Genomic DNA, 52,462 nt, shown 5'->3' with positions numbered 1-52,462 from the left:
AAGCTTTTAGTTGTTATATATATATATATATATTATACATATATTTTTTTATCTGAAGATATATTTATATAAGTTTACATTATAATTCTAATATATTTACGTTAACGTATGTTTACGTTATATTGAATATAATATATTTATATATATGTTTTAATATGATTATGTTTAATATAATTAATGTTTCTAATATTTATGTATATATATATTACTTATAAATATTCAATAACGTATTTTTAATGCTTACGTATCATTACGTTAATATATTCAATAAGTTTTTAATATATTAATTACTTATTTATATATATATATACATTAATTTTTATAATACATTTAATTACATATGTATATTTAATGTGTTTACTTATATATAATATTATATTTATTTAATGATAGGTTTATGATTATTGTTATTATTAATTTTATATATAAATATATCTATATATATATATATATATATATATATATATTAAGTATTACATGTAATTGTATAGTGATATGTTAGATCTATTTGTTTGTAAGTCTTGAAGTTAGATGTGTTATGTTATCATTATTATACAATTTTTTCTAATTGTGAAGTATATTTTGTAATTAGTTAAATTGTGAAATGTTAAATTATAAACATGAGATATGGTTGTGAATGAGTGTGTGACTAATACTTGTAGTGATATTACTTATCTTGTGAGCTATGAGTTATACAATAACCCGATCAGTGTTTACCTCGAGAAAAGTTTTATGCGCAGTGTTAAAGGAAAAGTGTAGGATTCCTAGTTAGGATTCTTAAGGGTTAAACTATAGCGCAACATGTTAAATGTGTTTAAAATATAAATGTGAGATCGTGGGTATTGTATAATTCATTAACAGTGTCTGCATGCAAAAATTATTTTAAGGGTTGAACCTGCATCAGGAAAGTGAGGCCCAAATGGATTCTTTGGAGTCTAGGCCTTGGGGGTAAATACACTCAGTTTGAGTACTCCTTTAAGCCTATGTTGATCTCATGTGGTTGGAGCATTATCTCAAAACAGAGTAACCCTGACTGGTCACCTTATGATTTTACTTAGTGAGACTGACCTGACATACTCATTGTATGGTGTGTCTTGTTATGTACTCCTAAGCGCCCTAGTGTGATTTTTGTGACACCCTCTACCCCACACATATATGTACTAATAATAAAAGAAATAATTAAAAAAAATTAAACTTAATTCAAGTTTTAAAAACATATTTAAATACAAGCCATTCAAGAGGGTAGCAGGCTCACATTCACCTTTCTAACATCATCATAAAACTTTTCTAAATAAATAATAAATTTACTTCGGCTCAAACAAGGTCGTCTATAAAACTCTATACCCCAATGCCACATCCTATCAAAGCGTTGTGTCTCGACGTCCTTCAGCACATGGTTCCTTAAAGCAGTTCACCTAGTCATCTGCTCCCCCGAACACAAAGTTCAAGATCATCATAGGATCCAAACACAAACAACACACGAGGAGTGAGTTATTACATTCCTGACTAATAGAGAAACAAGACAACTAGATATACATATCATATAAACCAAATAAAACTTAGTTACACGTAATTCACGTAATTCTACCACTTTGTCATTCAAAGTTCACTTTTCAATCATTAATCACATTACACAAGAATCACACGCTCTGATCAAGACATAATAACACATCAATTTCATAATAAACAATTAACAAGCGCATGAGACAGTTATGCTAAGACTCAAGCCTATATGCAATGTGGTACCATGTCAATGAAAAACCACCCTGGGGCGCTTAGGAGTACATAACAAGACACACCAAACAATGAGTTTGTCAGGTCACTCTCACTAAGTAAGATCATAGGGAGACTAGTCAGGGTCACGATGTTTTGCGAGAATGCTCCAACCATATGGGATCAGCAAAGGCTTAAAGGAGCACTCAAACCCGGTGACCCCCAAGGCCTACACTCCGAAGAGTCTGTCAGGGCGTCTCCCTCCTGATTCAGGTCCAACCCCTAAAATCATTTTAGCACACAGACACTGCTCGTGAATTATACAATACCCATGACCTCACACTCGTGTGTTAAACACGTACAACATATTGCGCTACAATTTAACACTGATTCCTAAATAGGAAACCTACACTTTCTCTTTAACACTGTGCATTTACACTCTTCTCAAGATAACACTGGTCGGGTTATTGTACAATTCACAGCTTACAACACAAATAATGTCACATCAAGAGTTAATCACACTTATTCACAACCAAAACTCATTCACAATTTCACATCTCATAATGTCATAATCCGCCATCACATGTTTTCACGTATCTCACAATTCAACACATGTTCTACTTTACACTTTTACTCAATCTCAATAACAATATTATAATCTCAAGGCAACATATTATTCCATAATTCATCACATATTTCATTTATAAACACTGCTCATGAGTTATACAATACCACGACCTCACATTCATGTTTCAAACATGTTTAACACAATTGCGCTACAATTTAACAATGGTTCCTAACTAGGAACCTACACTTTCTCTTTAACACTGGTCGGGTTATTGTATAATTCATAGCTCACAAAATAATTAATGTAACATCAAGTGTTAAACTCATCCGCTTATTCACAATCGAATATCATGTCCACACTTTAACATCTCATAACATCACATCAACCATCTCATAACATTTCTAATGATATTCATAAGGTACAACACACACATGTTCATCAAATTTAACCATAATATTCTCAAACTTCAACACTTAATTATTTTTGGAATCATACTATAACACTCTACAATATTATTTACATAAATTATTAATATAAATAACTACCTCTATATATATAAGCTAACATACATCATATTGAATCACAAATATCAAAGTAAGATTTCAATGCACAAATTATAAATAATTATACGAACACTTTGGTCAATTTCAATTATGATATTAATTTTTTAAATTATATATAAAAACCTAAAAAAGCAAGAAAATACAAAATCAATATCTCTCTCTAAATTTTTCCTTACTTTATTTCATCAATTCATATTAATTAGAAAAATGTTCGATTTATAGGGTTCACGCTCAACACAATAACATATCAATTTCACAACAATTGGTCTGTCAAACATATATAATTCACTGTAATAATTATAAGGATACAATGAAAATTGCAAAAACACCCCAAAACCCATTCCAATTGATATCTCTAAGGATCCATACACATGTTCTCACTAATCCCCAATGGTAAATAACGCATCCCTTACCTCTAAGCGGACTCACGTGTCTTCCGACAGCAATAGCAGCATCTCTAGCGGTTCTCTGAGATTCCTTCAGTTATTCCTCCGACTGCTCCGATAGAATTCCCAAACGTCAGAGAGACGGAGAAGAGATCGAAACCTCCACTTGTACTGTCTTCATGCGATTCCTTTTTCTCCCTCCAAGATTATTATCTCGCAAATCCCAACGGTGAAACTGTGCGAAATTTAATTTCAAACAATATATACAAATTTCATGAACATCCAACGGTTAACAAAATCGGGATCGTAATTTTACTGAGACCATCTTGGGTTTCTGCGGGAAATGAAAAAGCTACAATGCGAAAGTTATTTCTCTCAGCTCAAACATGATATCAAAATTCCCAACGGTGAGAATTCTCGGAATTGTGCTGTAAACATAGTGTTCAAATTTCACGACGATCCAACGGTGAACGAGTCCAAGATCATCATTTTTCTGAGACAGGTTAGGTGGTCTGCGGAAAAAGAGAGGGTTTTGGGAGAAGAGGGAAGAAACAAAATTGTGAGGCAGAGGAGGCTGAGGAGTCAGTCTGAAAACTGACCTAGCATGTTGCTATTTATAGCTAGGGGTATTTACGACCTATTATTTACTCTATTTATTTATTTATTATTTTATAAAAATAAACTTTATTTTATTCTCTATCAAACAAATAAATAAAATACCCTTTTTATTTCCTCTCAAACCATTATTTTAATTAATAATTATATCTCCTTATTTATTTATTTATAAAATCTCATCATTTTTTTAAAAATTCTATTTATTTATAAATAACAATCCTTTTTAATCTAGTTTACAAAAATTGGGATGTTACAGTTTTTCACTGGCATGATACCACATTGCATATAGGCTTGAGTCTTAGTATAATTGTTGCATAACGCTTGTGAATTGTTTATTATGAAATCGATGAGTGTTGTTATGCCTTGATTGAGTGTGTGATTCATGGGTCATGAGATGGGTGATTGAAATATGATATTTAAATGATAAAGTGTTGAGACAACGTGAATTGAATTAAGTTGAGTTATGTTATAAATAGTTGAATAATGTATTTTTGCTTATGCTTTTATTTTATCCGTATTTTATTTAAAAATGTGATAACTCACTCCCGGTGTGTATTTGTGTTTGAGCTGATTGTCATTTTGTTTCAAGTGAGCTAGCATATGATGAGTTTCATGCTAGAGATGGAGAGACTTAGTCTGTGATAGGGATATGCTTTGATAAGTGTGACATCGGGGCATAGGATTTTACTTCATATTTTATAATTTCGTGAATGATATAATTGAGTTATGTTTTCTGTTTTAGTTTTTTTTATTTATTCAGAATGGGCGACCTTGTTTTGAGTCGGGATAACTTTATCTTTTATTCGAACAATTTCTACTATGATTTCACTAAGTGAATGTAAACCTTTTATCCTTATAAATTGATTTAAATTAAATGTGTTTTAAAAAAATTAATTAATTTTGCATGGTTTTCTTTCCTTTTATTATTATGTGTTTCAAAACTTTTAAATAAATTTTGTATGATTTTATTTCCTTTTATTATTTATTTATATTTGTGAGGGTAGAGGATGTCACATCAAAACCAAGGAAAACTACATGGTCCATACAGAACACACATTTATCCATGTTAGCATACAAGCTCTCACACCTAAGGGCCTCTAAAACTTGTCTCAGATGCACAAGATGTTCATCATGGAATTTGTTGTAAATCAAGATATCATCAAAATAAATCACAACAAATTTTCCTAGAAATTCCTTTAACACACGGTTCATTAATCTCATGAAAGTGTTAGGGGCATTGGTCAGCCCAAAGGGCATAACCAGCCATTCATACAACCCATACTTAGTTTTGAAAGTTGTTTTCCATTCATCCCCCTCTCTAATCCTAATTTGATGGTACCCACTTTTCAAGTCAATTTTAGAGAAAACACAAGCTCCATGCAATTCATCCAACATATCATCTAGTGTAGGAATGTGATGTCTATACTTTACCGTGATGTTGTTGATGACCTTGCAGTTTGTGCACATCCTCCAAGTTTCGTCTTTCTTTGACACTAGAATAATTGGGACGGCACACGGACTCCAACTTTCTTGCACCCACCCCTTCTGCATGAGGTCTTGCACTTGCTTCTTAATCTCCTCGCTCTCTTGAGGATTGCTTTTGTAAGTTGGCCTATTAGGCAATGAAGCTCCTCAAAGAAGGTCAATTTGATGTTCTATGCCTCTTAAGGGTGACAGTCCATGAGGAATCTCCTTGGGAAAGACATCCTTAAATTCCAGCAATAAGAGTTCAATACTAGGAGAAACAAAAATAGTTAACTCATTAGAATAATTAGTAGAAATTTTACTGTCTTTGCAATACAGTAAATAGAGTGGCTCACAAGCAAGTAACATTTTCCTTACTTCACTTGTCTTTGCTAAACAATTAAATTTTCTCTCATGTGTATCACTTTTTCTCTCATGTGGATCACTCTTTCTCTCATGTGTATCACTCTTCTTTTTCCTATTCCTCTTTGGTGCCTCACTCTTTTCTTTCTCTTGTTGTCTCTTTTCTCTCATTCTGATTTGGTCATCACACACTTCTCTAGGGGATAGAAGTTTAAGAATAATTTTCTGGTCATGGTACTAGAAAGAAATCTTGTTGGTGAAACCATCATGCACTGCTTTGGTGTCATACTGCCATGGTCTTCCCAACAGTATATGAGTCACCTCCATTGGAACCACATCACAAGTGTCCTATCATTGTATCTTCCAATGGTGAAACACACCTCAACCTGCTGGGTCACTTTTACCTCTTCATCTTCACTAAGCCACTGAATTCTATATGGCCTAGGATGGGGCTTAGTATCCAAATTGAGTTTGGACACTAACCTGGAACTTACAACGTTGGTACAGCTTCCTCCATCAACAATCTTACCATTAATTGTGCACCTAGTGTGGAAAATATTTTCTCTTTGGGTATCGTCTAGTGGTTGCATCTGACTTCCTAATAGCCTTCTCACCATTAGCATATCACCCTGCATAGCTTCCTCCTCAAGCTCTTCTTCCACCTCTTCATCTCCACTGATTTAAGATTCACTGGTGATTTCTCCATCTGCCTTCATGATCATGGTCCTCCTGGTTGGACAGTCATAAGCAATATGTCCTCTGCCTAAGCATTTGAAGCATTTTATGTTTCTGGTGTCAATGTTGGATGATGAGGCAGAATTATGCTTGGTTTCAGCACTGGACACTATTGACTTTCCATGTGGACTGGACGAGTTGCCTCCCTCCTTCTTGGATCTGTTGGTCCAGTTCTGGTTGAAATTGTTATATGAGTTCCTTTTCACTGCAATTTTCCTCTTCAGCTGTTGTTCAACCCGGACTGCCTTTTGCAGCAAGTCATCCAATTCCACATACTCATGTAATTCAACAACATCTCTAATGTCAGGATTTAGGCTACTCAGAAAACAAGCCATTGTGTCCTCAGTTTCCTCTTCAATGTTGGCCCTCACTAGTGTCGTCTCCATCTCCTTGAAGTACTCCTCCACAGTCAAACTTCCCTAGGACAACCTCTGGAGTTTCTATCGCATGGTTCTGTTGTAGCTAGTTGGAACATACCTATTTAACATAACCCTTCTTATCTTAGTCCATGTATTTATCTCCCGCCCCTCCTCTCTCATCATCTCTCTTTTATTTTTATCCCACCAAACAAGGGCATAGCTTGAGAATTCAATTGCTACTAACTTCACCTTTTGTTGTTCAGTATAATCATTGTAGGAGAAGACATGTTGAATCTTTATCTCCCAATCAAAGTAGGCGTCTGGGTCACTCCTGTCTTTGAAAGAAGGTACATTGAGTTTTACTCCCTCTATTTTGTGTTGTCTGGGTCCAACATTGCCCACTCTGTTAGCATCATAATGTCTTCCAGTATTCTAATTCAGTTGGTTCTCAAGACCTTCTATTCGTCTATAGAGCTTTTCATTGTTACAATTCAGCAATCGTTGCATTTGTGTAGTCATTACGTCCAATAACAAACGCTGAGATTCGTCCAGTTGATGATAATCACCACCACCATCACTAGCTCCTGCCATAATAAATAAAAAAGAAAATCTTCTACAATATTTTTTATAAAAAAAAGGTTTCAGGACCTCTCCACACTCTACTCATGTGTTTCTCTCTTTGATGGTAGTTCACTAGTGTTTGATGCTCTCAATATAGGCTTTTGTGTGATATTTTCACTCTTGCCTTTTACCATTGACTCCCTCTTAAGTTCCTGGATGTATCAAATTAGACTCACAAGATAATATAACAGGAAAGACAGTTTAATTATCACAAACTCAGTAACAGAATTAATTTGGATAACAAATTAGACTTGATTTGGATAACAGATTTGAATAACAGATTAGACTTGATTTGAATAACAGATTAGATTTGATTTGGATAACAGATTAGATTTGATTTGATTTGGATAACAAATAGAATAAACAAAGAAGAAGCTACTTAATCACAAAGAAGAGAACAAAACGAAGATGACATATAAACTTCAATTGGTCATAACTTTTGCTACGGTTGTCCATTTGAGGCCCACTATGCATCAAAACACTCAGAATTCAGAGGAGAATCTAGATAAGGGGTTTGGTCCACGATTTTATTGCCAAAAAATGCCTATAACTGCCTCAATTTTGTGTTCAAAGATCAAACACCCACTTTCTTTCTTCTTTTCTTCTTTTTTTTTCAAAATTTATGCAACCTTTTTTTATAATGCTTTCTTTTCTAATTTGTCTCTGATAATTTAGGCAATTCGTTCAATAGGCAAATAGGCACATAGATTCAAGAGCCCACTCAACCCCAAAATTCTTCCAGTAAGCCAAATTATCCCTAAACAAAATTTGTAACACAACTTGAAATAGAGTTCAAATAGATTTATTTTTTGACACAAATTTTAAAAGGAACAAGAAACAAGAACAAGAACGCAGCAAGAACGCAACAAGACACAAATAATAATGCAAATAATAGAACAAGAACAAAACACGAACTTGGACAGATTACAAAGAAAAAGAATTGGATAGGATAGAACTTGTATCAAGAGTCGAAGCTCTGATACCAAATGATGTGATCCTTACTAGGAGCGGATCACTTGATACAGACTACAGATTTTTGGATGACGCCACTTCCGGAGAGGGAAGATAAGTCAGAGTAGATGCCACAAAGATTACCTTGATAAGTCTAAAATTGGTTCAACAAGGAACCTAGAGAAAAATTCTCACCAAATTTTATCAAATTCCAAAAGTTCCTCTATTGAAAACGAAATCCATACATATAGTGTATCTGAACGAAAGATAGAAATAGACATTGGCCTTTAAATCAGTTTGGGCCAAAATTGCAATGAAAAAATTATAAATAAAAAATAGAACATATTTGATATAGGCCTTTAAATTAGTTTGGGCCTTCAGCAACGATTAATATGTTGTGTAGTGCCTCTACTTCTAGGCCTTCATCCTTCTCCACTCAGGCCTTGTTAAGTATGCCTACTACCATTTATTAGAGGGTATCTACTGACTGTTTGGTCCTACTTCTGGTCATAGGTCCTTATATTTGAGCAGTTTCAGGATTCTTACCACAAACGTCCTTTTCTACAATGATTCCACCTGGCGAGCTCTTGATGTAGACCATTGCATCATCAGTGGCCAAAAGAGTGAGCAGCTGAAGTACTGAGCTGATTGCAAGAGGCTCTCCTTTCACCACAGACATTTCTTCAAGATCAAGCCTCTCCATAGTTCTTACAATAGAATTAAACTGGAGATGGAAATTCAAATTTTTAGCTTCTACTCTCAATTGAGTTGCCACTTCCTCTAAAATCTCCTTCTTCTCATGTATCCCTGTGATTTTCAAAACTGGGAGGTTCTTTCATATTTCTTTTAATCTCTGCATAAGACAAATCCACTAAGCAGCATCCGATGCATCGAGATCAATGATGTGGATCACTTCTTCTGCTTCCATAGCTTCAGCAATGGCATGACTTGTGATCACATATGCAGTCTTTAAAAATGGATACAGGTCATAGAATTACCTCTTAACAAGTTGTTCTTCTGAGGTTGACATTGTTGTTGGCAAATTGATTGATTTAGGTACTCCATGCAAATTTTTTAGGACTTGGAAAGCTAGACCAATACTAATATAGGTGGCTACCCTTTGCATCGCATCACCATAAAGGGATGCAATGTGAGCAATATAGTCCAATCCAATATCTGTACTCATGAAGCTGCCTGATTCAATAAACTTGGCACATGTGTTCAGAGTATGGGTCAGGTATTTACCCCTATCCTCCCCATTCATATCTTTGAGCCATGGATACGATGAATATGATATATAAGATATAGTTTATTAGGAAAACTTGAACACATCACTATAAAGACATTATTAGGAGTGTTGCAAAGTCAAATTTAGTGCAGAAATAGGTAGTTGGTCCATGACATAATCTTAGAGCTTAAGCTTTTATGAGGAGTTGATGGCAAAAACAAGATAAAAGGTTTTTTGATTGAATATATTGTTTGGGGCTTTTTTAATTTCTTTTGGACTAATGTTCTACTAAGTAGAGAGTATTTACCTGTGTCCATAATTTGGTCCTTGGACCCCTAAATGATCATGTACATCAGCAACCTCTCAAGTTCTCTACTACATTCCCTATCCTAATGAAAAATGCAGATGAACATTTCCATGAGCATCCAATGTTCCTAAAAGAGAATGCAAAGTTTTATAGGGGCTGTGGCCTTGGATTTCATGGGGTAAGTCAACCAATACAAGTTAAAATTCTTGTCATGAACGACTAGCAGTATTAAGTTAGCAACAAACAAAAGAGTTGGTCATGTCACCATTGATTTGTTGACCTTTGAGACCACAATTGGTTTCTTCACCCGATAAGATGAGATTGTTTTGCTGGCTAAACCGGGTAACTAAGTCCAATTCAACTACAATCCAACAATGTTTAAACAAGTTATTGCATCTTAGAGTCTTGTGTGTGAAAGTGGTCATTGCCAAGTTAGTCATGAAAGCCTCCAAAACTTTTGTTTGGCTTCATATAAAAGGTTATCTAGTCATAGATGAAGGAGATTGGTACAATAAATTTGTTTGCAAAGAAAGAGAACAAATATGATGTCCTTATTAGTTATTACTCCTTAATTTATGGAGCAAAAATGAGACAAGTAACTCCTAATTAAGAAAACCAAATGTTGATAGAACATAATATGATGATTGCTACTAGATAAAGAATTACTGAGAAATATTTTTAGTACCGTATGCCAACAAATGTATGTCTTTAGGATAAACAAGCATAGGCTTCGTATGTCACGAGAACAAGATTCAAACAAAGTTGCCTTGTGCTTTGACACAGAGCCTTCTTATCTAATTTGAAGTCATCAATTATAGGTCTAAACAATGATATACTCAAGGAGAAAGCAAGGGTTAACTTTTTGTAACTTTTCTATTTGGACATGGAAATCTACTAGAATATTTGCAACCTTACCACCTAAAATCAAGAGTCCTTTTAAAAGCAATGCCAAACAAGAGTATTTCACAAGAGATAAGAGATATTGGATATGTGAATTGGTTAAATCTAGGATACCAAGTAGGGTCAAAATAGGGAATGGCAACAAAAAATGTTTGTAGATAATAACTACAATAATGATCTATTGCATCAATTAATATTTTTGAAACATTTAACAGTCAGGAGATGCTGATAGATAAGATGCCTTTCCATGTAAAATATCCTATTTGATGTCATAAATGTGTAGAAATGTATATGCGTGATTGCATTTAACAACTTAGGTGCCTTTTTCAAATTTTAGAAACTCAAACGAAAGACCAATATTGATCACTGCTTGGTTGGAAGATAAAGTGTTGGCAAACCATAGGTGCTGGTGAGATTGCAAAGACATACTTGTCATCCACCAAAAGGTTCAGAATGACAAAGAATGTCGTGTGAGCTAAAGGTGCTGGAAAGGTTGCAAGATCAAAGACATGTAGTTAACCAAACTTTCAAAGATTTCAAAAACCAAAAAAAAATAAAAATTGAAGGTTGAAAACAGTAATTTTTAATATAACAACACAAGTTAAACACATGAAGTTGAATATGAAATATAAAAGAAAATACCACTTTACAGCATAATACACCTGCAAAGAACATAAAACTAGAAATGCATTACAGACATCGCCTTTTAATGATCAAAGCTTATCTTTAAAGTAAGATTCAAACTATTCTACAGCAAAATTTCATATTTCTATACAGAAGCATCCCCATTTTTGTGGTATATCATATTCATATATAGTTGGAATATTTGAATATTAGCAATTTCATATCTCTAAACAAAAGCATCAGATTTTTGTTGAGTAACAGATTCATATATAGTTGGAATATTTGAGTATTGGCACAATATTGACACTGGACCAGAAGTTTTATACGGTTCATTGAATTTTAACAACACCATATACAACTCATATGCCAATTTACCAACCCGTATCGTCTCAGTGGCACTAAAATCTCATGGGAAATGGTTAGAATATAGAAACTTCTCTGAAATGAATAAAATATATATATCATAAGAATGTGATAGCACAGCAGCATCAAGGCCCAAACGAGCAACAAAGAAGCCATTAGACTAGGAGGATTACATTCATTAAACAGACCAAGGGCAGTTGAGGAATTACCTATTAATAGAATTTGCCTTCCTATCATTTTCTGATTTCCTTAGTGCTTGTCTCGTGCGTGTCTCCTCTAGGTGTCCCCTCTAGAATATTCAGTTTGTTAGTACTGCCCCCTCTGTGAGAGCAGGGCCGTTAGAGGAATATTTCTTTTTTTTTTTGCTATATATACATGTATTAACAAAGAGGAAAGGCAATGAATATACTCAGAATTCTACTCTTACCTTATTTTCTGGAGGTTGCTCTGTCCTCGAATTCAGAGACCCATATCATTTGGTGCTTTCATTGATTCCTCCTTGCCATGGCCGATAATACGCGTTCCCAAACACTATCCCGACTCGAGGAAGCCATTACCCTTCTTATCCAGAACCAAAACATACTCACCGCTACCCAAAATTCAATCCATTCTCGCCTCGATGATGTTGCTTCACGCCTTCACGCCCTCAAAACTGCTTCTCCTTCCCCCTCTCCTCGTTCTTCTGCACCACGCATGAACCTCGAGGTGCCCCGATTTGATGGCTCCAACGCTCCTGCATGGATATTTAAAATCAGTCAGTTCTTTGATTATCATCGAACCCCTGATGATGAGCGAATTCAGGTGGCTTCCTTTTACCTTGATGGCGCGGCACTGAGTTGGTTTCAGTGGATGCACCGAAACGACCAACTCCCCTCCTGGTCTTCTTTTCTTCAGGCTCAGGAACTCCGATTTGCCCCCTCTTTGTATGACGACCCACGGGGTGCGCTCTTCAAACTCTCGCAGCACGGCAGCGTCAACTCCTACCTCGCCGAGTTTGAAGCATTAGCTAACAGGATCGTGGGTCTCCCTACCCCTTTCCTCCTCAGCTGCTTCATCTCCGGTCTTGCTCCGGATATCCGCCGAGAGGTCCTGGCCCTTCAACCATTGTCCCTGTCCCAAGCAGCAGCACTAGCCCGGCTTCAGAAAGACAAGTTCACTGACGCCCGACGCCATCATCGTCCTCGACCCCCTCCTCTGTCCACTCTACCCCCTTCATCACCTCCCTTGGCCTCCCTCCCTCCTATATCTTCCACCCCAACCAACAATCTTCCCCCTCTATTACCCACACCACCCAAAACCACCTATAAACGGCTCACCCAAGCCGAGATGGCGTCCCGCCGCGAGCGAGGGCTATGTTACAATTGCGACGAACGCTACGGCCCCAACCACCGTTGTCGCGGAAAATTTTTCCTCCTCATTGCATCTGACGATGACGACCAACCTCCTGACCCCCCTGACCCACCTACCCCAACCTCACCTTTACCTAGCCCCACAGACCAACCTCTCACACCACTCTCGGCCCAACTCAACCTACACGCGTTATCCGGCCAACCCGCATCCGTCACCCTTCGCGTCCTGGGTTCGATTGCAGGTCACGATGCCGTCGTCCTCGTTGACGGCGGCAGTACCCATAATTTTATCCATGATCGACTTGCCCATTTCCTCCACCTCACTTCCCAACTCGTACCCCCACTCAGTTATGGTGGGCAATGGTTCCGAAGTCACCTCCAATAGGGTTTGCCGCAACACCACCATTGCAATTCAGGGGCACAACTTTACCCTAGACTTGCATGTAATGCCCCTTGGTGGTACTGATGTTGTTTTGGGCGTAGCCTAGCTACAGCTGTTGGGCCCAATAACGACTGACTATGCACACCTTCAAATGTCCTTTGTTCACCACGGACGGCCCATTACCATTCAAGGCGGGATTGACACCGGCCCATCTGAGATACACCATGGCCAAGTCCGACGGCTGATGGCAACCCAACGAGTGGCAGCCCTCTTCCATATCCACCTTCAGGAACCTGGGCCCGTTACTTTCCCCACCTCCATTCCCCCACCCATACATCGTCTTCTTCAGAAATACTCACCTCTGTTCCAACCACTTGAATCTCTTCCCCCTCCACGGCCAACCGACCATGCCATACACCTAGAGCCTAACACTAAACCCGTCAACGTCCGTCCATACAGGTACCCGTATTTTCAAAAGCACGAAATCGAACGCCAAGTCGAGGACATGCTCCGCCGGCAGCTCATTCGTCCGAGTCGGAGTCCTTATTCTTCTCCGGTACTCCTAGTTAAGAAAAAGGACGGCACGTGGCGCTTTTGCGTTGATTATCGCGCCTTAAACGAGGTCACGATCAAGGACCGTTTTCCCCTTCCCACTATAGATGAGCTCCTCGACGACCTCGGCCACTCTTCTTGGTTTTCGAAGCTGGACCTTGCCCAAGGCTTCCACCAAATTCGAATGGTTGACTCAGATATACCCAAAACGGCGTTCCGTACTCATCAGGGCCACTATGAGTACGTCGTCATGCCTTTCGGCCTCTGCAACGGGCCTTCAACATTTCAGGCCACCATGAATGATCTCTTCCGGCCGTTCATAAGAAAATTCGTATTAGTCTTTTTCGATGATATCCTCATCTATAGCCGTGATTTCCAGACTCACTTGGACCACCTTGAACGTGTTCTCCAAACTTTACAACAGAGTCACTTTCATCTGAAGGCATCCAAATGCATCTTCGGGCAACGCCGCATCGAATACCTCGGCCACTTTGTATCTATCAGAGGTGTCGAACCTGACCCTTCAAAGCTTCAGGCCATGCAACAATGGCCAACCCCGACATCTCCGCGCCAGATCAGGGGATTCCTTGGTCTAACCGGATTTTATCGGCGTTTTGTCAAAAACTATGCCCGCGTTGCAAAGCCACTCACGCGACTTCTACGCAAGGACCAATTTGCGTGGTCCACTGAAGCACAATCAGCCTTCGATGATCTGAAAGCCGCCATGACTTCCACCCCTGTCCTCTCCCTTCCAGATTTCACGATTCCCTTCGTGGTGGAAACCGATGCCTCAGGAGCAGGCATGGGAGCCGTTTTGATGCAGCGCGGACACCCAATTGCTTACTTTAGTAAGCAATTGTGACCCAAATTACTCCGTTCTTCTACTTACATCAGGGAATTACATGCCATCACCTCAGCCGTGAAACGTTGGCAGCAATATCTACTGGGACACCCTTTCGTGATCCTGACTGATCACAAGAGTCTACGCGAACTCATGACCCAACCAATTCAAACCCCTTAGCAGCATGTTTATCTTGCCAAGCTATTGGGATATAATTATTCCATTCAATAAAAGGCTGGTCATAGTAACGTCGTAGCTGACGCCCTTTCGCGGCGGACGGAGGACGACAACACTGCCGCAATGTATTCCATCCTGTCCATACCTCACCCCAAATTCTTGGAAGACCTGAAGCGTGAACTGGCTTCATCAGTAGAATTTAATGCCCTCAAGAAGCGTGTCACCGACGACCCTCAACAACATCCTGCGTTTACTCTCAGGGATGACCTCTTACTATACAAGGGGCGAATTTGGATCAACAGTAGCAGCAGTTTCATTGCTCTCCTTCTTGAGGAATTTCACAAGTCCCTATTGGGTGGCCACATGGGATTGGCCAAGACCCTTAGTCGAATACAACAGAGCTTCTACTGGGAAGGAATGCACCAGGACACACAAAAATTCATCAAGCAATGCGTGGATTGTCTGCAGACTAAATATGTTCCTCAGAAACCGGCGGGGCTCCTCCAACCCATCCCACCACCATCACGTCCATGGGAGGATTTGGCTCTGGATTTCATTACCGGCCTCCCCAACTCCCAGGGCGCCACCGTCATCATGATTGTCGTGGACCGTTTCTCCAAAGGAGCCCATTTTGGGTCTCTTCCTTCCCATTTCACAGCCCACACGGTGGCCCAACTTTTCATTGATTCGGTTTGCAAACTTCACGGGTTTCCCCGGAGTTTGATTTCTGACTGGGACCCAATCTTCATTAGCCGATTTTGGAAGGAACTTTTCCGGCTCTGTGGCACAAAGCTACGAATGAGCACCGCCTATCATCCTCAGACCGATGGTCAGACGGAGGTGCTCAATCGCGTGCTCGAGCAATATCTTCGTAGCTTCGTGCATCACAAGCCAACTCAGTGGGGTAAGTTCCTCAGTCTCGCGGAATGGTGCTACAACAACACTTGCCACTCCTCCACTAACCTCTCTCCCTTTGAGGTTACTTACGGCAAACCACCGCCGGCAATTATAAACTATCTACCAGGCTCGTCTTCTGTGGAAGCAGTAGATTTTCTACTTTCCTCACGGCAACACTTGTTCGAGACCCTTCGCCAGAAACTCGAACGCACTCAGGCAAAGATGAAAACGCTTGCCGATACTCATCGCCGAGACACCAATTTCAATATCGGTGATTGGGTCTATGTGAAGTTGCGACCCTACCGACAAACCTCCATAGCTGATAAATACCAGAAATTGGGCAAACGTTTCTTTGGACCCTATCAGATCACTGATTCCATAGGCAAAGTGGCCTATCGACTAGCGCTACCTCCTTCAGCCAAAATCCACCCCGTCTTCCACTGCTCCAAACTTAAGCTTCATCAGGGCCCCATCACTACAGATCACTTACTTCCTCCAACTTCTTGGGACAACAATCCTGTGATAGAACCGTTGACCATATTGGATCATAAGTGGGACATTAACGACCCGCCCCAGCTGTTAGTTCTGGTTCAATGGGCCAGTCTGCAACCTAAAGACTCCACGTGGGAAAATTGGGCTGAACTCAAGACTCAGTACCACCTTGAGGACAAGGTGTTTTTCGATGACATGAGGAATGATAGCACAGCAGCATCAAGGCCCAAACGAGCAACAAAGAAGCCATTAGACTAGGAGGATTACATTCATTAAACAGACCAAGGGCAGTTGAGGAATTACCTATTAATAGAATTTGCCTTCCTATTATTTTCTGATTTCCTTAGTGCTTGTCTCGTGCGTGTCTCCTCTAGGTGTCCCCTCTAGAATATTCAGTTTGTTAGTGCTGCCCCCTCTGTGAGAGCAGGGCCGTTAGAAGAATATTTCTTTTTTTTTTTTGCTATATATACATGTATTAACAAAGAGGAAAGGCAATGAATATACTCAGAATTCTACTCTTATCTTATTTTCTGGAGGTTGCTCTGTCCTCGAATTTAGAGACCCATATCAGAATGTGCGTTTGGATTTAATTCAACCCTATAAAATTAATTTGTAAAATTTGTATAATGTACTTATATTTCAGTATCTCTAGCCGACGAGAGATTTTTTATTTTTCCCACTTATATTTCAGCTAAGGTACAATATTTCTTCTTACCAAACTGCCATCGCCGATCCAATGTTTCATAGACAGCCAAACACATTGAGGTAACATACTCTAACATTCCTTGGGCATATATAACTATGTCCTAGTATCTCATATGTAAATATTTGGTAGTTTTCATTGATAATGCCACCACTCTCAGCTGTTGTAAATGAAAATGAGTTTTAGCTAATGCTATTACTAATATTAATAATATGTTGTACTCAAATGAATTATTAAAATCAACAACAATACAAGATGGATTTGTTGTTTGGCTTTCCAAATCACCCAGCTGCTCTAGAGAACAAAAACGTAAAACCCTTTATGCATAGAAATTAGAAACAATTAAACCCTAGAAAGAAAGAAAGATGAAAATAAAAATCAATCGATCTTATTGTCTTGTTGATTATTTCATTTTCAACCTCTTCATATTCCAGCACATATATGAACATTCATCTACTAAAACTCCAAGCTGATACAGAAAACATTGGTGTATCACTCCAGCAGACAAGTAAACAATCATTCTCTTCTCGAAATTTGTATTTATTACTATATCTCTGCAGCAGATTCTTGGCTTCTATCCTCCCATTGTAGCTCAAAGGTACCTTCACAAAACCAGCCATTTCAAGCCTTCGAATCCATTTCTCGAGTTTCTCGTGTCTCTCCTTTCTATCAACACCCTCACAAGCAATGATGTTCTTAATCTGCTCACCCAGAAGCATGCTCTCAAGTTTTTGTCTCTCTACTGATGTTCTCAAAACAGTAGATTCCAAGCAGTCAAACAATGCACTGTAAAAGTACAGTGCTCTATCAACTCTCTCCATCAAATTGGATCCATTCAGGTTTGATTCTTGTTCAGTAATCACCACCAGTTTTGGTTGGAGTTTTTGCATAGCGTTGAGAAAGATCCCCATCTTAGGTGAGGCACCTAAGGAAAGAGGTGACAATGCAGAATCAGGACTCAAGATATATGCATTGATCATATCTCTCTCAAGCCACTCTGCAAAAGTCCTTTGGCCCATATGCACTGCTCTCTGCAGATTCATAGTCGCGGCCGCAGCCGGTGAGATCCTCCCCGCCATGTCATCATCAGTGGCAAGAAGAGAATGAAGCTGAAGAACAGAACTGATTGCAAGAGCATCTCCTATCTTCACAGGCAACTTCTCAAAGTCAACATCTTCCAGTTTGCTAATAACTGGATAGAACTGCAAAGGAAAATCCAATTTCCCTGCTTCAGTTGTCAAATGAAAGTTCATTTGGTCTAAAACCTCTTTCTTCTCATGAATGCCTGTAATTTTGAGATGAGGTGGACCTCCCTGACGGTTTTTGAAAGTTAGTAGAAGATCTATCCATTGAGCTGGCTCACAACAGTGGAGATCAATAATGTGAACCACCTTTTCGAATTCCATCGCCTCCACAATGGCTTGGTTTGTGATCAGGTATGAGAACTTTAAAAAAGGACACAGATCATAGAAGTATTTCTGAACAAGGATGTCTTCTGAAGACAGTGATGTTTTTGGTGGATTGAGAGACTTATATACACCTGGCAAACGTTTTATTATCCTGTAACTAAGTGCTTCGCTGAAATAAGTGACCATCCTTTGCACTGCACTACCATCAGGTGATGAAATCTGAGATATGTACTCAAGGCCAATATCTGCATTCTTGATGCTTCCAGATGCAACACATTTAGCACAGTCAAGAAGAAGGATCATTGGATTTAAGCCCTGTGACTCCCATCTCAGCTCCCTCAGCCACTGATATGGCGAACCTAATCAATCCATAATAGCTTGATTAAATAGCTAGCATAAGTAAGAGCCATAAGGGTGAAAAGAAAAAATGAAAGATGTTCATTCCACTCAGACAATATAAATGTTATAAACAAGCATCAGTTTCCAGATACAATTTGCCAATCAGACAATGAGTCTTGGTATAAAAAAATATATATTCTATGATACTTCTTAGGAATTTTATTTTTTTTCATTTCCTTTTCTAAAGATATTACTTTTTGGTAGTGAAAAAGCAGTGAAATAACTCTATTTTGATTCTTCCTTGTTTTACAAAAAGCTTTGCTTTTAACGAAACTAGCTAAATGACATGTATGATCTTTGTAACCGATCTTACCTAGTGGAATAAGGTTTTATTGATGATGTTGTTGTATGTTTTTTTAATTAAAAAAAGTTATTCATTGGAAAAAGCACAAACGAACAGGCAAAGTTCTTACTGTAAACAGGTCATAAAGTTCATGGGGTAATTATTCTGCTGTTTCACCAAACTCAAAGACTGCGTAAAAAAAGTTTAACTGAAGAGAAAAAGTAAACTTTCATACAGAAAGGTAAACAATAATAATGCCAAGATATCTCATATTTGATCAACTTATCATGCACCTAATTAAAGTTCACAGCCAGTTACTTATTTATAAATTTTCAGAATTTCAGTTACAATCTATGATTATGTTGTGGAAGAAACTGTCCCTTTTCAAAGGGAAATTTGAACTAATTAGTATAATGTGTTAGTTTTTTTTTTTTTCTTAAGCCTTTGGTTCATCAGGGGAAAGAGGTGCTAGAAGGTAAGTAAAGTATGGCCAATAAGTGTCCAATAAGATGATTTATTTAGTTTACTATAATGTAAATACTATCTACTAAAAATCTCAACCGGCATAAAAATCTCACTTGGCTATAACAATACCCATTGGCCATGCATAGTTTTTGTACTTTTTTGGTCCTTTAGTTTACTATTTATATTTATACAAACAAAATTTTTACACTTCTTACACTGTTATGGTCTGGATTTCTTTCCATTACTTTTGGACGGCTAAAACTTTTAACTACTATTGAACGATCATGTCCTTTAGTTTCTATTGCTTTCTGCCCTTTCTGTTTTTAATGCAGCATTTTCTTTAACCATGAACTTCATAAAGGCAAAAAAAAAACAAAATAATTAGTACCTGAGTCCATAAGGTGCAACTTGAACAACTAATTAATCACACCACCAACTTCAGATTAATAACAGCTAGTGGTCTTGGTAAGGCCCAGAAGGCCTCAAAGAGCAACTAAACCAAAAGTCCAAAAATGTTCCTCAATGCAAAGCTCTACAGTGTTTGGAGATGTGGGGTTTTATAGTTTAGTTAAAGCTCTTGTCTTGGAAGAGTTTTCCCAAGAATGGACAAGAGAAGTGGTTGATAATGTCACCTCCAATTTGTCATCCTTCAGGCAGCAAAGAATATGGAATTTGTCAATTGCTAAGCCTTCCCTAACCCAAAATTGTCTCTTTGTAGAGTAGAAGATTTTAGTGCTGGCCAAAACGGGTTATCATTGTCAAAAACAAGCATGTCCAAACGGGCCATACTTGTTTCCTCGTGGTTGATGATGAGGATAACAAGGAAAATCTTAGGAAGATCCTCCAGAAGAAAATTGGATTCATGTTAAAGGCTAGACCCTCCACTTGGGAACTTCTCCTTGGACAAAGGAGAAAACAGACAAGTCAATACCTGAGATTGAGAGCAAAATATGAAAGTATTTTTTTATACGCATATTCTCACATTGGAAGTGGTTATAATATCTTGTGCTCTCTATTTTGTCATTTTTAATAAATTTTAACAATTAACATTTTTAATAAATTTTAACAATTAAAAAAACTTTAGAGTATGTTTCTAGTATTTCTCATTAATAATAAAAAAAAAGTTGGCTTAGAATAAGCTTCATTCCAGACGCATAATCAAAGTTCATTGATAGGGACATTTTGGATCAGTGTTCTATATGGATAGCATTTGTAACATAATGACAAATTGATTCATGAATTCTTTATTGTTTAGATTTTGTTAGCCGATTATTGAACAGATTTTTGCCGCAACGTATAAAAGCATAACTTCGATGCAAACAAAAAATAAACGTATGAATGAGGTTCAACTTGTCTAAAATAATTGTCCAATAGCGATGCACAATGTACAGGAAGGAACAATCAGTAAAACAAATTTGCTGATTCTAGAAAGAAAAAAAAATATTTTTATAACCAACCAGAGTAAATATTTATTTAAATTCAAGAATCTTCCAAGAATTAATGGTGTTAACTAAAATAAATTATAAGATTATTTATTTAAATTCAAATTTGACTCAATTAAAATTATGAGATAAAACGGGATCAATCTAATTTTTTGATATAATATATCAATATTAACATTATGTATAATTAAATTATAAAATTAAAAAGATATGAAACTAAGATTAAAGTATATTTTTTAATATATATTTTAAAATGAATGATATTAACATAAATATAATATTATATTTTTTTCTGAATGGACTATAAATATAATATTATATTATACAAAATATTACTCGCTTAAGTCAAAAGGCTTTTATTATAAGTATAATTTTTAAAAAGTTATATTTTAAAAGAATATATATAGGTCAACAATTCAAATATATGGTTTAGGATATCACATCCTCAAAATACATCAAATTTAATTTTTAAAATTCAAATTTAAATCCATCAAATTTAATCTGAAATCCAGTTGGACAGCTCATAAAATTCCCAAAAACATATAATTTTGGTACGTTAACATCATAGGAAGACATGTAGGTGCCAGTTTCGATCCTATAATTTAGTAATGTGGCATATTTAGCACGATTGGTACACAACAAGAAGAACACAACAGAATAACTTAGGTATAGGATAAATTTTCTTCTTGTACATCGTTTGATGAAATAATGTACAACACAAATCTATTAACATCAAACTTACTATAATACTCTTTTTAATTTATCTTATTGATACGTTCGCTTAACTATTTAACAACACCACGCTCCGGCACTATTTCCATTGTAGTGTGACTACAAGTGAAAGAGCAAAACAGCATCCACTTTGAAAATGGTGAGTTGGTTTGGATTATCGTCTTCTACTGCAGTCTCAATAACTGGGACCATATGCAATTTGTCTTTGCATAAAAAAACTGTAAAAGAAATTCCACATGGAGAATTTGTGAGCATAATCACAAAAGTTACACAAGTCGATGGTGGTGCTATCTTTTTATCCCAAAGCAGTGAATAAATAAATTAAAATGAGAAAGGGGTGCAACCATGGTGAGAAAAGAGAGTGAGACATGCAAAGTGGGAAAGATAACTTTAACTTTCAATTCTGTTATGCAGGACAGTATGTTTTCTTATTTTGAGGATAACAAGATTAAAAAAAAAACTCATTAAAAGACTATTTGAATTTATTTTCCAATTTTAGGGAGTTGTTAGGTGCACCCAGCAAAATTGCTGGTGCACCCAGTAATTATGTGATCGGACAAAACTGTCCTTGTTTAAAAAACGCGATTTTAAACTGCGGAAGAACCTTCTTCCGCAGAAAGCCACGGAAGAAGGTTCTTCCGCAGTTGAAAATAACAACAGCGCAAGAAACTTCTTCCATGGATTCCTGCGGAAGAACTTCTTCCGCGATATCGCACGGAAGAAGGTTCTCCCGCTGTTGTTATTTTCAACTGTGAAAGAATATTCTTCCGTGAGTTAATTTGCTTTTTTGTTTTTAAATTTTTGGATTATTTTGTATTTTGTATTTTACTATTACAAAATTTAATGCATATTTAATTCAGGTTATTATTACAAAATAAAAATATTTATTTAATATATATTAAATTTTGTAATAATAAAAAAATTTGTGATAGTAAATAATTTTTATTTTAAAAAAATTATACAAATTAAATTTTTTTATTTAATTTGGGTTATCATTATAAAATTTATTATATATTTAATTTAGATTACTATTACAAAATTTAATGCATTAAATATTTTTGTAAACGTAACCCGAATTAATGCATTAAATATATTTTATTTAATTCGGGTTATTATTACAAAATTTAATGCATTAAATATTTTTATAATAGTAACCCACATTAAATATTTTTTATTTAATTCGAGTTACTATTACAAAATTTAATGTATATTTAATTTGGATTACTGTTATAAAATAAAAAATATTTATTTAATATATATTAAATTTTGTAATAGTAAAAAATTTGTAATAGTAAATATTTTTTATTTTAAAAAAATATATATACAAATTAAATAATTCGTATGATTTATATCAAATTTAATTATCATAAAATTTATTATTTAAATTTACATGCGCATTAAATATGCATTAGAAATTGTAATAATATCTATAGTAACATTATTTATTTTATAACATAATTGGCTCATTATCCCAGTTGGTTATAGTGTTGTGCTAATAACCTATATATTGTTTAATTTGTATATTTTTTAAAAATAAAAAATATTAACTATCACAAATTTTTTTACTATTACAAATTTAATATATATTAAATAAATATTTTTTATTTTGTAATAATAATCCGAATTAAATATGCACTAAATTTTGTAATAGTAATCCGAATTAAATAAAAAATATTTAATGCATATTTAATTCTGGTTACTATTACAAAAATATTTCACGCATTAAATTTTATAATAGTAACCCAAATTAAATAAAAAATATTTAATGCATTAATTCGGATTACTATTACTAAAATATTTAATGCATTAAATTTTGTAATAGTAATCCAGATTAAATAAAACATTTAATCCGTATATATTTTCAAAAATAAAAAATATTTATTATCACAAAATTTTTTACTATTATAAAATTTAATATATATTAAATAAATATTTTTTATTTTGTAATAATAACTCAAATTAAATATGCACTAAATTTTATAGTAGTAACCCGAATTAAATAAAAAATATTTAATGCATATTTAATTATGGTTACTATTACAAAAATATTGAATGCATTAAATTTTATAATAGTAATCCGAATTAAATAAAAAATATTTAATGCTTTAATTCGGATTACTATTACAAAAATATTTAATCCATTAAATTTTGTAATAGTAATCCAAATTAAGTATACATTAAATTTTGTAATAGTAGCCTAGATTAAATAAAAAATATTTAATCCATATATTCTTTTAAAAATAAAAAATATTTACTTTCACAATTTTTTTTACTATTACAAAATTTAATATATATTAAATAAATATTTTTTATTTTGTAATAATAACCCGAATTAAATATGCACTAAATTTTGTAATAGTAAAATACAAAATACAAAATAATCCAAAAATTTAAAAACCAAAAAATAAATTAACTCACGAAAGAAGGTTCTTCCGTGGCTTCCTACGGAAGAAGTTCTTCCGCGAGATGACACGGAAGACCGCAGTTAATGTTACAACTGTGAAGAAGAAGGTTCTTCCGTAATTGTAATTTGCAACTACGGAAGAACCTTCTTCCGTGGCTTCCTGCGGAAGAAGTTCTTCCATGAGATGGCATGGAAGAAGGTTCTTCCACAGTTGTAACATTAACTACGGAAAAAGGTTCTTACGCGGAAACATTAAGGGGTATTTTGGGAATTCTAAAAAATTGCTGGGTGCAACAGCAATCTTGCTGGGTGCCCCTAGCAATTCCCACAGTCTACATGTAGGAGTGGCAAAATGGACAAGCCAGCCCCAACCATTGACTAGGCCAAACCAGCCCATATTCTATATACCTCATTTTTTTTAAAAAAAATCCAGTCAAGCTCTGTGGCTCACCAGGCCAGCTGAAATTGACTCATTTTACTTTTTTATCTAAATTTATATAAATTTAAAAGAAAAATTTTAAAAAAAAAACAGGCTAAAATAAACCCAATTAAATTCACCTAAAATATCGGGCTAAAAATTAAAAAATATGTTCATTTTGTCAACTCCACCTACGTGCCAACAGATACAATAATATCAAGTTTAGGTCAATACCTTGCTTGCATGATCAGTTGGTAAATGAAATCACAAGAACGTGTATCAAATGAGGTGTGTTCATGAGTATAAAGTAAACAACTTTCTATTTTTTAGTGTAAGTATAAAGTCTAAACTGCTTCTGTTTTAAAAAATAATAATTTTGTTTATTTTAAGAAGCAAATTATATCGGTTTATTTAAAAAAGCTTATTTATAAATAAATAAATAAAAATAGACAAAATGACTCAATATTTCACATACTGAGTTTGTGCTTTAGACTTTTGTTCAGCAATAAAGATTACTTTCTGCCGTAACAAAAGAACAGTTATACGATAAAATAAAATAAAAATTAACTCCTATACCTAATGCCCTATATGTGTGTGTGTGTGTGGGATTTTCCTTTACAAAATATACAAATTGCTGCCAAAATAAGCATCGGTTATAATGCCCAATAATTTTACAAACACATTCAATAATGAGTTACAAAAGTACGAAAAATATGGTATTCACCTCGCTTTAGTGGATTGACATCCAAAAATTCAACTTTAAGGGGAAAATGCAAGTCAGCTGCCCCAAACGAACTGAAAAATGTTCCTACTGGCAACTGCATTGATCACACTGTTACTCTGTCTTCGAAGCATCTCCTCCTGGGCACAACCATCACCATCCTAATCAAATCAAACAATCAGAGTGGGTAAAATTAGAAGGGGGAGGGAGCAAAAGTTAGTGACAAAGTATCTAAAAAAGAACTAAACGAATGCCATGAAATAGTGATTCTTTTTTTATCCATAGGAATTGAACACATTATCAGGAATTTTACAACACTCATACCCTACTCAACTAACTGAACTAGACCTCCTTGCTAAATAGAGTGTGGCTCTTAAATACTAATCAAGTTTCTCAAGATTCTAAAAACTATTATTCCAAACACACTCATATCAGTGTTTACGAAATAGACTCCAATCCAGATCCATGATTCTGGAAATTGCAGCTTTAATCTCATATTCATACTGAATGGATACTGAAATACTTTGAATCAAATTCACTACCAGCGTTTTAGTTAAATGGAATATTCTCTCTCCTTATGACATTTTTGTACAAACTAGTAAAACAATAAAGTTATTCAAAAACAAAAATTAACAAAAATATCAATTAAAAGTTCTATATTCAGTTCAGATCAAGCTACCCAAAGATCTTTCAAATCCTAGTTATAAAATGTAACATTATGTGGGTATAGAGCACAGTGTGCACTATAGTATCCAAACCCATGCTCACACAAGTCTTTGCAAGTATCCAATCCGAATCAAATTGTCATTTATAGACAATTGACTTCCTGTTAGGGAGAAAGAAAAAGGGACTCACGAGTAGTGAGTAAGCACGGGCAAGAGAGAAAAGTGTGGGGAACAAATCCAACACAGCCATGGCAACCTCCTCTGTAACTTGGGGGACCTGCATTTGCAAATTCCAACATGTTTAAATAAAAAAACATTTAATAACTTACAGGATGAAAAAGTTAGTTATTAGAATTACTCATCCAATTTTACAAAAAAAAAATGCAGTTCATTACGCAAATCATAGGCTCGAGACCAAAACATCACTATAATCAGCCAGTTCTGATCATATTTCACTAAAGCGTCAAAGTATATTTGAGGATCCAGCAAAAAAGGAATGAGAATTCATCAAAGTACAATGAATTCAAAAATAAGCGTGCAATTTAAGCTGTGCTGTGATTTCTGAAAATTGCCAGTAAATAGTGTTTGAAAGCTATATTACACCTGAAGGTGGTGTAGATTTCTTGTAACTTTTAAATTAAAAAGATACTCAAGGTCACTGGATTTAATTTAGTCAGACAAACTAAACGACCAATAGAAAAACAGATAAAATTTAATTTTTAAATTGTTAATACCTGCATAAGCTGCATGGCAAATACATCACTAACTGTTGTTTTTTCAAGGTCTTGACACCTTTTAATAAATTCATCAAAGGGAGGACATGCCCCAGAGCCTTTAACATTGTCTTCAAAAATTTCTGACTTGTAATATTGAGAAATTGCTTGGGTAAGATAACCATACTTCCTTAGAGTATCACCTAAGCCACTTGTTCTCTGAACATCAAATCCCTCCAGAATCTCAGTTGTAAAACAACTGTACAAGTTGGGATTAAAAACATCGTAAACGGGGTTAATGTTTTGAGTTTTTAGATATATAGGCAAACAATTTAAATAAACTTCACTCACGAAAAATCTAGTAACCCATAGTCATCTTACTGCTACAGAAACCTCATGCAAAATGGCACCACCATAACAAAACATAAGTACTACTCTATCCACCACATTACCAAATAAACAAAATAGTTGTTAATGGCAAATTTCTGTATTAAATGGTTTCTCACTCGCATGCACCAATCACAAGTCAGAAATGATACTTTCAAGACAGGCTAGCATGGGAAACCTCATTAGGTCTCCCACCATGGGAAAGTGAATGTAGACCCTTGGATATACTAGTTTTTAATCAAAGGTTGGATGATTTTCTTCTATTTTTTTCTTCTTTACCTTTTACCTTTACTACCCCTCTCTTTCCTGATTCTCCCGGTAAACCCTAAATCCCTAATTCCTCATTTCAAAGGCTCTTGTAGCAGTGGCAGAGCAAAGCTCATCCTGGCGAGGCTCTACTTCTCTTCAAGCGTGGCAACAAAAGTGACACTATAAGGGAGAACATGAAGAGGAAGGAGAACTCCAATCTCTCGATCTCGTCCTTGTCATGGCACACAGTCACTGAAACAGCCGCCGCTAGTCGTCCAGTGGCCAAGGTGGCTTCTCCTCGATTTGCACCACGAGCTGTTGATTCAAATCACAGGAGACGCCGAGGATGAGTGCAGCAGTGAAATGTCATGCCTTTGCTGAGAGGCAGGTTCCCACCGGAGCTTTTTGGCTTCTTGTTAATGTGAGAAGATGGTGAATCTGGCGTTTGGATATTGAGAAGCGATATAATTTTTCTTTTTTGAATTGTGAAGAACTGATTTTTTTCATCTGACTGCATTTTGTGCTTCTTGATTTCTTGATCTAATGCATTTGACTGGATTTCACTTCACTTAGGTTTGAATTTTGATTTTTTGGTTTGAATGTTCATTGCTGGTTCCTACATCTGTTTTCTGAATCTGGTTATTTAAAACGGAGATTTTCCGGCGATGGTGACGGAGTCATGGTGGCATTCTGGCTGTTCATTCGGCAGAGGAATGCCACCGCCTACAACGACGGTGATGAGAAAGGAAGGAGAATGAAACCAGAAAAGAGAAGAAAGGTAGAAAAGGAAAATAAAAAAGTTAAGAAAAGGAAAATGAAAAAATCTTAACGATCGAATTAAAAATTAATAATATATCTAATGCACCAAAATACTTTAGGTCTCCCACACTAGCCTGCGTCTACTTTCAATTGTCAATGATAAAAACTACAAAGAAACACAAAGGAACAATGTAGTAATCAGAAGTAACTAATTTACAGTTAAGAGACCAGTGCGGTACACAACTACTGGTATGATTATTAAAGATAGAAAACAACAAAATTTCATAGAATAAACCCCAATCAACCCAAACCAAAGTACTTTAAGGTGTGTTTGGTTTGTGAAAAGAAATTGCTTCCACCTCCTGTTTTTACCAATAATTACAAAAAAAAATGTCATCCTGTTTCCATTTTGTTTCCTATTTCAAAGTTTGGTATAAGTAATTGTGAAAACTGAAAATAAAATGTTATTCCAAACCAAACCTTAGCATTTGCTATGAATGTCATAATAGTGATGGTAATAATGATGCACATCAGGCTGAATTTGGTTTATTCTCTAACACCCCCCCTTCCCACCTCAATGGCTAACAGTAACAGCACAATGATTTAAATAATAATAATAATAATAAATAATACTTACGCAGTTTTTATGCTTTCAGCAGCTTCAGAAGAATTTGGGTCACCTTCCACAAGATATATCAGCTTCTTCAGCCCACACCTCTAACAATGAGCAATTGGATTGAGAAGTGGGGAATGAGGAGGCTATGTCAGTATGGCATGCTTTTAAATTATATAGCTGAATAAAATAGGAATAACATGAACATATTTCAAGCAGCACAAACAATGTGTAATTTGACTAACTTCTTCACAGCAATAATGTGCTACACTCTTTGTCAGTGAAATTATAAAAGAAAATGATATAACTCAACTAAAGTTTCAACTGATGTAATGTTTCAGTAACAATGATGACATTCCTCGACATCATGCCAAAAGAATATAGGGTATCCTACAAAGTTACCAGCCACTGAATGATATCTTCACCAAAATTCTACAACCATACATTTATCACTTTATTTTCTTTAAAATAGGAAAATAAAGAAGTAGAACCATTAATCTGTGACCATATATATGCATATGCTTGCCATCACATGTTCAAACCATTTATATTGTCAAGAAACAATTCTATCTATTTAAGAAGGAATAATTACCAGAAGTCTTAGTTTTTGATCCTTATAGCGGTTATCCCGGATTGAACTGCATAGATCATTAGTTTTCTTCCTCTCAACAATAAAATCCAACACATATTCACTGTTCAGAGTTTTATGGCGCGCTATCCAAATCCCATCTCCGACTGGCAATCGTCGAACCTATATATGGAACCAATTTCTAGATTATTTTTACTATCTTCTAAATAAAGGAGCTCAGATACAACATTTAAATGCAAGTTCCATCCAAATCAGCTAAAGTTTAATATCACATCTAATTTGTTTTACAACCATTGGTACCCAAAAACTTTAACTGAAAATCAAAACATAGATAATCTGCTCAAATTGAAGAACAGTTTTGTTACGACTTCCTGGCTGTTTCTTTTTTGAAGCATGTAATAATTTGCCAAAGATAAGTTCCCAAAAAGAAATACATAACGATAGGTAAGAATATTGGCTGTCAGTGTTAGAGATGAGCCCATCCCAATAATTAATTAGGAGAATAAGGTTTGGATGATCTATTCCTGAAGGAATAAACACTAATAGGTGGCTAATATATTATAAGTAAGAAAGGTTTTTATTAGAAGTTTAATACATCAGTTACAATTTGTTTAAAATTTGGAGTTACAATTGGCTCAATCAATAACTAGGCAGCGAGTGCGAGTGGAATAGGTTCTGATTCAGCGGTAAGACCAGCCCATAGAAGAAGCTACTAGGGAGGATGTTTTCACTATTCATAGCCAGTTAGTTTCCAGACTTCAACCTTGAGGACAAGGTTAATTCTTCAGTGGGTGGTATTGTAAGACCCAGACAAGAACCCATGTCAATAATTAATGAAAGCAAAATCTGGAGAGATTATTCTAGGACGAATAAACAGTAATAAGTGCTTAACATGTTATGAGTAATTTACAAGGGTTTTTATTAGGAGATTATTACATCAGTTACAATTGGTTTTATTTGGAATTAATATGTGGTTAATCAATAATGAGTCAGTTACAAGAGGTTCCATTTGGAGTTAAATGTGGGAAAATTTTAAAGGCACCTTAGGAGAAAATAATACAAAGTGAGTCGTCTCAGTGATAAGGGGACTTCCCCTTGTAAGAGGATTCTGCCTCTTGAGTTCCCTTTCTGCTCATCTGAATAAAAGAACCCTTCCTTTCTCCTTTCTCTACCTATCTTTTGTTCGTTTCCTATTATACTATTTCCACATAAACTGAAAACCTATTAGCAAATAATATAAGGAAGCATATCACTTGTAAAGGCCAGCATCAAACAATTGTCCTGTTCCATAATACCATACCATGATACCTAGAGGTCCTCACTGACTAAATGAGCACCTTTGACTCCAAAGTCAAGTGAATGTTCATCTTAAAGCAATAAGATATATACTTGTAAATATTCTCCTATATGCAAAACCAAAGCATAATATTGATACATCCCCAAGTGATCACATTGGTCAATGTCAGTTCCCATGGTATATATTAGCATCAGCATGCAGTATACAATACATAACACAAATTTTGAGAAGCAATAGGAAGTCTGGAACTACCAGTAAATAGTTATGACATCAAACATACCTCTATCTGGATTTTGAACTGGCTGCGGATATTCTCAATAATTTTCCTGGATCTTGATCTGAAACAATGGAATATAAAATTCATTGGAGCTATTAGCAGAAAGACGAACAATACTTGAATGATTGTGAAAAATAGCCTCTGATACAAATCATACAATATCCTGAGTGAAAATAGGGATAATGGATTCATGTTACTGACCCCTGTGTGGCAAATTGCTCCCGATCATCCAAAATTAAAACTACGTCATAAGCATCCTCAAATCTCTCCCCCAAGCTCAATGGTGGCACATTTAAAATGTTCAACTTTGATACAAGCTCATCCTTGTTAGGATTTTGCATGGGTCGGTCCTAAGATATTTATCAAGTACTAATATCAAAATTTGTTTCAAAAACTATAACTATGCAGCATGTATAAGCCAAAATTTAAATAAATACAATGAAATAAATAAAAGAAAATTAGGGTCAAATGCATTTTACCCATCTAGTTTATTATTGAATTAGCACTTTCCACCCTATCAAACTAAGCACATTAAACTCTAATTTTAATACAACTCATTTTCATCTCTGTTCCATCTAATTTAGATGTTTAAATTGACATAATAAAATACACCTGCTATGGACGTCAGCATATGATATTTAAAGACAACACCCTCTTATGCATACACCTTATTTTCATTAAGATTTACCTATTATTTTTTATTTATGGCTCCAAATATAAAATTTTAGACTCAGAATGCCCATATTTATGCAATATAGGAGATAATACAATCTTGTTGGTAATGGCTTCAAAAGTGCCCTTACATGGGTCTGAGAAGGGAATCCATGAGGTTACACAAGACTGTCTAGGTCTTGGTTTTCATGTCCATGAGTGTCAAGCTCAGCCAAAGAAGGAAGAGTTGCAGAAGCACAAATGATTTGTTTGGTTCAACAGAAAATGTAAGAACTTTATATTTCAACCTGGCTATGTTGGGGTTTTTTGGAGGTGAAAATAATTGGAGCTTTTGAAGAGGAGAGATTTTAGGAGAGTAAAAGGAGAATGGCTGTGAAGACAACAAAGGAAGTTTTTGTCCAAAGAGAAAATCTCAGAAAAATCTAGGGATGGGGGATTGGCTAGAAGAAATATTTCAGGTGACCAGGGAATTTTGGTTAGAGGGACATGTATGAAGGTAGCTGCAAAAGTTTTAAACTAGAACATGTAAGCATGAGAAAATAACACAGGTTTTGAACTGTAGCAAGGGGTAAAAAATTTGCAATCAAAGAGATTTGAGCACAAGTCCATGGCTGGTAGAGGAATGTGGTATTATTCAGTTGGTAACTGCCAGCATACACTGGTGTAGAGCATGATGTGCCAGAAAAATTCATTTTTGAGAAATAAATAGACGAAATAGAATGAGAAAAAGATATGTATAAGAGGACAATTGTCTTATTATATCAAAATTGGATCTGCATTTAATTCTTGTCAATTTTAACATCTGAATTGGATGTAACAGAGTAATTAAGAAAATTGAACTAATAACAAAGGGGTTAGCCCCTTCGTAAGGGCCAATAACAATGGGAAAGGGGCCAATAGCAACTCCCAAGCACGTCGATAGATTTAGGCCCCATGGTTCTAGCCCAAGCCCATCCTAAGACGGCAAAAACACACGAAGCAAATCACCCTGTCACAAGTCTTTTGTTTAATTTGAAAAAGTGATCCCCAAGAAACCTGGCGCGTCATGCTTCTTCAACTGCAACTGCAACTGCAACCAGAGCCAGTTATTACTCAATCATCTCCATTCAAACCCTAACCAACAAACCCTGCGAACCCACCATGACAAAAATTCCCACTCTCACTTTAATTTCAAGAAATTTGAACCAAGTTGTGTACTTGTTCAACTAGGGTCTACTGCGCTTAATTTGATAAATCAGGACGAACAGTACAACAGAAATAATAAATAAGGACAATAAGCACTATCGTCTTACTCTTATGACATGCAAATGTACTTGCAAAACAGATAACCATGGTAGTCAAAATTGAGATTTTACTCTCGGGACGGGGAGTAAGGATTGTAAATCAGGGGATCGTAACACGGATTGTAAAATCATACAAAATTTATGAAATTCATATATATGCACGTATAATCATATATCATATATATGTGCATATATAAACTAAAATAAATCAGAATATGACACTTAAAAGACAAAATTATACTTCAATTGTGGGTGCTGAAACTTGAAAGAGAGAACATGGAAGAAAGTGAAAGGGATTGTGGGTTCTGAAACTGGAAAGAGAGAAAGAGGAGTAAGTGAGTGAAGGGAGTCACATTTTTGTTTTAGGATGGAAGGACTGAAAGAGTAAAAAGAAATTGAGGGAATTAGTGGCGGTAAAAGTGGGGTGTAATTTTCGTTTTAGGAGTTATAGGAGGGGAAAAGGGAGTGCAGTAAAACTTTGGGTTTCTAGGTTAAAAGGGCTGCAGTAAAAAACAACTCAGAATAGAAGGATGAAGGGTGTGGGCCGCTAGGGTTTTTTAAGCCCAAATTTCCAACGATCCTTCAGTTCATGAGTTGGAGCGCAAACCTGACCCGCTTGTGACCCGCGTTCAAGCCTAACAGGAACTTGCAGAGGAGCACCGCGCCGCTGCAAGCGTCAATCTTCCACGGCAATAAGACGATCTACACCAGATGCAAACTCGGACAGGCTGAAAAAGATCGTAAGTGCGTACGATCTTACGCTCCAACTCGCGATTTTGACTACCGTGCAGATAACTTCTATAGTATTTTGTAACATAAAATGAATGTACAAAATAGTAAAAATGAATGCAATTGATGTTAATGCAAGTATGCAACATGTAACTTCTATAGTATTTTGTAACATAAAAATGATATCTGAACAAGAATGGTACTTGTTAGTGGATAAACCTTTTAAAAATTCAAAGTGATCAAAACCAACAAATTTTGTAATTCAAAAAGAAAAATATTTCTAAATCATTCTGAGAAAGTACTACTCGTTATATTTCACGTACATTAGAAAGAACACACAATATAAAAAGTAGATCAATTTTTGCAAATGGATCAAACCATACAGCTGATGAGCAAGCTCTCAAGGTGAAAGGAGGAATATCATGAGAACAAATGTTTCGCACATGCAAGCTCACAGCTCTGCTGTCTTTTACAATGAGGTCTCTGGACCCTGGTCATTTATGAAATGATTAATAGAGATCAAGTTTCGTCAGAAACATATAATTAAGAAACTCAGAAACAGGGAAAAAGAAACAATGTTTATCACAGTATAAGCAGTAATCAAGCAAAGATTATTTAAACTACTTTGAGATTCTGGCTGTGAACCATAGACTTGTTCCTCTCGAAGATGACATAAAACAGCAGGCCACAGAGATGAGACATCTTTATTTGGATGGCTTTTGGAAACTTCAGTGAAAGCACCAATAATGTGCTCCTTGGAGTAACCCATTTGAGTAAACTGCAAAAGAAATTGTAACAGACAAAAAAAAAGTACATTTTAATTATCAGGCAAAAAAAACAACTGCAAGTAAATTGACATGAGAATAACAAGGGACACAAATCAGGAATTCTTAGTACAAAAAATTCATGGACATCGTATGCAAGAAAATTGAAGGAAAAAAAATTCACAATTCATAATATTATATCATAAATATAAACTACGAGAATATAAAATATGTTGACATATGTTGTGTTTCTGTCAGGAACCAAGAATTGAAATGAGAAAGAAAAGAAAGGATTTTATTGACTAACTAATAGAAGAGAAAACTCTCCTCCAAGGGTTTCCCCTTCACAAAGGATTTATCCTTTCACAAAGAGCTAATGCTCAATCTACAAATGATAAGATCTCCCTCTCTCCTATCCTTCTTCCCCTATTTATATTTAATAAACACCTCTAACTCACTAACTAACCCCTTAACTAACTAATCAATATCCTAACTGTAGTAACTAACTCCCCTTCCTCATAGTCCTAACAGTTTCAATACTTGCTATTTTGTATTCTATTGATATTTTCCAAATAAATCCTTAGATGAACTTGTCATAGTAGAGAGTTAGCCAAGTAGCCATGTACAACTCATAGTTATCAATCTCAAAAGGTGACACATAGCGGCCAGCTCTGAAAAAGCTATAGCAAGATAGCAAGAAGAGGGATGGCAGCTATTTTAAATATTATAATGCAAACTAAATAATTTATACTACACTTAAAATACTCAAAAACAAGAAAGAAAGAACCAAAAATTAAAGAAATTCACGATAAACAATAAGCCACAATTTACAGACACAATCACCATCATTCTAGGAGCAATAAGAACATAGTAATGATGTCAAAAAATGAAAGATGATGGTGCACTTAATAGAAAAAGAACAGAACAAATTAGATAGAAGTTAGCAAGGAAACCTAAGAGTAGAAGAAACGGTGAAATAAAGGGGAAAAATGTCCATTAATGAATGAACAAAGCTCAAAATAGAGGTAACATTTCATGGAATGGTCAAGGAAGAAGGATTTGAAATCCTATTATGTTTGTGAAGAAAAAAAAATTAGAACCCCCCCCCCCAAAAAAAAAAAAAACAAAACAAAACAAAAACTAAACAATGTTGTTTCATGGGTAAAAGAGGTTTTTGAAGCCTATATCATGGTAGCACCGCTATAGCATGCAAAAATCCTTTATTTTGGCCACTATTGGCACCACCATGGCCACTACTGAAAACTGCTCCACTATTGGAATATTCTTTTAATCTTATCATGCCAATGGCATCATGTGATCCATGTAGTCGACCTCACTTAGTGGGATAAGGCTTCCTTAATTAGTTAGGATTATGATTAGTATAAATAAGGGTTAGTGTTTTAGGTTTTATGTAACATATAGAACACATAATTCCAACAATATGGATTTGAAGAAACAAAAAGAAGTAACAAGGACTTTATTAAGAGGAAAAATACCCTCTCAAGGCAATCAAGAGGAACATCTATTGGCTTCTTTTGCTGGGTCAAGGGTGACAACACCTCTGATTCCAAGTCATGACCATTGAGCTCCACATCCAACAAGTTTTGGTTATCCATACAAGAAGGAATTTCAACAGAAGACGACATCTCTATAGATTCTGCCATTCCAGATCTTGCAAGACAATCGCGTGCTGCTTCCTTACCTTCTTGAGTTAGCATGTACCTGAGCACAACAGAATTCATCAATGGAGAATTTTCATTTGAACATATCAACTTCCATGGTTCATTTAAAGTCCATATACTTAGTATTTAAAGATTTTAACAAGAACCACTAACAATTTCCGGTTTTACTAGTTAGTGTCTAGTAAATTAAATTTTACATTAGCATTGCTTGGCAGATTCATCTATAGAAGGCATACTTAAACAAATCACAACCACAATGTTCACTGATAATGAATTGCAAAAATAATGCCTAAAAACATTTCTTACAATTTTCTATCATAGAGAGTTCTATTATAGAAATATGTTTCTATTGTAAAATACAAGAAAATTGGATTCGATACTAAACATAAAACAGATATCTATATAGATAGATAATTTGAAACAAAATAAATTTAAATATGGAAAAGGTACCCTAGGGGGGATTATTTGTCTTTTCCTAGAGTCCGATTCCTATTCCTTCTTGTTTGTGTCGAAATAGGAATATTCTAAAAATATCAATAAAATAATTTTTTTTAACCCCTTCCTGAAAAATCCTATATCTTAGTTTCTATTTTTTCCAACTTAGAATATTTCTGCCATATAATATTTTATTGCATATAATACATAGTGAACAAATAAAAAGAGAGGATGGCTCAATTGTTGAAGCACGTTATAAGGACAAAATATGCTCAAGCCTAACTGTAAACAATTCAAGAAATTAGTTACAGATTCAAAAATAAGAAGGTTCCCCTAACTCACAGATTTTAATATGTGAAAGATAATATAAAAGATTAAAAGAAAGATTTATATACAAAAATTAACAGAGTAGCAGTACATTGTGAAAAAAGACATGCACACTATGGAATAACATACTTAGCAGGGCAACTTGATTTTACAATTAATCCCTTAGCTATCAAGGTCTTCATGCAACTCCATCCACTATACCAATCCCGTGAAGAACTTCCAAAATGTCCAGGTTTTCCTTTCCCTTTTTCTGGCCTGGACATGCAAAATGCGCTTGGTCAAAAGTTGTATACATTTTCACAACACTTGTCTACTTAAAACACACAAACAGAAAATAATTAAACATACGCAATCGGCACTCGAGATAGCCCACTTGCTTCGGAAGCGTCAATTAGTTCCTGTTTATGCATAAATTCATTCCCGCTTGAAGTTCCCCTATTAAAAAATCAGTTAAATCTCATAATCTAACTAGTTTTACCATGATAACTTCCACAACATATTTAACCCAAAAAGAAAAAAACATAACATCAGTAGTGCATGTGACTGTATTGTGTATGTATACCTGTAAAGGGTTATCAACAATGCATATGCCACAGAGTTCCTCTGAGGCATATAACGTTTGGTTCCTTTAGTTCTTTTTCCTGTAAGATTAGAGAAGAAGGAAAAATTAGACAGAACTATGCATGGGGGGGAAGTAAATTGAAATAACAGAAAGAAAAAAAAAAAGTAAATAGCACCAGACATACCCTTTTTAGTCAAGTCTTCTGGTTCAGAACCAGTCCCAAAAAACCCCTGCATGAGCTTCAAAATCATTTTCCCCACACCCCTTCCAGAAAACATAAGAGCACCATCAGATTAGTTCCCCCCATCAAACACAATTTAAACACCCTAGATTCTTTACCCCCCCCCCCCCCCACTTCACAAACACACCAATAAGAGATATGATATGCATACAACCAATCATTAAACACCCAACAACCCCTTTTGCACTAAAGTTCAAACCAAGGTCCACAACCAACTTATCAAATTTGGATAATAGTTTTTCAAATTTTCAAAACTATCCCACTAGGTGAAGTCAGCTGCATGCATTACATGACACCATTTGGCTCGATTAGAAACCAAATCTTCAGAGATATAAACATAACAACACAATTCCACAAAACTGCACAAATTAAAAACTCCTAACATGACAACCTATTCAAATATTATAATTTTTATAATATGCATATAATCATAAATTTACAATTTTGACCCATGTGGCATTTCTATGGTAACATAAGTGGGAGAGAAACAGACACATACTTGACTTGAGAGAAATCTTTGATGGTTCGAATGGGGGTTTTGGAGTTACAGAGATTAAAGTGGGCCTTGGAAAGGGTCATGTCGATGTTGTCAGAAATGCCTTTGGGTTGCTGCGCCATTTCCTTCCACTTGTTCCACACGTAGGTGGCCAGCTCCTGGTTCTCCGGGCACCGAACCTGGGTGGTTCGGTTCTCCATCGGGTTAGGGTTTTGTTCGTGCCGGAATGAAAGTGAGAGTGGGAAATTTGTCGTGGTGGGTTCAGGGTTTGTTGGTTAGGGTTTGAGTGGAGATGGTAGAGTAATAACTGGCTTTGGTTGCGGTTGCATTCGAAGAAGCATGACGCGCCAGGTTTCTCTCGGGATCAATTTTTCAAATTAAATTAAAAAAAAAATTAAACAAAAGACTTGTTATTAATCCCACACTCATTGTTATTGGGCCTACTAAGGGGTTAATCCCTTTTTATTTTCAGATTATTCTTCTCACCTACTTCTAATTTCGTTTTACAATCATAATACAACTTAATCATAATTCCATTGTTATTCTTTTCACACCACAATGGAATCTAAATTATTTGGGGTAACAAAAAAATTGTAATTTCATTGTACTATTTTTTTAATTGAAAAAATATATATAAAAAATACATTTGGTATCTTTTTATTGATTGAACATTAACACTAAAATAATTTGATTGAGCACTTCTTTTCAAGATATGTATTGATTGAACATTACTTTTTTTATATGCATAATAATCATATTAAATATAGGCGCAATCTAAATCATTTTTTTAATGCAATCTTAATCGTTGTTATGACTCACGAGAGAACATATTGTTAAACAAATGGCGACTTATGACTAACAAGCTTCAATTCTAGTCATTCCTAACAAATCCACAAACACTGGTCCATGTACGACCAAAGAAGTGTGAGATTAATTGGACCTCATCTAAATTTTCAAATTAAATTAAACAAAAGACTTGTGACAGGGTGATTTGCTTCATGTGTTTTTTGCCGTCTTAGGATGGGCTTGGGCTACAATCATGTGGCCTAAATCTATCAACATGTTTTGGAGTTGTTATTGGTCTCATTCTCATTGTTATTGGCCCCTACTAAGGGTTTATTTTCAAATTATCCTTCTTACAGAATTATGATTTCTTTTTGCAATCATTTTTGCACCCTTCTTACCACAACAAAATTATGATTCCAATTTATAGTTTTTTGTCACCCCAGACAATTCAATGAAATCACAATCTCGTTGTTATTTTTTTGGCACCCCTTGATACAACAGAATTGTGATTCCATTGTTATTTTTTTCACAACACAACGAAATTTAGACTATTTGGGGTGACAAAAAAATTAACAACAAATTCGTGATTTCATTATACCATTTTTTTAATTGAAAAAATATATATAAAATACATTTGGTGTCATTTTATTGATTGAACATTACAACACTTCAATAATTGATTGAACACTTCTTTTTATGATATGCATTGATTGAATATTACTTTTTTTATATGCATACTAACCATATTAAATATATACGCAATTTAAATCGTTTATTTTGTTGATGCAATCTTAATCATTGGTATGACTCACGAGAGAACATATTGTGAAACCAATGGCGACTCTATGGTTGAGAAGCTTCAACTCCAGTCGCTCTTGATTGATCCAAACAGACCCAACACAGTGGTCCTTATACGACCAAAGAAGTGTCAAATCAATTGACCTCCTCCAAATGACGATCCAATTATCCTATCAGTAGCTGGCTAAAAGCACAGGGATCGAGGAAGACGGAAGAGGGGGGTGGAGAATTTCAAATGGGGTAGAATGGTATTTTCACCTATAGTTAGGGGCCAAAAGTAATTTATGTAGGGACCAATAGCAACACTTGATGTGTTATGCTTAGTTTTCATTTTGGCAATTACTTAACTCACCTAAATTTTGCTTAGTACATCACTTAAATTCATAATATTTCATTCTTATCCTTCCCCTTCCAAGCAGTTGCCTCTCCCCTATACCTCCATGACCACTGCACCCAACCTCCACCCATCAGAACCATTGTAACCACCTAACACCACCTCCACATCGCACCAAACCCACCATTATGTCGCCACCCAACCATCGTCGCACCACTTCTATATAGTTGTTGCTTGGATAATATGTATTACACAACGAGGTGTGTTAAGTAATTGCCTTTCATTTTGTATGTGTATAAAATACATAACGAAAAATAGTTTTCATTTTGTATATGTATAAAATAAAATATGTACACAGTGAAAACTAGTTTATTTATGTGTAATATTTTTTTATCACAAGTTCACCGTTAACGGGTAAACCCTACAAAATACTCCAACTAGCATGTGAAACGTGTAGGTCTTTGGCCTCCAATGCTCGACAAGTGTTGATATCAAGTTATTATCATACAGGAAAAATGTGTTTTGTGCAATGCCAAGAAAACCAACTTGTGTCAATAATTCCATGGTTCATGTTGTTGATGTTGACCTTGGCCTTATTGGCTTTAGGATCGCCTAGATCGTAATACACGATCTTCTTCTTCTTCTTTGTTCTGGACAACTTTTGACACATGCATCGCCTAGAGTCATAGTAGTGAAGGGTCACGTGGATCAGAGTGTAGAATTAGAACTTACGCCATTATAAAAGTGTATTAAACCCTGAAATTTCATCAAAAGAAATTGACAATTATTATTTTAATATCCATTACATATCTAATTAAATATATAGAAAAGATTTACATTATGAACAACAATAAACATAAATAGTTACTATACGGGCTCTAGTGAAGAACCACCTGACGAAGGTGGACTTCGTATTCCTACCCCATCCCTAAAGACTTTCATTCCGAGACAAGTTATGGGAGATAAACCAATCCCAGCTCCAAAATCAAAAATTGATCTTATTGAACATAAGTTGGCACGTATTGAGTTTGAGGGAGGTAATCCCCTTAAACCCATGTTTCATATCTCTGATACAATGTTCAAAGGGTTATGTGCCCTATGGCAAATTGCCCTAGTATTGAAACTACTAGGGAAATCTATAGGTTGTACTTTGATGAAGGAGAGACTCCGCAGGTTATGAAAGTTGATTGCAGGTTTTGAGATATTAGATATTGGCAATGGCTATTTTATGGTAAAATTTGACAATGCTACGGATTGATAAAAGGTTATGGATGAAGGACCATGGATGCTTTTCAATCATTATCTCACGGTGCAACATTGGACTCCAAAGTTTTTATCACCCACGATAAAGGCTGAGAAGACGTTCATATGGATTAGATTTCCAGGTCTTAATCTCCTCTACTATGATGAGAACATCCTTCTTGCTTTGGTGGAAACAATTGGAAATCCAGTGAGGGTGGACAGTAACATGAAGGACATCTAGAAGGGAACGTTCGCAAGAGTATGTGTTGAAATCGATTTAACGAAGCCGGTTGTGGGGAAGGTATGGCTAAAAGATTTTTGGTATAAGGTTGAATATAATGGTCTTCATATAATATGGTCATTTATTAAGGGAATGCAAAATTTTAAAAAAAATACATGGAAACAAATGAGAGTGATACGAAAGTGCCTAATTCGCCACTAGGGCAAGTGGGAGACAGTTCCACAACAAAATTAAATGCTATGATTATTGCTGATAATATTTCCAATAATTATGGAAATGGGGGTCATACAATTACGAAAATAAATCACAATAAAAAGTTGCATGGTGATTGGTTTATTGTGCAATGGAAAAAAACAGAACAATCATAATTCTCTCCATTGTCATCAATCAAATACATTAAAAGTTCCTTATTTCCATTTTCTGGCAGCTTGGATATCTCATCCTGAGTATGAGAATATTGTTTCTCAAGCTTAAGGGAATACTAATGGTGATGTTATGGTTAAGTTGAAGAAGGTCAGGGAGGAGTCGATTATTTTCAATAAAGATGTTCTTGGCAATATTTTTAAAGAAAATAGAATTCTATAAGCGCGTATTCAGAGTGTGCATAGTCAATTGGAGACTCAGCCCACATCTGCTTTGATACAGTTCGAAAAATCATTGCAAGTCAAGTATGATCAAGTTCTTTATCATGACGAGATGCTTTGGTTTCAAAAGTCCCGTGAAAACTGGGTGAAGTTTATCAACAAAAATACCAAATTCTTCCATACTCAGACTATCATCGGGAGGAGAAAAATATGGTAACAAGTTTTTTTATTGACAACGCTTGGTGCACAGACACTTCTCTTATCCAAAAAAAGGCTCAATCTTTTTTATCATAATCTTTTTCAGTCAATTGCTAGATTCCTCCCTTACTGCATGAATCTTGGTCTTATTCCTTAGCTTGAAGACCAAGTCTTTGAAGTCCTTGTTGCCCCAATCTCTCTGTGTGAAGTAAAAGATGTTTTTTTACCGTGGACCATGTCGCAACCTAACATCACAATGGGACGGTGAAAGAAAATAAAAGAAATTTTGTCTTCTATGAAGAAAACGAGTGGGAATCACTATCAACGTTTATTTAAGGGAAACGTTAGAAAAACCAAAATGAAAGGTCTGCGAATTTTGAAAAGAAGAGGTTCGGGAGTTATTTACCCATAGGGAAGGTGCTAGTAGCACCCCATGTGCTTGTCACAAAGAATGATAGCCTTTAATCAAGTAAGTGATAAAAATAAAGTGACCTTAAAATTATTTATTTCCCCAAGAGTGGTGAATTTTTTTGCATTATTTTTTCTTTTTTTTTCCGAATCGACAAGGGTGTTGCCCTTGCTCTTAGTATCCCCAGGTACAATAAGAAAATTAGACCTACGTAATTCTTTAAGTCAAATATTTTATGTGTTGAACCAATTTTTTTATTTTGGTTTTGTTTATTGGTTGGATATCCTTTGTATCCGCCAATTTTTAAATATGTTGAATATCTTTGAGTGCGCGAGGCAAGTCCAAGACCCAGCGTCGTGTGCTATGAAAAAAAACAAACGCTCTAGGAGAATTACCAGGCAGGTCCAAGACTTAGCGTGGCAACTTAAAGTAAAGGAAAGTAAAAATAACGGAATCACGAGAATAACAAAAATACAGAAGTAACGAAAAATATGAAAATAACGAAATTTAGTGCATCGAAAATCATAAATTACGAAAATGAAAATAACGGAGTTTAGGGCATCAAAAATACATAAATTACAAAAAAGACTTTAAATTGATTCAAGAAAATATAGGATTGGATTTTATCGTTCATACCCTTAGTATCCTAATAAGATTAACATATATAAGTCATTTTCTAATATTGTTGATACACACATAGTTATCCCAAGTTGATTCCTCACACATGAAACCTAAGAATATTTACTGAATATCGGTCCATTGCATATGCAGTAAATACCCCAACATTACAATTATATTCTTGTGCCTTTTTACAATCAAAATGTTATGCTCTATTCCCAGCGACGTAACGTAAAAAGTAAAATCATTCGGTTAAGATTCTAAGATTACCTTCCAGTCTTACTTAAAATCCAATTTCATGACACTAGTGATCAACTAGAATCAAGCATTACGAGTAGAATGAAATTACCAATAATGAGTAAAAGAGATTAATACATATATAATATCAAAAGGGACACTGAGGGTACAAAGATTATACTCAATCCTTAAGAAAAACTAACTGATCAATGCGCAAAGCACAAGACTAACAAGAGAAATAACGAAGGAAGTGATCCATGGTCACAATTCTGCAGCACCTCGACTCCACTTTCCCTCTTATCCTTCTTCTTCTGCGTTTTTCTCTCTAGTTTTAGGCTGGTGGCCCTTTTTTCTCTTCCCCTGCATAGTTATTTATAGAAAACAACCATTGAGTGTAGGGGAATTCGCCCAGGCGAGCTGTTTGCTCAGGACTGAAGGTATCTACTCGCCCAGGAAAGTTGTAGCTTGCCCAAGCGAGTGGCTTGCTTAGGGTTGAAGTTAACCGGAAGCCTAGGCGAGCTGGATGCTAGCCTGGGCGAATTTAGGGTCAGAAATCTTCATGAAAAGACCATTTTTCCCTTCCTTGTGGCTTTGTTTATGGATCTAACAAATAACCACCAAAACCTGAGTGACCCATTGGCCTTGCACTATAACCGGTGCAAAACGCCACAATTCGATTGGCAATGATAAAACATTATACCGGGATGAAATTAGGGTCTGACAGACCACTACAAAGCCTTAAGGACTCATGTGTTCTAGCTTATTTTCTTCAGAACTTATTGGGTGCATATTAGAAATGATATTGGGAGTGTCACACCTCTACCCCAACATGCATATAAATGGGAAAAACATATAAAACACAGAATCTAATTAAATCAATTTTATTCAATAAAATCCTGAGTAAATCCAAGTGGATAAAAGGTCCACATTTGCTTCACTGTTGCCAAATAAAACTTCTCAAAAACATTTTCGGTTCAAAACAAGGTCGTTCAAGTTTACAAAAGAAATCAAGTTAAGCATCTTAGTAAAATAAAGTAAAATAAATTGACATGTTTGGAACATCATGCAATTAAAACAAGAACTCATGCCCCAATGACTCATCCTATCAGAGCATTGTGTCCCGACGTCCTCCAGCACCGGATTCATTAAAGCAATCCACCTAGCTATCTACACTCACGAACACAAGGTTCAAGATCATCACAGGATCCAAACACATGCAATTAAAACAAAAACTCATGTCCCAATGTCACATTGTATCAAAGTATTGTGTATCGATGTCTTTCAGCACAAGGTTCCTTAAAACAATCCACCTAGTCATCTGCTCTCATGAACACAAGGTTCAAGATCATCATAAGATTCAAACACAAACAACACACAGGGAGTGAGTCATCACATTCCTCAATGAATAAAGATAAATGAAAGCATACATGTATGATATAAATATAATAATAATATAATTATAACAACAATATAGGTATAACAAGGCTCAACTTTGGCACTGTTTGCATCATCTCATCACTCAACACGTAACATCACTTGTCCTAGAATTTAATCACAAATCACATTTCACACCTTCACGATTAATCACATATTCAAGACAACACATCTCAAATACAATACAACATCTCACACTTATACAATGCATTACACACCATCACATAACAAGTTACAATGGTCATTACACATACATTATGCAATAGATGAACTAAAACTCAATCTTATATGCAATGTGATACCATGTCAATGAAAAACCTCGTCGAGCGCCTAGGAGTACATGACTAGACAGACCACACACTGGTAAGTCAGGTCACTCTGACTAGGTAAAATCATAGGGAGACTAGTCAGGATCATGTTATTTTGCAAGAATGCTCCAACCATGTGGGATCGGCACAAGCTTAAAGGAGTACTCAAACCGGGTGTATGTACCCCCAAGGCCTAGACTCTGAAAAGTTCATCAATACCTCTCCCTCCCGATTTAAGTCCAACCCAGAAAACATTTTAACACATAGACTCTATCTATGAACTATACAAAACACACGACTCCTTAATTGTTCTCAAAATAATTTTAAATCGTTGTGCCTCAAAGTGATTCAACTCATCAAGTTCCCACAGTGGATCCCATCACAATACTCATCGTGCATTAACTCATCGCCCTTAAATGGTTTTACAATCGTGTGATTGTATGGTTCATAGCTCACAACTCAATGCACACAACATCTCAATACACATGTGATCTCACAATTTAACACATACTTAACTTGTCACTTACACAAAGTTTATCACACTTTCATAATTCCAAGATATCACGTTATCATGCCTCATGCATCATATACATATCACATAGTAATAATATTAATATGCTATATTCATATGACTAATCATCTCATTAAAGCAGGCATTTAAAATCGTACATGTGTCACTGGAGTTTGAACTATGCAATACACACAACTACTCAATTGTTTTCAAAATCATTTTAACTCGTTGCGCCTCAAAGTGATTCAACTCGTCGGGTTCCCACAGTGGATCCCATCACAATACTCATTGTGTATTAACTCGTCGCCCTTAAAGGGTCTTACAATTGTGTGATTATATAGTTCATAGCTCACAACTCAATGGGTAAAAAATCTCAATACACATGTATCTTACAATTCAACACATACTCAATTTATGACGTACATCCAATCTCAATTACAATATTATAATCCCAACGCAACATGTTATCACACCTCATAAATCATATAAAAATCACACAATATTAATATTTACATGACACAAAACATGTATCTATGAAATTGAACTATATTATTTTCAATTAAAAATAGTTAATAAATAATTAAACTAAAATTGCATTGAAAGTATTTATCGTTGAATCTTGATATATTAATATTTCCTTCAATTTAATTTTATTATTTGAACTATTAAATTCCTAATTTATTTCAACAATTCATATACATATACATGTGTTATAATCATCAACACGTAATAAGCTTATGATACCAAAACATGACAAATAACATTTCCAACAATCTAATTCTCATGTTAATCTAGTAAATCTTGTCCAAAACATAAACCAATTATACAAAAATGCTTCTCACAACATAGGGAGTAAAATCCCTCAAACAATTTCACATAATCATATCAAAATCCTAGGTTCAAAAATACGAAAACACCAAGAGCACTCAATTTTATCAACCAATTCGTATTAGGGCACCAATTGGCCCGTCAAACGTAAAAATCTTGTGATTATAATCATAAAGGTAGAATTATAATACAATAAACATTCCAAAATAAATCTCAATTTGACCCTTTAAGAATTTTTACACATGTTCATTCTAACCTCAATTGAGATAAACTTATCACTTACCTCTAAGCGGGCTCACGTGTTTAGTTCGACAATGATAGCGACATCTCCTAGGGTTCCCTAAGATTCTTCAAGATTTTTCTCTGGTTGCTCTGCTAGGGTTCCGAAGCATTAGAGAGAAGGAGAAGGGATTTGAGCTTCAATTTCATTCTCTATGCAAGGGTCATTTCTCTCTCTACATACATTATTTCACAAATCTCCATAATGAAAATTTGAGAGAATGAGTTCCAAAGGTGGTGTCCAAATTTCAAGACGATCCAACATTTAATGAGTCTGGGATTATAGTTTTACTGGGATAAGTTTGGGTGTATGCGGGGGGAAAGAGAGGATTTTGTGAGAGGAAGAAGAGAGAACAAATTTGGGAGGAAGAGAGAACGTAAAAACATATCATAAATATAAAACCTAACCTAATATGTCTCTATTTATAGCTAGGATACTCTCAGCCTATTATTTATTGTATTCTTCTTTATTTTATTGTTTTATAAAAAGGAACTTTATTTTTCTCTTTCATTAAATAAATAACCAATTAAAACATCCCTTTATTTTCTAAAATATCATTTTACTCTATTTATTTTCTAATACTATGAAATCCTTCTTTTAATTAATAAAAATCATTTTCTCTTATTTATTTAATTTCTAAAAACTTTATTAATTTTTAAATAAAATTCTTTTATTTATTTTACAAAAAAACGGGGTATCACAGGGAGCATGATTTCGGGCATTTTCTCTATTAGTGTGGTCCCACCTCAGCTTGTAGAAACCTTAATTGTCCCTATCCCAAAGTTTGATAACCCTACTTCCATTAGCATTGGTTTTCAAGTTGGTCTCTAAGGTGCTAGTTAATTGTGTTCATCCTCATTTGGAAGGGTTATTAGCCTGCTTTAGAGTAGTTTCATCCCAAAGAGGGGAACTTGTGACTATGCTCTTATAGCTTAGGAGATTATTCACCATATACACAACAAAATATGCAAGACAAGTTATGTTATGTTTAAAATTGATTTTGAGAAAGCTTATGACTATGTTGATTAGAGCTTCTTGGGATTGACTATGTGATTTTAGTTTTCCTACTAATATTGTTGATTTGATTATGAACTGCACCACTACTACTTCTTTGTCTCTTAAATGGAATGATATAAAGTTGCCTTCTTTTTCTCCACGACATGGCTTCATCAAGGGGATCTGATGTCACTCTATTTGTTCTTGCTTTGTATGGAAAAGTTAGCTATTCTCATCCAACAAAAGATGGATGAAGGTATTTGGGAACCTGCGACTATTTTGAGAGGTGGCCCAAAAATCTCTCATTTATTTTTTGTTGATGATTGCTTGCTTTTCACTAAGGCAACTTACTCTCAAGTCAAGCTGGTACAGGATGTCCTAGGAGATTTTTTTTTTTGCTTCTGTTCTTAAGGTAAATATTCATAAATCAAAATTTTTTGTTTCTAAGAATGTTCCTAGAAGTAAGATCTAACAATTTGCTTCCGTATTAGAATTTCAGCATACCCACCATCCATGGAAGTATTTGGGTTTTCCCCTTATGCGTGGTTGCACCATGAGCCAGCCAGTCATCATTCTTATGCAAAGTTTTGGTCCTAGGGGTGGAAATCTAAGGGTGTGTTTGGTTTGCATTTTCATTTTCTGTTTTCATTTCCTGTTTTCATTTTCTGAAAACTGTTTTCATTTTCAAAAGATTAGAATTCTAAAAACATGTTTGGTTTGACTTCTTGTTTTCTGCTTTCAAGAAATAAAAACACTGAAAATGTGTTTTCAAAAGGAAATGTATTTTTAGATTTTCTTAAAATTACATTTCTTGCCACCGCGTTTTCATTTTACCCAAAATGAGGTTCCTGGTTTCAACTGAAAACTCTGAAATTGAGATTTTATTGTTTCCAGTTTTTGGTTTGTTTGAGAAAATATTTTCACTAAAAATGAAAACTGAAATCCAACCAAATACATTTCCATCATCATTTTCTATTTCCAGTGAAAATGAAAACAGAAAAAAACCAAACCAAACACCTCCTAAGCTTCCTAAAAATATAAAACTCTTCATATGGCTATCCTACAGAGGAAATCTTCCTACTATCTCCTTCCGCTTTATACGAAATATCTCTTTCGATTCTTCTTGTTGCAGGTGTGGAACAGCTCATGAGACTTGGATTCATACTCTTCATGATTGTTCGTTTGCCCGACAAACTTGGATTTTTATGCATCTGGATTCTGATCTTCTTTTCTACCTTATGGATGAAGCTCTCTAGCTACGTCAAAATATTCAAGGAAGACATCAACTAGCGTTTGATTGCCCCCCTAAAATATTTAAATCAGTTAGTACCTACATGTGAAAATATAATCGCCCCCCTCTTTCGTTCCCAATATTAATTTGAGATAAAAACTCACATTCCCCTACCCCTCTATTAATAGCAATAAGAGGTACAATGTGAGAAACATCAATTTTTATTTTTTATATAGCATAAATATCGACTTTCAATGTGGTTATATTTACTTTTACATGATTAGAATATATATTCTAATGTTTATTTTTATTAGACTAAATTATTAAGCTAAATTATAATCTTGGTCTCTTTTAATTTTTGTTTGTAATTTTGGTTCTTAGATTTTATTTATTTTTATAATTTAGTTCTTATATTTTAAAAATTCATAATTTTGATTCAATCATCAAGTTTGCTAATGTTTGTTTCTTTTTATTTTTACATTTTAATTAATTAACTATTTTTTATATTTATCTTTACATTTTAATTAATTAATTATTTTTTATATATCTTAAATGAACATGTTAAATTTAGGATTTAATTTAATCAAAATAAAAAAATCAAATATAGAGAAAATTAAGGATTGAATTAAAATGACAAACATATGAAATTAACATAGGGACTAAAATCATGAGGAAAAAAAGACCAAAATCACAAACCAAATATTAATGCAGAACTATAATTATAATTTAATTTAATTATTAGTCATTGTTGATTTTTTTATTGCATGATAAAAAAAATTATCTTGAGAACTGGGCTTACATGGTACCTAGGCACCTGCGATTTCTCGACAAATACCGTTGTGGAGCTTCACGCTATTTATTATGGTCTTAAATGGCTAAAGAAGTTGGCTACATGCATGTAATTTGTGAAACAAACTCCACTATGTGTCTTTAATTCATTGAAAATGGAGTTGTGTGAGTTCATCCACATGTTGCTATTGTCAATGCTATTCAATCCTTTAAGAACACCTCTTGGGATCTTTCCTGCTGGATCAAGTGGCCTCGGAATAATTAAGAAGGGGGGTTGAATTAATTATTAATAAACCTTTACTAATTAAAAATCTATCCTTCTTAATGTTACTAGATTCAATTAGGCTTTTACTATAATGTTAAGAAAGTAAATAACAGAAATAGAAACTTAACCAAAAGTAAAAGCGATAATTAAAGTGTACAGCGGAAATTAAAGAGTGTAGGGAAGAAGAAGACAAACACAAGAATTTTATACTGGTTCGGCAACAACCCGTGTCTACATCTAGTCCCCAAGCGACCTACGGTCCTTGAGATTTCTTTTCAACCTTGTAAAATCCTTTACAAGCAAAGATCCACAAGGGATGTACCTTCCCTTGTTCTCTTTGAACAACCAAGTGGATGTACCCTCCACTTGAACTGATCCACAAGAGATGTACCCTCTCTTGTTCTCAGTTACAACAACCCAAGTAGATGTACCCTCTACTTGTACCACAAAGGATGTACCCTCCAATGTGTTAAGACAAAGTTCTCAGGCGGTTAGTCCTTTGAAACTTTGTAAAGGGGAAACAAAAGAATTCTTAGGCGGTTAGTCCTTTGAAATCTTTTGTTTTAGGGAAAGAGAAGAATCAAAAGAATTCTCAGACTGTGTCGTTTTGAATTCTTTGACAAGGGAGAAGGGAGACACAAAATAATTCAGACAGTTAGTCCTTTGTTCTTTTAGAAAAGGGAGAAGAGAGACACAAAAAGAATTCAGGCGGTTAGTCCTTGACGAATTCTTTTTGGCAAAGGGAGAAGATAATGAAAAAGATATAGCACACTCTTGTTTTCAAGGTTTGGAAACCAGAAAACTTTAGAAAGCTTTTGGCAAAGGAAGAAGAAGAAGTTCAAGAAGATGTTCAAAGAGATTCAAAGGTTGTAAAAGAATATATGAAAAGGTTGTAATAATAAATTGTTCAAATGCAAGTCAAGGTCTTGCTTTTATAGACTCTTCATGTCTGGTCAAGAAAACCATTAGAAGAGTTATAACCTTTAGAAAAACCTGAAAACCATTTGAAGAGTTATATCTCTTGATTTTTATTCAAAACTTGTCACTGGTAATCAATTACCGAAACCATGTAATCAATTACACAAAGCTTTTTATGAAAGGATATGACTTTTCACAATTGATTTTGAATTTCAACGTTCAGATACACTGGTAATCGATTACCAATATCTTATAATCAATTACACCATTTTGAAATCAATTGGAATGTTGCAAATTCAGTTGAAAACTTTTGAAATCAAACTTTGCCACTGGTAATCGATTACCAGAGAGTAAAAACTCTGGTAACTTAGAAAATTTTGAGAAAAACTCTTTTGAAAAACAAAAATGTGCTATGTTTGTTTTTAGAAAAATCTTTTCAATACTTCCCTTGTGAAGTCTTCTTGATTTCTTCTCTTGAATCTTGAATTTATCTTCTCTTGAATCTTGAAATCAAACTTCTCTTGAATCTTGAATTTGTTGACTCAATCTTGAAATCATTCTTTGGGCTTTTTGTCATCATCTTTGTCATTATCAAAATCTACTTGAATCAACTTGATTCATCATCATGAAGCTTGCTTCTACATTTCCTTCAAGCATACCTTGAGAAGGAAACTTTGTTCTGAACACTTAGGCAAAGAAAGGAGCAAAATCTAGCTTTTCTTTTGTATTGTTAAAGGTTTGTGCAACTCATGTTAGTCCTTTTGTGGAAGTTGATGCTATGGGCACTTTGTTCCCTAGGCCTTAACTTTCCTTCCCTGTTCCTTTGTATTTTCTTACTCATAAAAAAAAATTAGGATTAAATATGTTTTTGGTCCCTAATAAATATATATATTTTGTATTTGGTCCCTAATAAATTTTTCTTTTGGATTGGGTCCCTAATATTTCAAATATTTTGCCTTAAATTTCTAACGTTAGTCCGTAATCATTAACTATCTACGTGGTCGTTAACTGGACACATAGGAGTTTGATGTCTGGTACCACGTGAGACCTTTGGTGTTAATGTTTATACATGTTAGAATTTTTTTTATAAAAAAACAAACAAAACGACGTCGTTTTAATGTAGGTACTATAGGTTAAAATAACGACAACCTATAGTATTGGGTCTGGTGTTTCTTCTTGTCTACGATGCCTACAATGTTGTTTGCTGTGTCTGGTGTTTCTTCTTGTCGCACCTGGTTTCAATTGTGATAAGGAATATGAGTATGATGATTTGAGATTCGCACCTGGTG

At 35.0% G+C, this 52,462-nt stretch overlaps 2 protein-coding genes across 3 annotated transcripts; both read right to left on the bottom strand.

Moving 5' to 3' along the window:
- Positions 1-17,368: 17,368 nt before the first annotated feature.
- LOC114375812 (scarecrow-like protein 3) lies at positions 17,369-20,645 on the bottom strand. The gene is made up of 2 exons (XM_028333676.1): positions 20,098-20,645; positions 17,369-18,921 (listed from the first exon to the last, which is right to left on the bottom strand). The coding sequence occupies exons 1-2, from the start codon at positions 20,105-20,107 to the stop codon at positions 17,603-17,605; spliced, it is 1,329 nt and encodes a 442-aa protein (XP_028189477.1). The 5' UTR covers positions 20,108-20,645; the 3' UTR covers positions 17,369-17,602.
- Positions 20,646-25,247: 4,602 nt separating this feature from the next.
- Positions 25,248-38,546, bottom strand: LOC114377672 (crossover junction endonuclease MUS81). Of its 2 annotated transcripts, XM_028336300.1 has the most exons (15): positions 38,170-38,546; positions 37,614-37,693; positions 37,430-37,508; positions 37,216-37,302; positions 36,997-37,122; positions 35,920-36,145; positions 34,284-34,437; positions 34,043-34,149; positions 31,177-31,325; positions 30,979-31,036; positions 29,405-29,563; positions 28,837-28,916; positions 26,826-27,063; positions 26,282-26,368; positions 25,248-25,587 (listed from the first exon to the last, which is right to left on the bottom strand). In XM_028336300.1, exons 1-15 carry the CDS (start codon positions 38,364-38,366, stop codon positions 25,483-25,485), a joined length of 1,932 nt encoding a protein of 643 aa, XP_028192101.1. In that variant the 5' UTR covers positions 38,367-38,546; the 3' UTR covers positions 25,248-25,482. The 2 variants fall into 2 exon arrangements, with proteins under 2 accessions (XP_028192101.1, XP_028192102.1); XM_028336301.1 differs by lacking the exon at positions 26,826-27,063.
- Positions 38,547-52,462: the final 13,916 nt, after the last annotated feature.

This window comes from Glycine soja, chromosome 11, assembly GCF_004193775.1.
Source record: "Glycine soja cultivar W05 chromosome 11, ASM419377v2, whole genome shotgun sequence".
In the NCBI taxonomy this organism is placed as follows: domain Eukaryota; kingdom Viridiplantae; phylum Streptophyta; class Magnoliopsida; order Fabales; family Fabaceae; genus Glycine; species Glycine soja.
Note: the sequence above shows the minus strand (reverse complement) of the source record. Positions and strands in the feature narration are given on the sequence as shown.

Excerpts from the sequence above, each read along its gene's own strand:
- LOC114377672 (XM_028336300.1), bottom strand. The coding sequence starts at position 38,366 with ATGGAGAACCGAACCACCCAGGTTCGGTGCCCGGAGAACCAGGAGCTG. Across the intron at positions 31,037-31,176 it reads GAGCAATTTGCCACACAGGG|ATCAAGATCCAGGAAAATTA; the intron begins GTCAGTAACATG and ends CCATTGTTTCAG. Across the intron at positions 29,564-30,978 it reads AGTTCAAAATCCAGATAGAG|GTTCGACGATTGCCAGTCGG; the intron begins GTATGTTTGATG and ends TTCCATATATAG.